The sequence below is a fragment of the Jaculus jaculus genome, chromosome 10 (assembly GCF_020740685.1).
Source record: "Jaculus jaculus isolate mJacJac1 chromosome 10, mJacJac1.mat.Y.cur, whole genome shotgun sequence".
Taxonomy (NCBI): domain Eukaryota; kingdom Metazoa; phylum Chordata; class Mammalia; order Rodentia; family Dipodidae; genus Jaculus; species Jaculus jaculus.
Genome location: NC_059111.1, coordinates 27,161,793 through 27,222,258, shown reverse-complemented (window position 1 = coordinate 27,222,258; position 60,466 = coordinate 27,161,793). Strand labels below are relative to the sequence as shown.

General features: G+C 44.2%; 2 protein-coding genes across 3 annotated transcripts in view; both read left to right on the top strand.

The window, feature by feature from the left end:
* The window catches only part of LOC123464067 (zinc finger protein 260-like), a 12,019-nt gene extending 1,766 nt beyond the window's left edge, over positions 1-10,253 (top strand). The window contains exons 4-7 of the mRNA XM_045160659.1: positions 2,676-2,843; positions 3,879-4,050; positions 4,226-4,318; positions 7,445-10,253. Of these exons, the coding sequence (XP_045016594.1) occupies positions 2,676-2,843; positions 3,879-4,050; positions 4,226-4,318; positions 7,445-9,270 (2,259 nt within the window). The 3' untranslated portion in view covers positions 9,271-10,253. The remainder of the gene's footprint in view (positions 1-2,675; positions 2,844-3,878; positions 4,051-4,225; positions 4,319-7,444) is intronic.
* A 36,774-nt stretch (positions 10,254-47,027) lies between these two features.
* Bcl2a1 (BCL2 related protein A1) lies at positions 47,028-59,905 on the top strand. 2 transcript variants are annotated; one of them, XM_045160844.1, is made up of 3 exons: positions 47,028-47,640; positions 58,858-58,998; positions 59,794-59,905. In XM_045160844.1, the coding sequence occupies exons 1-2, from the start codon at positions 47,092-47,094 to the stop codon at positions 58,963-58,965; spliced, it is 657 nt and encodes a 218-aa protein (XP_045016779.1). In that variant the 5' UTR covers positions 47,028-47,091; the 3' UTR covers positions 58,966-58,998; positions 59,794-59,905. The 2 variants fall into 2 exon arrangements, with proteins under 2 accessions (XP_045016779.1, XP_004660505.2); XM_004660448.2 differs by lacking the exon at positions 59,794-59,905 and having other exon boundaries at positions 47,029-47,640; positions 58,858-59,117.
* Positions 59,906-60,466: the final 561 nt, after the last annotated feature.

The window sequence follows — 60,466 nt, the reverse complement described above, 5'->3', positions numbered from 1 at the left end:
TGACTGCTTGGGTTATTTCCCAACTTGCACCTTTAACAAAACCAATATTTGTTTATTTTTGAGAATATAGCAATATGTCTCTCTCTAATTTATATTTGTTTATTTTTGAAAGAGAGAGAGAGAAAGAGAATAAGAGAATATGGGCGCACCAGGGCCTCTAGCACAGCGCATAAACTCCAGATGGATGCACCACCTTGTGCAGCTGGCTTATGTAGGTCCTGGGAATCAAACCTGGGTCCTTAGGCTTCACAGGCAATCGCTTTAACTACTAAGCCATGTCTCCAGTCCCAGGTCATATTTTTTGATACTGACAAGTTGTCATGTACATATTTTTAGAGTTCCTCAATGTGTTTTTCTTTGTTTTTGTATTGCAACTCTAAACCTCAGAATGATAATGTAAGTGCTCTCCGATAGACCCATGGCTTATACTGCTTCACAATGCCTTGTCCCAAACATTTGAAGTTCCTGGATATCTGCAATACTTTCTGTGCATTATGTACAGTAATGGGTTAGTAACACTTACCACTTCCTGACAGTATTCCATTTCTAGAATTCATAAGGTCTGCATGAAAGCAGTTGGTGCCAATCTTAATTTTATTTAAATTTACAAAATTGGGTTTCATTCACATTTGTGCTCCAAACCAACACATGCAAATAATATTCAATACCACACTCACGTGAACTTAATAGACTTATGGTATAAAAAATATTAATCACCCTTCGTATAATGAGACATTGCTTGTTTTAATCATGTAGCTTCATGCAATCTTAAGTCCATCCATGTGGGGTTTATTGTGCTTTTCAAAACTTACACATGATGTTAGAAAAATATCTTTCATTGTATTTGGGATGTTTGGAGGCTATTTTCCTTGTACCAATGTGTTTAAACACATTGAGTCTAAGGCATTTAGTGTATTAGCTTTTGCTGCATAACACAACCGTTACATCTTAGCCTACAGAGCTGTTTTAACTTGATCATATTCCTCTGGGTCAACGTTTGGACTGTTCTCAGCTGGAGTATTCCATTTTCTCATTCCTTGGATCACAAATATGGTTGGAGTCATCTGGTGCTTTGAAGTTGGTTGATTGTGGAGTGCTAACTCCACGTCTGGTTTGTTTAGGCTGGTTGACTGTGGAGTGTTCGCTCCATGTGTGGTGTGTTGAGGTTGGTTGACTGTAGAATGGTCACTCCCACATCTGGTTTGTTTAGGCTGGCTGACTGTGGAGCGTTCACTCCCACATCTGGTGGTTCTTGCTGACTCTGCCAGACTCTGTGTCTCTCAAAGGTCAGTTCCACATTCTTCAAAAACAACTGTGCCCTGTAGGTAAGCACCAGTGGACAAGTAACTTTTCAACCTTAGGTTGACATCATATTGGTTGAGGTCCTGTGGGTCCATGAGTCATTGACACAGGCCCTGTAGTCTGTGAGCAGTACAAGAGGATGTGAAGCCGTGGAGATGCCTCAGTTCCAGATACTACTGTAATCATCTTTCACAACGTACTGTGCATTATATGCATTTTCCCTGTATAAAAATGCGCAAAAAGTGATACGCTATACAGTATGTTCATTTTCCATGAAACTAAGCCGTATAAAACTAGAGGTAATATAGCAGAAGTGTTTACATGAAATTCCTTGGCGGTGGGGGTGGGGTGGTGGATTACCAGGAAAATAATAAATAACAAGGGAATATCTGTAATAATTTTGGGATGACATAATGATTCTTTCGTTTAAATTATTAAGTTTTTTTTTGCTTTAGGAAATATTCATTGTTGCTAAATTGGTCAATTATTGGTGATGTTTGTATTCATTAATTCAGTCATAACTTAAAAAATACATATGTGTATATTATTTGCAATGTAAAAGAGGGAGAAAGTAAGAAAGAAGAGGTACACCAGGGCCTCTTGCCACTGCAAACAAACTCCAGGTCCATGTTCCACCTTGTGCTTTATGTGGGTACTGAGGATTTGAACCTGGGCAATCAGGCTTGCAAGCAGATGCCTTAACCATTAAGCAATCTATCCAGCTCTGACCTCAGTTATAACTTTGATGGTTAATCTCTCTAAGAATGTACTTTTGGGCCCATTGTCAATGATGTTTTCATTGTACTTTCTTGAAAAGAGAGTATTCTCTTACAGAGTTTCTCATTATTTTATTTATGAGAGAGAGAGAGAGTGAGTGTGTGTGTGTATGAAAGAGAGAGGGGAAGAGTTGGCATGCCAGGCCTCCAGCCATTGCAGTCGAACTCTAACCATGCATGCCACTTTGTGAGCAGCATCACCTTGTGCACATGCATCGCTGTGCATCTGGCTTACGTGGACTCTGGGCAGTCGAACCTGGGTCCTCAGGCTTCACAGGCATGTGCCCATTAGGTTATGCTAAGCTGTCTCTCCAGCCCTTTTACAAAGATTTTTGTGTTTTTAAAAAAATTTTTTTTGTTCATTTATTTATTTATTTAGTTGAGAGCGACAGAGAGAGAAAGAGGCAGATAGACAGAGTGAATGGGCACGCCAGGGCTTTGAGCCACTGCAAATAAACTCCAGACGTGTGTGCCCCCTTGTGCATCTGGCTTACGTGGGTCCTGGGGAATTGAGCCTCGAATTGGGGTCGTTAGGCTTCATAGTCAAGCGCTTAACCACTAAACCTTCTCCCCAGCCCATGTGTTTTTCTTTTCTAGCTAATTTCAGAGTATTTTGAGCAGTGCATTCAAAGACCAAGGCATGAACATTCTCTTATGACTCCAAACCATTTGCCACCCTCACCTTTACCTCCAGTGTTGCCTGGGTGCTTTCAAAAGCAAAACAAAAAACAAACAAACCCCAAAGAAACCAAAAAAATGAGTGAGGTGAGTTGTTTATTTTACACTGAGTTACCTACTATTCTATGAACATTCATAGTCTGAACATTAGTCAGAACTGTTCAAGTTCACAGAGAGGACAATTAGACTCCAACTCCCCTTGGTAGCCATGGTAGAAATTATAATGACCTCTAATAAATGACAAATTTCCTTATAATAAAAATTATATTTTACAAAATATAAAATCCCCTGGCAATTGTCAAGGTATTTAAAATTCAGGTAATGATTGAAAATACTGCTTTAGAATGTATTGACTTCCCTCTCTCTCTCTCTCTCTCTCTTTCTTTCTTTCTGATTGCAAATAAAAATAAATTTTAAAAAACAGCTGGGTGTAGTGGCCTACGCCTTTAATCTCAGCACTCGGGAGGCAGAGGTAGGAGGATCATTGTGAGTTCAAGGCCACCCTGAGGCTACATAGTGAGTACCAGGTCAGCCTGGGCTAGAATGAGACTCTACCTTGAAAAAAAAAAAAAACCAAAACAAAACATAAGATATTGGCTTCCAACACACCAGTATTCATTTAAAAGAAGCCATCCACTTCTGTGTGAGGCCTTCTCTGGGCAGCTCTGTTTCCTACTGTATATCTGCTTCCCATCAGATTTCTTTTTTATTTTATTTTTATTTATCCATGAGAGAAAGAGAGAGGGGGGGGGAGGCAGGCAGATAGAGAGAGAATAGGTATGCCAGGGCCTTCAGCTGCTGCAAATGAACTCCAGACCCATGTGCCACCTTGTGCATGGTGGGTGCTGGGGAACTGAGCCTGGCTTCTGTGGCTTTGCAGGCAAGTGTCGTAAGTGCTAAACCATCTCTCTAGCCCTCCCATCAGATTTAGTGCTCCACTTGTGTGATCATTTATGGAAACAAGCCGTTTTATATGTTGTATTAGTCTAGAAGGTAAAAATTACATTTTATTAATAACTCAACATGAAGAGAGTACCCTGTTGTTTCTTTTCCCCACCACATCGAGTACAAAGCCAGGTGGATGATATATAAGGTATCTGTTAATGCCTTCCTCCCTTCTAGAGAAGCAGGATGTCCACATTCATGAGGAGAAACGTGCAGTTACAGGATGTGGTGTCATTTGACGATGTCACCGTGGACTTCACCTGGGAGGAATGGCAGTATCTGGACAACTCTCAGAGGACGCTGTACAGGAACGTGACGCTGGAGACCTTTAGCAGCCTGGTGTCCTTGGGTGAGTGAAAGGCCTGCAGGTCTGAGGACAAGTGAGTTCACCTCAGGAAGTGCAGCAGCACTTACCAGGCTCATTGTTTATGTGCAGTGTTCCAGGCCATGGATTCAGTGATTGCTCTTGAAAATATCTGGCCTCACAGAATTTGTCAAAGGCCGACATTTTTTCCTGTTAACAGGGCTATGCATCTCCAAACCTGAGTTGATCCTCAAGCTGGAACAAGGAGCAGAGCCATGGACAGGAGGAGAAACTGCCAACAAGAGCCTGCCAGGTCAGCCAGCATATACTTTATGGGGAGGCAAATAAGAGGAGAAATGCATAGATTTTGGCCTATAGAAATGATTTTATCAGGGCTGGAGAGATGACTTAGCAGTTAAAGTGTTTGCCCGCAAATCCTAAAGACCCAGGTTGGACTCCCCAGAACGCACGTAGGCCAGATTCATAAGGTGACAGAGGTGCACAAGGTCGTGCATGCATATGGAGTTCGATTGCAGTAGTTAGAGGCCCTGCCATGCCAATTCTCTCTCTCTCTCTCTCACATTAAAAAGAAAACAGAAATGATTTTATCAGTGTGTCCCCACATTCCAGATATGAGGACTCCAATATCTTCATTTCATAATCTACAAGTGCATTTTATAATCTATTCTTACCTTTCCTTTGGTGAATATTTTCTTACTTTAATCGTCAACTTATATCTCCAAATTTTTTTCTCAGACACCGTTCTCTGGTATTTCTCTGCATTTTTCATTCTCCCGTACTTCCATTGTCTAGGCCATTTTTATTTTTAGACATTCATTCTTTTTTTTTTTTAATATTTTTTGTTCATTTTTTATTTAGTTATTTGAGAGTGACAGACATAGAGAGAAAGACAGAGAGAGAAAGACAGATAGAGGGAGAGAGAGAAGCCAGGGCTTCCTTCCAGCCTCTGCAAAGGAACTCCAGACGCGTGCGCCCCCTTGTGCATCTGGCTAACGTGGGTCCTGGAGAATTGAGCCTCGAACCGGGGTCCTTAGGCTTCACAGGCAAGCGCTTAACCGCTAAGCCATCTCTCCAGCCCTAGACATTCATTCTTAAATTCATTTTAATATCAGTATATTTGAATACAGCAGGTTTCAATTTCTAAAAATTGTATATTTGCAAATATATTGTCTTCCTTTGACAGAACTTAAATTCTTCTTTTCCTTTTTTTTTTCAAGGTAGGGTCTTACTCTATCCCAGGGTGACTTGGAATTCATTATGTATTCTCACGCTGGCCTTGAACTTACAGCAATCCTCCTACCTCTGCCTCCCAAGTTCTGAAACTAAAGGCATGTGCCACCATGCTTGGCTGATGGAACTTAAATTCTGAGGAAAGAAAGTAAGAAATTTATTTGTGCTAAGTTGTCAGAATAAGCTATAGATAATATTGGGAGAGCATAAAAGGGAGAGAGAGACATACATGGTGTATGACAGCTAATGAAAAGTGAAGTGTAATGACAACAGATTCACTGCAGCTATCTTGTTATTCACTTGTTTTTATATGTGTACATTGTCAAATCCAGGGCCTTGGCTTGTTAGGCAAGTGATTTTTCATTGAGATAATTACTGTATAAAGTATTTTTCTATTGAGGAGCTTATTGTGGAAAATCTTCAGTTTCAGTATTTGTTTATCTAAAATTGGGATGGTTGTCAGCCTGAAGTGCAAGTTTACATCTTACAGATGATACTCATTTAAAGGTATAGATTATGTCTCTGGGCGATTTTATGAGAAAATGTAGGAAGTCATCTGGACATCAGAATTGTGAGTCGTGATTTCCTAAATCATGATGAGGATCCAGCAAGGAAACATGGGAAGGGGTCATTTGGCACTTGAGAATGAGTGAAGAGATTCTTGATCCCAGGACAAGGGAAACATGATTATATGTTGCAGAATTTAGGATTTTTTTGATGGAGGATCATATTTTGGATATACAAAGGAATTCATTTTCAATGTAATGTGGGGACAACTATGACCCCAGGAATTGGGGGAAGTGCACATGTCTGGAGTTCATTTGCAGTGGCTGGAAGCTCTGGCATGCCCATTCTCTCTCTCTCTCTGCCTCTTTCTGTCTGTCGCTATCAAATAAATAAATAAAACTAAACCAAAAAAAGAACTTATAGATCATTATTTATACTTGCATATAGCAGTAATTTTGGGGAGAATTCCATGCCTAATTACCTCATAAGGAGCCAGAACCACACTTTTCAAAGATGTGTATAGCAAACATCTTGGCCCACTGTCATAGGTTGAAGTCTCTTGTACACGCTCTTGTTTACAGAAGTGTAGCTCAGTTAGGGTGTTACTCTGTACTGAGTAGAAAGGAGGTGGCTGAATATTTGTTGTATTTGCTGATGTCTGCTGTCATTTCCTGGGCTATGACTATTCTAGACAAATAGATTCAAAACTTTGCCCATAGAGAAAGTTGCAAGTGATTTGGTAGTCTTATTCTTTTATTAAAAATTATTTATTTATTTACCTGAGAGAGGGAGGCAGATAGAGAATTGATGTACCACGGCCTTTAGCCACTGCAAACAAACTTCAGGTGCATGTGCCACCTTGTGTATCTGGCTTTGTGTGAGTACTAGGGAATAGAACCTTTGTCCTTTGGCTTTGTCAGGAAGTGCATTAACAGTAAGCCATCTCTCCAGTCCTTGGCAATCTGATTCTATAAACTATTAATTCTGGAAAGAACTGTCTCCTCCTCCAGAGGAGAATAATAGAGGAACGCCAGCATAAGAAAGAAAGCACAGTTAGTGTCCAAAATGAGAGGAAGAGAACAGAGTAAAGTCATAAGGCATAAGCATGGGATGAGTAAGGATAGTTAGGAATAGGTGACTATTTCTGTCAAATACTTCTTGGCAAAAATAAAATCAAGGAAGTAGAAAAATAGAAAATCCATTGGTGCATTTAAAAAATATATTTTTTAATATTTTTATTTATTTTATTTTATAGATATATACTTCTATATTTTATTTATTTGTAAGCAGAGAGAGAGAGAGAGAGAGAGAGAGAGAGAGAGAGGAAGAAAGAGAGAGAATGAGAAATAAAATGGGCACACCAGGGCCTCTAGCCACTGCAAACAAACTCCAGACGCATGTGCCCCTCTGTGCATCTGGCTTTACATGGGTACTGGGAAATTGTTTTACAGGCAAATGCCTTAACCACTTAAACATCTCTCCAGTTTTAATTTTAATGAATTCATTATATAGGAAGTAAAGCTATATACTCATAAAGTCATACCCATAACAATTTTAATACAATTCTTCCTTGTGGGATGGGAAATAATTCATTTACATTTACATAAGAATTCCTTTAGAAGTACTTTGGTGTCATACATGGAAATGCTTGTTTTTTTATTTTTGCTTCTTCTCATTTTAGATGTCCACAATGTGGATGATAAAAATGAGACCATGCAGAGAAGTCAAAACAGATATCTATGCCAAGCCATTATCACGAGTGACAGTATGCCAACTGAGGAGACAGTTGTATTACAAAGTACCATGTATGGGAACTCAACCAACATTTGGAATTTTTCTGGAAATGATGGAAACTATGTAGGAACAAAGAATGAGGAACTAAAGGGATGTCAAAAGAATTGTGTGCCACGTGAGCCTCATGGGATGTATGCCGTGCAGACTGATGGCTGTGCTATAAAATGGAAATCCCTTACACATCCTGATGATCTTGGCCAGAATCGCATGCCTCAAACTGGGCACCAAGATTTTGAATATTGTAGACATGAGGAATCCACAAAGGAATCAAACTTAATGAAAGAAAATACTCCACATAAGAGCCTTCATGTGGGGGTAACTTTTTGTAAGAAATGTGAATGTGAGGAAGACTGTGATAAGTCAGGTGACAACACCAAGTTTGGAAGGAACACTGTTACTCAACTATCTAACCTCACTAAACACCCCCAAACTCTCTCAGGTGGCACATCTTGTGAATGCCTTGAAGCTGTGACAGTGTTCACTGGCAAATTAGATATGACAGTTTGTCAGAGGACACATGAACAGACAAAAGCCTATACATGTGTTCAGTGTGAGAAATCCTTCCATAGTAAATCTTCCTTTAATGCTCATCAGAAAATTCACACAGGACAAAAGCGCTGTGCATGTAAGAAACGTGATAAAGCATTTTATCCACATCCAGAACTCACTGTCCATCACAATACTCACATGGGGAAGAGAGTCTTCTGCTGTAATGAGTGTGGTAAAGCCTTTAAAAATAAATGGAACTTCAACAAACATCAGAGAATTCACACAGATGAGAAACCATATGAATGTAAGGAATGTGGAAAGGCCTTTCTACTCAAGTCATACATCAGCATGCATCAGAGAACTCACACAGGTGAGAAACCATATGGTTGTAAAGAATGTGGAAAGTCTTTTAGAACCAAGTCACAGCTCAACATGCACAAAGGCATTCATACAGGTGAGAAACCATGTGAGTGTAAAGAATGTGGAAAAACCTTTTACCAAAAGGCAACCCTCAAGACACATGAAAGAAGCCATGCAGATAAGAAACCATATGAATGCAAAGAATGTGGAAAGGCCTTTAAGCATAAGGGGCACCTCAGGGTGCATCAGAGAACTCACACAGGTGAGAAGTTGTATGAATGTAGAGAATGCGCAAAAGCCTTTAACCAAAAGGCACACCTGATGAAGCATCAGAGAACCCACACGGGCGAAAAACCATATCAGTGTAAAGAGTGTGGAAAAACATTTGTAAACAAGTCATACCTCATCACGCATCAGCGATCTCACACAGGTGAGAAGCCATATGAATGTGGAGAATGTGGAAAAGCCTTTGTAGACAGTTCATACCTCCAAGCCCATCAAAGAACCCACACAGGTGAGAAGCCATACAAATGTGAAGAGTGTGGAAAGGCCTTTAAACATAAGTGGTACCTCAGGGTGCACCAAAGAACTCATTCAGGTGAGAAACTATATGAATGTAAAGACTGTTCCAAGTCCTATTGTCAAAAGACACTACTCAGGAGGCATCAAATAACCCACACAGGTGAGAAGCCATACGAATGTGAAGAGTGTGGAAAGGCCTTTAAACATAAGTGGTACCTCAGGGTGCACCAAAGGACTCATTCAGCTGAGAAATTATATGAATGTAAAGACTGTTCCAAGTCCTATTGTCAAAAGGCACTACTCAGGAGGCATCAAAGAACTCACAGGGGCAAAACCATATGACTTAAAAAAAATGGAGAATGCATTGACCTCCATGTTGCCCTGAAAAGTTATATGATAGTTCATACATTTCCGAAATCTTACAAATGTGAAGAAGCTGGGAAAACTAATAGGAAGCTAACCCTTAGTTAACATCATGAAAGTCACAGGTGATAGACCTAATCAGTGTATTCTATGTGTAAACTTGTTTACGCAGAAATCAGGCCCTCATTGTATGTGAGAGAATTCGTACTGCAGAGAAACCCTGTGTGTTACTGTATTTGGAAATATGTTTTCTGACTAATCAAACATAAACAAACATTAGAAAACTCACAGGAAATGCAATACCAGTGATGTCATAAATAAAGCAATGGATCTGACAGATTCAGTCTTCAGAATGTGTCCAGTGTCTCATCAGAAAACTCTGAATATGAGCATTGTGGAAGATGTTCCTACAGTAAATTAGTTTCCAGTATACATGTGATGGGGGAACCTGTAGGCATGTGTTGCATTTGAAGAATCCTTTCCATAAGAGCTCATACCTTACTATTTTTCTGAAAAATCACACAGTATGGAAACCCTCTCACCACAAATCAAAACTCACTGTATATAGCTATTCAAATATGAGAAACCACATGAAAGTTAAGAATGTTGGAGAATTTTATACAAAGCCTAAATGTACCCAAGAGAATTCACATAGGAAATACATTATCATGTCATACAGAAAATCCTTTTATTTCAAGTCAGTCCTTACACAGCATAGCATCAGGGAACTCGCGTAACTGAGAAAACATGCATGTGACTAATGTTGTAATTCCTTTTACTAACACTCACACCTTAGTAAATATTAAGTCATGCACACTGTAAAGATACTCTTGGAAATGTTACTAAACTTGGAAAATGGTGTTTTGTTGGGCCTTGAGAGGCCCGGACTTGAGGTCTAGTGGAACTTCCTGAGCCTAGCTAAAGTTTGGTGACCTGTCTCTGGCCAGCTAGGACTCAGCAAGATGCCTATAATGGCTTCTGGCCTGCCACTTCCATGCAGGAGTTGGACTTATCATTTCAATAGTCACAGTTTACTATTGGCCCTTACCTCTCCCCCATCCTAAAATCCCCGCCTTCATCCCCAACATTGTATAGGCAACCGCCTGTAACAATAAAGCGAGTTCCTGCTTCTACAAGACTCCTGACTCAGTGTGGTTTTTCTCCGGTGACTAGGAGAGGTTCTGAGTCGTCTGATGTCCACCCTTCTTCCTCAACCCCTTGGGAGGTACCAGCGGGCCTGGTCCCTCCTCAGCACTACCCGCCGGGGGAGCCCGGCAGTGTTTTGAGGTCATTCCTTGCTTAGTATGTGTTAAATCCTTTTAGGAATGCCTATGAAATAGCATGAATCAATGTCACTGGAGGGATAGGGAGATGGCTCAGTGCTTAGGGTAGCTTGCTACTTGCAGTTTTCTTCTCATTTCTGGGACAAAAAAAAAATCTGATCAAAAGCAGCTTATGGAAGGAAAGAGTTTATTTAAAGTGTATAGTTTTGTGAGGAGTCTTTATCATGGTGGAGATAGCGTGGTGCCAGCAGGATTTGGTTATGTATTTGGGTGAACGTAGTCTTAGTGTCGTAATTGGATCTGGACTAATGAACCTCAAGGTCTGACCCCAGTGACACGTGGCCTCAGCAAGGCCTCCCCAACTGCCAACCATTGAGGAATAAGTATTCAAAATATATGAAGCCATGGGGACATCTTATACTCAAGCTACCACATTTTGTCCCTGGACCCTATAGACTCATGACCATCTCATAATCAAAATTTGTTCAGTCTGGTTTTAAAATCCCCCATGGCTTTTAACAGTTCTGGCACTGTTTGAAAGTCCAGGGTCTCATCTGAGACTCAATGTAGTCTCTTTACTGTGAACCCTTCCACATGTATTCAAACTACCATATCACTTAAACCTAAGGGCCTGGAAAATGCTAGGTTTGATTCCCCACATCGCTAATCAAAATCCCGTGGCCATGCTCTTATGTAGCCACAGTCTACTGGGGAGAGGGTAGAGACTGGAGAATCACTGAGACTCATTAATTGATTGCCACTCCAGATTGAGGGCGAAAGCCACCAAGGAAGTATGCAGATGAGTAAAAAGGGACGCACAACTGACATTTCTCTTATGGTCTCTAGACATGTGCCACAGAGAATATGTATATTCAAAGACGTTCATGTACCACCCATCACCAACTCTACAAATCACACACACACACACACACACACACAGAGAGAGAGAGAGAGGGAGAGAGAGAGAGAGAGAGAGAGCGAGCATGGGAGAGAACTGGGCATGTTTCCTAGCTTTGTTATAGATATATTTGAATATTCTGTATCACATCTAGGATGTACCTACAAAGAAAAACAAACATGGAAGGGATCGTCCTTATGTTGGAAGACGTTACTAGTCACATTCCCAGTGGTTTCATACCACAGCCTCAGATGTGTGGACTGAATGAGGTATGTCAGAAACTACAACCAATGTGTAGACAACGGCAGTGGTCAGCCTGGGAGTTGCCAAGTGTCAGTGTTAGATTTTCACTGTTAAATAACAGCCACCAGATAGAGCATGGTTTTACTGCCTCAGTATCTTTAGGTCACAGATCTAGACAGCTTAGGTGGCCCATCTGCTTAGGATCTCAGGAGGATGCAAGTCAAGGTTTCTGCCTGGCAGAATTATCCGAATCTGTAGTCTCAACAGGGTCTTGTATGTCTTTTTTTTCCCCTCCAAGTAGAACATGATGCTATCTTTGTATAGGGACTTGGTTTGCCTGGTATCTATGTTCCCACTCTTGCTTACGTACTTGATAACATGAACTATTAAGTACCTCTGTAAATTACTATTCATCTGTTTTGTTTTGTTCAGGCCACTAGAAAAACCACATTGGGGCTAGAGAGATGGCTTAGTGATTAAGGTGTTTGCCTGTGAAGCCCAAGGGCTCAGGCTCAATTCCCTAGTACCCATGTAAGCCAGATGCACAAGTTGCAGTCACATGCATCTGTAGTTAATATGCAGTGGCTAGAGTCCCTGGCATGCCTGTTCTCTCTTTATCTGCTTCTTTCTCTTTCAAACAAAATTAAAAAAAAAGGGGGGGGGCTGGGAAATGGCTTAGTGGTTAAGGCACTTGCCTGTGAAGCCTAAGGACCCTGGTTTGATTCCGCAGGACCCACGAAGCCAGATGCACAAGGGGTTTGTTTGCAGTGGCTGGAGGCCTTGATGTAGGACCCATTCTCTCTCTTTCTCCCTCTCCCTCCCTCTCTCCCTCTTTCTCTGTCTGTTGCTCGCAAATAAATAAAAATAAACCAAAATTAAAAAAAAAAAGTAAAACAAATGAGGGCTGGAGAGATTTAAGGTGCTTGCCTGTGAAGCCTAAGGACACCGGTTTGATTCCCCAGTACCCATGTAAGGCCAGACGCACAAGGTGGTGCATGCATCATTAGTTTCATTTCCCATGGCTAAAGGCCCTGGCATGCCTGTTCTCTACCTGCCTCTTTCTCATGTCTCAAATAAAAAATAAAATAAAATAATAGAAAGTATTTTAAATACAATGATATGGCTTAGATATGGTTTGCTATGTTTGTCTAAGATTTATTTGTTGAAGCTTAATTCCAGTAGTGAGGACTTCATGGAATGGAAACTCAGCTCCGTAATGCAGTTTTCAGTGGTAGCTTTGAGAAGAGACTCGGGGCAGATAGGGTTATAAATGTGGAATCCCATGATTGGATCATAACTTCATAAGAAGAAGGAGACAAGCCCGAGGAGGCATGTAAGCACACGTGGCACATCTGACAAAAGATGATCTGTACTAACATAATTTTAAAGTTATTTGTGAGAGAGGAGAAAGGGAGGGAGGAGGGATGAAGGGAAGAAGAGAGGATGAGGGAGAATGAGTGAATAAATGAACAAATGTGAGTGTGCCAGGGCCTCTTGTCACTGAAAACAACCTCCAGACACACTTGCCACTCTGTGCATCTGACTTTACGTGGGTACTGGGGAGTTGAACCTGTCTGTCAGGCTTTGCAGGTAAGTACCTTTAACTGCTGAGCCATCTCTCCATCCCCCATGTTTACATAATTAATATCTGAACTGTGTCTTCACAGTCTGGGAGCATGGTTCAGGAGTAAGAGCACTTGCTGTCTGAGAAACTGATTTCCAACACCCATGTCAGAAGCTGAGTGTGGCTGTGTATTCCTGTAACCCAAGTGCTGAAGAGGGGCAGAGACAAGAGGATCACTGGGCTCTGATCAGACAGTCTAACTGACAATGTGGCATGCTCCTTGTTCAGTGAAAGACACTGTCTCATGATTCTGAGTGCACATTCAGTGTCTACTCCCAAAATAAGTTCAACATTGTTCTCCGGAATGTTTCAGTCACCTGGCATTTTTATGAAACTGGTTTTTATGAGACAAACCAAAGAATATTGGGCAGACTAATATTGCATAGTAAACAGCCTAGCAACTTAAGACCTATGAAAGCCCACTATCTCTCATTAGTAATGCTTTGCGAACAGGAGAGCCTCAACCCAGAACTCATATTTTGGAAAGGGCTCTGAATGGGTCAGGAGAACTAAGGCACATAATATATGAAAACAGCTTTGACAGCAAACACATCCAAGCAACAAGTCTATATGCAGGCATACACAAGGAGTGCTGTGCACGGTTCTTATTGATCTTCATATTGTATATGTAAATTATAGACGACGGATGAACACAGTGGATTTGCATTCTAGTTCATCAGTCTCCACAGTTCATCCAATTTCTCTATGTTTGTGTACTAAAATAGTGACTATTCATTGAGTAACCAAGCAAAACACCATGTCTGGGCTTGATAATGCTTACCTGTGCAAGGGAAATGGGCTGGAAAATTACTTACAATTGATATCCCTGGCATTCTCTTGTGGTAACCCCACAAGAGATAAAGTAAGTATGTTTTCAGTTCAATGAAATAAAGTATGCATTCCTATGGGCTTTTTCATATCAATTGAAAAGACATCCTTGCACTGAATAAAATAAAATGAAAAAGGAACTATGTAAAAAAAAAATAGGCTCACTTTCTTGTGTGAATGGCTCAAAATAGCTTCACTTTTCTGAGTCACTCAAATTTTCTGAGAGTAGTAATTTCCATACATAGCACCTAGCTAGATTATACCAACGTGTATGTTATAAAAACCTTATTGAATTTACATCAGCAGATACAAATCAAGGAAGAACTGTGTGTGTGGAAGCTGCAACAGAAGGGTGTGTGTGTATAAAATTTAAAGGCAAGTGCTTCATGATGGGTCTTTACAAATCAGCACAGACCCCCAAGAGATAGTTAGAGCACCTAGAATAGGTGGGGTATCAAGGGTGTCCTGGTCCTCCTCACCACCCCTGGCTCCCTGCTGCTCCTCGCCATGAGAGAAAACGGGTCCCCTTCTGGGCTTCATCCTAGTTCTTGGCCCAACACACCCATGAGTCGTCCTGGGTGTGTGATGGTGGAGGGGTCAGGATGACCAGCTTACCTTGCTATCTCCTGCACCACACACCTGTTGGACATCACTGTGACCTGCCAGCCCCTCAGGGATGGTGCCACACCCCACTACTCAGCCTTCCTGGGGACACCCCACAAGGATTCTATTCCTCCTTTAGGGGCGGATGGGATTCTTCAGGGGCTCACCCTAACCTGAGAAGAGGCAGGAATGAGGTCACGCCAGGGGTAGAGTTGGGGTAAGGGGTTGATTGTTTTTAATATATCTTATTTATTTGCTACAGAGAAGAGGCCGAGAGAGGGAAGGAATGGGTGCGTCAGGGCCTTCAGCCACTGCAAAGGAACTATGGATGCATGCGCTCCCTTGTGCATCTGGCTTATGTGGGTTCTGGGAGAATTGAACCGGTATCCTTTGGCAAGCGTCTTAACTGCTAAGCTATCTCTCCAGCCCCAAGGGGTTGACTATTGAGGCCAGCATGGTTCTCAGTGGTAACTCAGACATCCTTGGGGATGCCATAGGTGTTTCTTATTTTTATTTATTTTATTGCATTGACAGGTTACACACAGGAATGGGGACAGTGCTCTCAGGGGTGGGTTTAGAACTCCATGGGCTTGCCTGCCCCCTATAGACCTTCACTGGCCACTGAGATTTATTTTTTCTGAGAGGCCAGGATGAGGACTGGCTGGGTGTACCAGTGGTTTCTGCTGCCCAGGGCCAGCCTTCCTCAGACGAATGCACAGGGCTCTGAAGCTCTGCCAGGGGCCTGGAGAGGAGCAGCTGGTAGTTTTTTTTTTTTTTTTTTGTGGGGGGTTGCTGTTCCTTAGGAGGGCACTAGTGGTACTTATACTTGATGAGTAGGGGAGGTGGTGAGGAATGGGAGATGACCCTAAGGAGGGTACCCAAGAGAGGGGGAAGGGAAGGGAAGAAGAGAGAGCAGAGAGGGTGGGAGAGAGGGAGAGGAGGAAAGGAAGCTAGAAAGGTGGCCAGAGGTCAGTAGCAGGTTAGCAGGGCAGCCTGGGAAAGGAGGCCATGACCCTTCTCGGGACATCCCAAATCAACACCCTGGGGGCCAGCTCTAACCTTGCCTGAGGGCTTGGTATGCAGTACCCGGGACGACCACCAGAGGTCAGAAAAGGCCGAAGCCCCGCGCCCAGAGTGGTGACGACCTTATCCAAGGGGGGATGGTGAGGACTGCCAGGGGCTTCTTGGTGGTGGTGGTGGGGGTCGGGGGGGGGGGGGAGTACGGCAAAACTTTTGGCGGCAAAGGCTTTTCAGGTTGTATTCTAGGGAGGTGAGAGGGATGGGCTCTCTTTGAACGTTGGCCCACCCGCACAAGGAGATATGTATGTATGTATGTGTGTGTGTGTGTGTGTGTGTGTGTGTGTGTGTGTGTGTGTTGAGCGATGACCCAGCAGGTGGAGATGTGCTTGGCAGGGAGGAGTAGGTCTCTGAGTAGGGCACCCTGAGCAAGAAGGTGAAGCACCCCCAAAGGGGGCCCAGGGTGGCATCACTACACTGGAGGCTTCTCTGTGGGCACACCTGGTGTAGGGGTACTGAGGCCTGTACCAGGTCCACCACCCCAGCTCTCCCTGACTGGAGGGTCTCCCCACTCACACAGGCACACTTAGGTCCTCAAGCCCCAGCTTGGACCCTGCACAGGGTCTGGCTTCCCTCAGGAGCCAGGTCCAAAGGCGTAGGTGTCTTGCCAGGGAGGTGGCTCAGAGAAGGCACGGTGTTGTTCCACGTGGAGGTGGAGGTGGCGACTCAGGGAGTGTGATCAGAATTCCAGGGGTGACGTGTGCAGCCCGCTGACAGGCAGCCCGGTCCCCCAGAGCCGCATCTGTCACTCACCCGAGTCTTTGGGAGCCCATGGCCGGAAGAGTGACCAGCGACTATTGTGCAAGCTAGACCTCCCCAGGCCAGAACTAGCTGTTTAACTGGGATGACCTTGAACTCCTGATCCTCCTGTCCCTTCCTTCCCAGGGCTTGGATGACAGGCTCACCCCAACACCCCTGGCTCCCAACTGCCTTCTGAGCAACGATGCCACTGGATGGCAAGCTGTTTATTAGAACTTCGCTCACAGGAGGCTAGAAAGGCCACACAGCTGGTGGATTGGATGGGACACTGTCGGAAGCCATAGAGCAAAAGCCTCTCCATTTTGCCTGGGCCTGCTCATAAGCTGACTCATTACTCAGAAAGCTGGTCCATCCAGCTTTCTGTTAGGTACTTCTGGAACATCGGTCAGCAGACTGCTTACAGAATCTTATCTTTTGCAAAAGGCCAGTTTATGGTCAGGATGTGAAGCCTGCTGCAGTCAGGATGTTAAGCCATTGAGGCAAGATTAGATGAACACCTAATTACATCCCCTCTAGGTTTCCTGACAATTCCAAAGCCCTAAAGCACGTCAGCCAGCTTATTCCTCCCCTTTTTCTTCCCCTATATAACCACTGTGTAAAAAATACTCTGAGGCCTTGACAAACATCTAGCATGGTCTCCTTCTTGTGTCTGTTTTCCTTTTCCCACCCAGTTTAACTTCTCCTCGAGTCCTTGTTCAACTCCCCGCTGGCCAGGACAGGACACCCTCTTCCTCTGTGTCCCCACCTGCTATGGAGGGGGTGGGCGACCACCAGATCTTTTCCAAGGAGGCCAGTAGGGGGCAGGCATGGCAGGCCAAGTCAGGCAGGGTTCCTGCAGCAGTGGCTCTGGGAGAGACAAGGGAGTATGTTGCGGAAGTCACCCCTTCTGAGAGCAGCGAGAAGCACTATGTGACTTGATGGAGGGCCAGAGAGGAGGCATTCACGTGCAGGAGAGGGGGAGAGAGGGAGGTGATTGGCCAGCCAGAGAAAGGAAAATAAAGATGGAGACAACCTCCCAGGCAGAGGGAGATGAAGGAGGCGGGTCCTCTGGTCTCAGAGCCTTCGAAGTAGCCACAGCTGGACCTTGACCCTGCCAGGAGGGACCAGGAGTGAAGTGTCCAGTGCCCCAGCACACATCCCAGCTCCCTGGAGAGGAACAGCCCAGCAGTTACCTAGGCAGGGTTGAGGTGTCTAGGGCCTTCTCTCTGGTGGCTGGGGGTGAGGGTGTATAGCTAATCGGGGTTCTTTCTGACCCACCTCAGTGTTGGGTTTTTTTTTTTTTTTCACACGGGATCCAGTGAAGTGGAGGAGACACACAGCAGGTTGGTGCAGATGGATGTTGCTCCTATGTGGTGGCAGACGGGGGAGGGTGAAATTCCAGGTGGGCAGTGGTGGCTTTGGGGCTGTGCAGGACGGACCCTCTAGAAGAGAGGAGACATGATTGCCGTTGGTACCCCAGCCATCCATCCAGGATCTCACACCTCCTTGCTCACAGAGGCCTCCCGAAGTCCTGGGACTTCCACTAGGCCTTTGAAGGGATGCTGTCTTGCCAGCAGCGTGTCTCACTGTTCCAAACTGGAGATTCGAGAGAGACCCCGGATGGAAGTGTCGTGTGCTGAAGCCTGAGGTTCTGGGGTGAACTGCTTGCAGCCAGCAGGTGCAGCAAGCCCATATCCATCAACTAGGCCTCCATGGGATTTCCTTCCCACCCCAGGGTCCACATCCTGAGCTGACCCCAGGGCGTGGCTTGGGGATAGGAGGCCAGAGGGGAGAAGTTCAGTTGTTGTTGGGCAGGGCTTCCCAAAGCCTCACAGGGACAATGCAGCATGCACACACCACCGACTGCTCGCAGAGTCTCCTGGCTGCAGGGAGAGAGGTGAGTGGAAGGAATGATTGGTGGCCTGCTCTGGGGAGACTCCCTAAACTGAAACCCCAACGAATTCTCCACTACTGAGTCCTAAGTGTGTTTGAGGAAGGGACCCACATGGCTGAGAATCCACCCAAGCCACACAGCAGGGCCATGGGCCCCGCGCCTCTCCAGGTGTGGGCGCTTTTCCCATGTCCCCAAGAAGAGCAAGTGCTCCCTTCGTGTAGGCAAGTGGGGTGTCGGCAGACTCCGGAGCACATGCACTCCCAGCTTCTCCGGGTCCCAAGTACAACATGGGGTTCCCAGGTCCCCTCTGACCTGTGCCTGCCTTGCTGGAGGACACGTCCCCTTTCGCAGGTCCCTCTGGAGAGCCCAGTGAATAGTTGGCATTTGGGGGCTCTCTGTTGGCTGGATGGGTGTCTCCTCCACCTCTTTGGTACCTCTCCTTTCAGGACATAGCCTGGGTACCTGAGGTTGTTTTCTGTCATTTCTTTCCTTCTCCTAGCATAACATTCTTGAGGGAAAGCCAGTTTCCTGGGTCCAGTGACACAAGTGTCTCATAGAATCTTTCCTCCTGCCAGAAGGTTCTGCTCCCAGTTGGGGAGCCCATCGCGGGAGCTGTGTTTAGCCTGGCTCACCTCTCTCTAAGCGCACTGCTGGCCTTTCCCTCTGTACTTTTTAGCCATCCCATCACTACCTGTGTGCACTTCGAAAGCTCTTCCTCACTCTCTGGAGTGGACATCATCATTTTTCTCATGCTGGTTCTTGTTATTCACGGGACCACACAGAGCCAGCTTTGGGGGGCTACCTTACCTGGAAGGCCTCTCCTTGTTTTCCTGACAGTGTGAGCAGATTTTATTTTGTGATTTTAAAAATTGATTTAATTTAAATTTTATTTACTTATTGTGTGTGTACATCCCATGGCCTCCTGCTACTGTAAACGGACTCCAGACACCTGCTTAACTTTGCATCTGGCTTTACACATATGCTGGGGAATTGGACCTAGGACAGCAAGCTTATAAGCAAGTGCCTTTGACCACTGAGCCATCTTATTAGCCTCTACTTCTTATTTTTAAATTTTACTTGTTGATAAATGCATTTTCATTATATGTTTAGATGTGTAGGCTCTCACACTAAAATTTTGTGTGTATGTGTGCATGTATGTATGCATGTATGCACGCATGTACCAGAGTCTTTTGCTGCTGCAAGTGAATGCCGGATGCATGTGCAGCTTTGCATCTGTCTTGATGTGGGTGCTAGGGAACCGAGCCTGGATCACAGGCTTTTCATTCAAGCACCTTTGACTGCTGAGCCATCTCCCCAGACTAGGTTTTTATTCTTTTGAATGCATCCTCATGTTGTTGTATGACTGACATCTTTAATTTCATCACTTTTAGAATATACCATTATTCAAAAGACTTTAATGACTTACTATAATTTCTCCATGGAAGGTCCCTGGATTTATTCCTCAGCACTAAAACCACACAAACTCATTAACTTTGTTGGAAAATCAAGTTATCTATCATAAATGCAATTAAATGAATAAATAACTAACCAAATGCTCTTTTCATTCCATTCCCCAATCAGACAATTACCCTGACTTTCCCATGAACCATATAATGTGTGTTCCATTTTGGGGGGAATAAAGTAACTTTATTCAAATTAATTCACAAATAAAAACATCACACAACTGGTTTAAGGAGGCCATTCAAATATTTTCCCAGCATTATCTCTACACATCTCAGCGAGCTTCCATACAGCCAGAATTCCCTCTTCAGTGACCATTCTGAAGCAGTAGAGCTATTAGTAACAAGCAGTTTAACTTAGGGGATTACACTTTCACTACCGATTTTAGTTTTTTAAATTACTTAATTTATTTGAGAGAGAGAGAAAGGGCATGCCAGGGCTCTTAGCCACTGCAAACAATCTCTAGATGCATGTTCCACCTTGTGCATCTGGATTATGTGTGCACTGGGGAATCAAATCTAGGTCCTTAGGTTTCACAGGCAAGCACCTTAACCACTAAGCTATCTCCAGCCCCATGATCAATAATAGTTTTTGTTGATAAATGCATTTTCATTATATGTTTAGATGTGTAGGCTCTCACACTAAAATTTTTCAAACTGGTGACAGATTATTTCTCCCACAGACCTATCACCACACATTCCCAGATAGTATAAACATATGGTTAACTAATATTAAAACCATTTTATCAATTCTTTTTTAAAATATATTTTATTTTATTTTTTTTAAATATTTATTCATTTATTTATTTGAGAGCGACAGACAGGGAGAGAAAAAGGCAGATCGAGAGAGAGGGAGAATAGGTGTGACAGGGCCTCCAGCCACTGCAAACGAACTCCAGATGCATGCGCCCCCTTGTGCATCTGGATAACATGGGTCCTGGGGAATGGAGCCTTGAACCGGGGTCCTTAGGCTTAACAGGCAAGTGCTTAACTGTTAAGCCATCTCTCCAGCCCAAATATATTTTATTTTTATTTATTTATTTGAGAGAGAGAATGAGGCAGAGGGAGGGAGAGAAAAGGGAGATAGAGAAAAAGAATGAGTGTGGCAGGGCCTCTAACCACTGCAAATGAACTCCAGATGCATGCACCACCTTGTGTATCTGGCTTACTGATGTCCTTTGGCTTTGCAGGCAAGGGCCTTAACCACTAAGCTATCTCTTCAGCCCATTTTATGCCCATTTTACCAATTCTTTTTTTAAATTTTTATTAACATTTTCCATGATTATAAAAAAAAAATCCATGGTAATTCCCTCCCCCCCCGACACTTTCCCCTTTGAAATTCCATTCTCCATCATATTACCTCCCATCTCAATCACTGTATCAATTCTTTAATCAAACAAAAGTTCAAGTATCCAATCATTAAATTATGTAGCTAAGAAGGAGCATAAAACATTATAGGTATGCTCAATTCATTAGTAAAACTAAGAGAATATAAATAAATCATATGGAAACCTACTTTTTTTTGACAATGGAACACTCAAGAGCCATAGATTGTTGCTAGAAAATTTTCAGTTCCAGGAATGGGATACCTCCCAGTGAGTTGTTGGCCAGGGAGGTCTCTAATGCCCCCAAAACATTATAGGCCATTGCCAAGGCCCTTGGTTTCCCACCAGGAATAGATGGTAAGACCCTATTGCTGAAGACTCCACATACTTGGGCTGCAAGGCCACTGAGAAATCCTGTTGGAACTGAGCTAATAACCTCCTCCATGTAGAAAGCTGGAAGAAGCCACGCTGCATGCAGTTCAATAGGAGGGAGAGAAATCACCAGTGAGGATACTCAACAGTGGGCACTGCAAGCCTTATATTTGGCCAGGCAGGCCAAATGAGCCAACAGGTGGCATGTCCATCATGGTGGACACCAACTGCCCTCTAATTAGACTGGAGGCCTGTTCCATGGGAGGGAATACATCCCTGATACTGAAAACTTAAAACAGGGGTAGTCATGAGCCCTAGAGGTATAACGTCTGCTGCTGTCTGGCTAAATGTATATATTATGCTTATCAAACTGCCCAGGAAGCACTTCTCTTAATGTTCATATCCTTATATTAATGCTATTCTCACTTTTGGTAGAGAATCTTCTCTTTTCAGATGGCAGGGACCTTGGGATGACTCAGAAGGCATCATCGTGCTGGGAAGAAGTGACAGGAATGCTAATCACTGCAATATCTCTATCACACCTTCCAAGGCTCAGGGTCTAATGTGGAAGAGGTGGCAGAAAGAATGTAAGAGCTAAAGGAAGGGTAGGACTCCTTACAACATGCTCCTCCCAGACACAAAATGGCCTGGATATCCATGACCTCACAGTGCCTGACACTACCTGCACAAGACCATCATAGTAGGAGGAAAAGATCATGACATCAAAATAAAAGAGAGACTGGTTGAGATGGGGAAGGGATATGATGGAGAATGGAGTTTCAAAGGGGAAAGTGGGGGGAGGGAGGGAATTACCATGGAATATTTTTTATAATCATGGAAGTTGTTAAGAAAAATTTGAAAAGAAAAAAAAATAAATAAAAGAGATTGAGGAGAGAAGGGAGAAAATCATAGCTCAAAAATAAGTTTGTAAGCAACTTCAGAATTTCAGAAAATTTTAAGAATTATTTACAACCTAACATCTTTACATAAAACAAAGGCAATATTTTACTAAAAGTATTTAAAAGCCCCCTTCCCATTCTTTGTTCAGACCCTCCTTGTTAAGTTGTGCCTCAAACTTTAACTATAAGGCTTTTTCTTTGTTTTGAGATATAATTAACTATACATGCTTCTGACTGGGTGTGGTGGGCATGCCTTTAATCCCAACACTTGGGGAAGCATAGGTAGGAGGGTCCTGTGAGTTTGAGGCTAGCCTGGGACTACATAGTGAATTCCAGATCAACCTGGGCTACAGTGATACCCTACCTCAAGACAAAACAAAACAAAACAAGGTTGGAGAAATGGCTTAGTAGCTAAGGCACTTGCCTTCAAGGCCAAAGGGCCCAGATTCGATTCCCTAGGACCCAAGTAAACCAGATGCACAAGGTGGCACATGCATCTGAACTTCATTTGCAGTGGCTAGAGGCCCCTGGTGCACCCATTCTCTCCCTCTTTCTCTCCCTCTTTCTATCTCTCTCTCAAATAAAGAAACAGGTAATTTAAAAAATAAAAACAAGCTGGGTGTGGTGGTGCACACCTTTAATTCCAGCACTTGGGAGGCAGAGGTAGGAGAATAGATGAGGGTTTGAGGCTACTCTGAGACTTCATAGTGAATTTCAGGGCAGTCTGGGCTAGAGCAAGACCCTACCTCAAAAAAAAAAAAAAGTTGGCAAAACTTTTTAAAAAACATACAAAAAAAGCTATGTGCTTCTGTGACAATGTAGAATCTCAAAATGGAGATTTCCCATGTAGCACACAATAAGACATATAGAAAAACACTAAATCACCAGAAGACATACTAAAAAAACATTGTTAAAAATTAATGGTTAAGCAAACCTGCTGTATACTGATATGAATGTGGGAGATGTAAACATAAAATGAGCAGAAAAATAACCACATATGTACACACTACAATATTTGAAATGACTGAAGAAATAAGCCATAGAAAGTCTAGAGTGTTATTAGTTCCTGAAATTTTGGTTCTGTATGATACTGAAAATACATGTGTTGCAGTTGTATTCTCATCGCTGGGACAAAACACCCAATCATCAGCTTTTGGGAGGAAAGGGTTCATTTCAGGCTTACAGTTTCGAGGTGAAGCTTCATCAAGGTGGAGAAAGCAGGGCAGAGCGGTGCTGGGAATTCGTCTTGTCACAGCAGCTGGGAGGCAGAAGCAAGACTGTGCTAGTTCAGGCCAGGGGGAGCTGGAACACATAAATGTCAAAGCCCAGCCTCAGTGACGCTCCTCCTCCAGCAAGGCTCCGCCTCCCAAAGGTTCCACCATGTGGCGCCTAAGTATAAGGTTCAATCACAGACCCATGAGGCTGGAGGGACAGTTTACTTTTCTGACAGTTTGAATGTGATAGTTTAAATGTTTGGCCCCATAGACTCAGGTGTTTTTATTAAAACTGAGCTTGTGACTTAAGCTCCTAACAGGCAGGTCCTTGTTAGAGGGGCACATGCCCCTGGGGGGGGGGGCGGTGGATCCTGGAGTCCAGCCTCAAGGTACATTTGGGGGTGGACCTGAGTCCAGCCCTCCTAGGTGTGCTCAGAGCAGTGGGGCTCTGGAGGTTCATATCGCTGGTGCTGGTGTTTGCCTGTTGCAGTTGTTTCTCTCTGCTTGGGTCTGTGGAAGGGAGCAGCTTCCCCCACCGTTGATGGTGTTCCTGTGGACTCTGTAAGGCTGAAGTAAACCCCTGCCACTGCCAAGACAACAGCATCAGGCATCACCGTTTTGTTGGGTGCAACAGTTGTTTCTGTGGTTACTGGAGTCTGTGAAGCACAACTGCGTTTTAGGACAATCCTTCAAATACAAAAATTGTTAGTTATAAAAAGCTGTGTGCTGGGACTGAAGAGATGGCTTGGCAGTTAAAGGCACTTGCTTGCAAAGCCTGATGGCCAAAGTTTGATCCCCCAGTACCCACATAAAGACAGATAGAGTTTGTTTGCAGTGGCCGGGGGCTCTAGCATGTCCATTCTCTCTCTATGTGTGTGTCTTTTCCTTCCTCTCAAATAAATAAAATATTTTTTAAAAAAGTTCTATGCTTCTTTTGTTTTATGTGATGTACTGCATCCTCATATATTTCCCCTTTCAGTTCACGCTAAGGTGACACACACTGGTGCTGTCCCTTCCAGGGCATGAGATAGAATGACAGCAATACAACCATGAGACTTAATTTTTAGGAGACTTACCCAGTTGACAGCAATTGTTCGATGGTGCGTACTCATTTATCCATCAGATCATTTAAGGTTACATTGGTTGGACTGTGTGTGATGTGGAATCTCATGTTCTTGCATGTGACTTCTACGGGATCTGGGCAAGTCGTTTGAGGAATGTGTAGTTTATAAAAACACTTAAGCTGGGCATGGTGGTGCACGCCTTTAAGCCCAGCACTCAGGAGGCAGAGGTAGGTGGATTGCCATGAGTTTGAGGCCATCCTGAGACTACATAGTGAATTCCATATCAGGTTGGGCTAGAAGTAAGACCCTACCTCAAAACAAAAGTCCTCAAAATAATCACTCAATGAAAAAACTTTTAAAAATACAAAGATGATGAAAAAAAAAAACCCACTGAGGTCTACTTAAATATACTACACTTGAAATTCTCAGTGCATTGAGTATGAGAAATTGGGAGACCTTGGAAGTGAGCGAGAAGCAGTAATTCCTCACTGCAGTAATATGAAGCTGTAGGAAGAAGGTGCATTCAGGTTGATCTCATCCGATCCACCATGGCTGAGCTCTTGTAAAATGCTCTGCAGATTTCAATTCAACACTTCTGTATCTCAGTGAACTGCTCTTAAGGAGACTTATCAGTGTAGTCACACATTTCCATAGTTTACTTGTCTGCACAGAGGTTATGCTGTGCCTAATTGCCCACTGCCTTTCATAAACTCCATAAATGCAGGACTATATCAGCCATTTTTTCATTGCTGGAACGAAATACCTGGCTAGAAGCAGTTTATGGAAGGAAAGGGTTTATTTTGGCTCACAGTTTCCAGAGGAAAGTTCCATCATGGTGGGGAAAGCATGGCAGGAGCAGACAGCCCATGCCACATCTTCACATCAACAGGGAGGAGGCAGAAGGTCAGTGCTGAGTGTGATGAGCAGGGCTCTCCTATGAAACCCCAAGAGCCGCCCTCAGCGACATACACATACCAGCAAGGCTTTACCTCCCCAAGGCTCCACAACCTTCCCACACAGCACCACAAGCTGGGGACGAAGCCTTCAAACACAGGAAGTTAATGGGGGGACAGTATACATGAATCAAGAGTACTGAAGAACTGAGAAATCTACTCGTTGAACATTGTGACCTAGTCATACAGCTGGTTCTGGAGTCAGTGGCAGAGCAGGGGGCAGGCAGTGGTGGTTGTTGCAACTGGCAGTGAGGGTGATACACTGGGAACATCAGACCCCCGCACCATGAGCAATTCTGAGAGGGTGTAATAGCCAATATGCACGGACCTTAATTACATTTATTTGTTTGTTTTTGGAGGTAGGGTCTCACTCTAGCTCAGGCTGACCTGGAATTCACTATGTATTCTCAGGGTGGCCTCCAACTCATGGCGGTCCTCCTACCTCTGCCTCCCAAGTGCTTGGGTTAAAGGTGTGTGCCACCATGTCTTGCCCCTCAATTACATTTAAAAATTAATTTAATTTAATTTTTTGAGGCAAGCCCAGCAGACTGGCACTTTTTTTTTATATGGAAAAGAGAGAGAGAAAGAATGGGCACACCAATCGAACTCCAGGTACATGTGTCCCCTTGTGCACATGTGTGACCCTGGGCTGTGTCATTTTGTGTGCCTGGCTTATGTGGGATCTTGAGAGTCAAATATGAGTCCTTAGGCTTTGCAGGCAAGAGTCTTAACGGCTAAGCCATATCTCCAGTCCTATTTATTTACTTAAGTGTGGTGGGGGGGGGGATGAACTCCAGGCACATGTACCACTTTTGTGCATCTGGCTTCATGTGGGTGCTGGAGAGTCAAACCTAGGCCACTTTGCAAGCAAGTACCTTTGATGGCTGAGCCATCTCTCCAGCCCTCAAGTACATTTAAATAATATTTTTATTTATTTGCAAGGAGAGAGAGAGAGAGAGAGAAAGAGAGAGAGAGGGAGAGAGAGAGAATGAGAACCGGCATACCCGAGTCTCTAGCCACTGTAAATGGACTCCTGATGCCTGTGCCACTTGTGCATCTGGATTTACGTGGGTACTGGGGAATTAACATTTCTTGTTAATCTTTGCAGGCTAGCACCTTAACCACTATGCCATTTCTATAGCCCTTGATTACAGTTTTATGTTAAAGAAACTTGGTTACTGTGGTGGTTTGAGTCAGGTGTTCCCCTTAACTTATGAACTTATGTGTTCTGAATGCTAGGTCCCCAGCTGGTAGCAATTTGAGAATTTGAGCCTCCTGGAGGCAGTATATTGTTGGGAGCAGGCATATGGGTGTTATAGGTAGCTTTCCCTTGCCAGTGTTTGACATACTCTCTTGCTGCTGTTGTCTACCTGATGTTGTCCAGGAGGTGATGTCCACCCTCTGTTCATGCCATAGTTTCCCCCTGCCATAATGGAGCTTCCCCTAGAGTCTGTGAGCCAAAATCAACCCTTTCCTCCCACAAGCTGCTCTTGGTTGGATGTTTTCTGGTAGCAACACGAGGCTGACTGCAACAGTCATCAAAGTAGATTTTCCATTTCTTCAACATGAATGGGAGTACTTGCCATTATTTATTTATTTATTTTTATTTGCAGGAGAGACAGAGAAAAGAGGCAGATAGAAAGAGAGTGAGTATGGGTGTTCCAGGACCACCTGCCACTGCAAACAAACTTCAGACACATGTACCACCTTGTGCATCTGGCTTTTGTGAGTACTGGGGAATCAAACTTGGGTCCTTAGGCTTTGCAGACAAGCTCCTTAAATACTAAGCCATCTCTCCTTTCCTTCTTCCTTTCTTTCTTCCTTCCTTCCTTTCTCACTCACGACTTCTCTTTTAAATTTATAGCTTTGGAGCCAGGCATGGTGGTGCACACCCTTAATCCCAGCATGCAGAAGGCACAGGTAGGAGGATCGCTGTGAGTTTGAGGTCAGCCTGAGACTATACAGTGAATTCCAGGTCAGCCGAGGCTAAAGAGAAATCCTACCTCAAACCCCTTACTTGGAAAGTTTGCCAGCCTGGGTTCGATTCCCCAGTGCCCATGTAAAGCCAGATGCACAAAGTGACATGTACATCTGGAGTTCATTTGCAGTGGCAAGAGACCCTGGAGTGCCCATTCCTTCTCTCTCTCTCTCAAATAAATAAATAAATAACTTTTAATTAAATAAAATTTATTCGTGTACATGTTCACTGGGACTCTTGCTGCTGTAAACAAATGCCAAGACACATGTACCATGTTTTGTGTCAGGCTTTACATGGGTGGCTGGGGAATTGAACCCCAGGCCCTCAGGCTTCCTAAGCAAGTGTGTTAATTACTGAGCCATCTTCAATTTTCATAGTTCCTGGGTTTGTTTTATTACTGCCTCTAAGATTCCCTTTTTCCTTCCCATGCTCAGATCTCTACATCAATTTGCCTTCTGAGCACGTCTCTCTTAGGTACAAAATTGACATGATAAAATCACTCAAGGTTTGTGAGGATTTTGTCCAGGATCATTGTGTCTAGGTTCATCAGGGAAATAGGCCTACAGTTTTCTTTTCTTGTGACATCTCTGTCTGGTTTTGGTATTAGGATGATACTGCTTCATGAGATAAGGAGTTAGGATGTCTTGATTTGTAAATCACTCACTAGAGACACTACTAAAAGTGAGGGCCTCTGGAATTCCTGTGGTAGGAAAGCTTCTTGAAATAACATTCTAGAAAACAACTTAGTCTTACAAGTTATAATGTCATTAAAAGAAAAGGGAGAATTGCCAGTATTTATTCAGTAGTTTTAGGTGTAGCATAGCAGTGTCTAGCACACAGTATGAATACATTAATTAGTGAGGTAATCGACTTCTGAGGTTCCAATTATTTCAGAGACAATGTTAATATAATTAATGTAATTAATTAATATAATATTAATATAATTAACATAATTGTGGCCACCAAGAATGATTAATCTATGCAAATCTTGCTATGACAGAACTACATCACATGTCAAAGTATTGTATTGGAAATTTGTTTTTGCTTTATTTACTGAAAATAAATTTGAATCTTTTAGTAATAGAAAAAAAATCACTCAAGGGCAGGAGAGTTGGCTTAGCACTTAAGGTACCTGCCTGCAAAGACTAACAACCTGAGTTTGATTCTCCAGTACCCATGTAAAGCCCAAAGCACAAGGTGGTGCTTGCGTCTGGAGTTCATTTGCAGTGTTTAGATCTGGTGTGCTCATTCTCTTTCTCTCTTTCAAATAAATAAATAAGAATCAAAAGCAGACTGGAATTCACTATGTAGTCTCAAGATGGCCTCAAACTCTTGGTAATCCTCCTACCTCTGCCTTCTGAGTGCTGGGATTAAAGGCATGCACCACCATGGCCTGCCTCTTTATTTTTAAATTGAGTTAAAGGCTTATTGTAATGGTTGAGAGTGAGAAGGAGGGTGAGGGAAAGAGGAAGAAAGAGAGGGAGGGATGGAGGGAGGGAAGGAGAGAGAGAGAGAGAGGGAGGGAGGAAGGGAGGGAGGGAGGGAGGGAGGAGATGGAGCTGGGGAGAGTAAGAAGGAAGGAGGAAGCTGAGGGAGAGAGAAGGGGGAGGGGAGTGTATACCAGAGAGAGAGCAAGCAGGCCCAAGAAAGCCAGAGAGGGCGAGAGAGAGTAGGAAAGGCCAGGGAAAGGAAGGGAAGGGAAGGAGAGGGAGGGGAGGGGAGGGAAGGGCAGGGCAGGGAAGGACAGAGAAGAGAGGGGAAGGGAAGGGAACAGAAGGGTGGGAAAGGACAGGGAAGGGAAGGGAAGGGAAGGGAAGGGAAGAGGGGTGCATTTACTAAGGAGCAGAAAAGCCAAAGTTCTTCATCTCCCCCCTTTTTTTCTTTTGTGGCTTTCTGAAGCAAGGTCTCACTCTAGCCCAGGCTGACCTGGAAATGTACTCTGTAGGTCAGGTAGGCCTTGAACTCATCCTGATCCTCCTATGGCAGGCAACCTGTGTGCTGGGATAAAGGTGCGTGTCACCATGCCCAGATGGACTCTTTTCTAAGACGTGGATTTGGCTGAGTCAGTCAGTCCATGCCTAGCTTCAAGTCCCCCTGCACACAGGTGAGGTCCACTCTTCCCAGTGTGGCTGGCAGATCCCTCCTGACTGGACCCTGCCCACTTCTGGCCTTTCTTCCTCAGGCTATTGACTAGACTCTCGGTCCATTGAAACATGGCGATGTCTCCCAGCTTTCTTTGCTTTTCCACACCCATCTCATGCCTGGATCATTTGTCTGTGTGGACTTCCCAGCCTGGCAGACACTTACGTATACTTAATCCCAAACTCCTTGTAATCCCATCGGAGGGGCTTTCCACCTCACCCTGCGCTCCTCTCTTGGCACAGGGAGGTAGATTTTCATTCTTCTTCACCTGACTGCGCAACTCAAGGGCCCTGTCTTCCCTCTTCAGATCTCCAGGGCCCTTAGCAAAATACTGGCACAGAAAAAAAAAAAAAATTCCTTATGGGAGTTGGGCGTGGATGATGTGCACCTTTGATCCCAGTACTCAGGAGGCAGAGGTAGGAAGATCACTCTGAGTTCGAGGCCAGCCTGGGACTACAAGAATAAGTTTCAAGTCAGCTAGGCTAGAGTGAGACCCTGCCTTAGAAAACAAACAAAAAATTCCTCATGCGGCTGAGCGTGGTGGCCACACACCTTTAATCCCAGCCTTCGGGAGCCAGAGGTAGGAGGACTGTAGCGAGCTCAAGGCCAGCCTGAGTCTATATAGTGAATTCCATGTCAGTCTGGGCCAGAGCGAGACCCTACCTCCAAAAACCAAACAACAACAACAGCAAACCCTAAAAACTGCCTTGGGGCTGGAGGGATGGCTTAGCGGTTAAGACGTTTGTTTGCCTGCTAAAGCCAAAGGACTGAGGTTCGATTCCCCAGGACCCAAGTTAGCTAGATGCACAAGGGGGCGCACGAGTCTGGAGTTCGTTTGCTATGGATGGAGGCCCTGGCGCCCCCATTCTTTCTCTTTCTTTCTCTCTCTCTCTCTCTCTCCCTCTTTCTCTGTCAAATCAATCAATCAATCAACCAATCAATCAATAAATAAATAAAAGCTGCCTTATGCTATGACTTATGGTAGCTGCGCGCCCCTGTCTGGAGGTATTTTCCGGCAAAGGGCTCAGAGGTCTGTGGTTCCTCCGACCTGGCCAAGCCTTTGGCAATGGTGCCCGAAGCGCTTCCCACACTGAGCGCAGGTAGGAAGACGCTCCGGGCCTGCCAAAGGCTCTAGCTTCTCTGCTGCAGTTCCACACCGCACCACAAGATGGCACCTTGTGTAGCTCTGTTTACATCGTCTGGACAGTTTTTTTCTTCTGGATAGTTCAGCCTTAACCCAGCAGTAGAAAGAGTCCCAGTAATCTATAGCCACTGACGAGGTTGAAAATTTGTTTGATAGAGAAAACAGAGTTGTCAAATGGTTTTACTCATTCGTTCATTCATGTCTTGGAGTTAGTATGTTCTGGCTTTTAACCCTGGCTCTATGTCATATGTCATGTACTGGGTCTTGGGTTATTCCGCTGCGAAAAAGTCACTGTCTTTAATAAATTTTATTTATTTATTTTAATTTGAGAGAGAGAGAGGGAGAGAATGGGCACACGAGGGCCTCTAGCCTATGCAAACGAACTCCAGATGCATGCACCACCTTGTGCATCTGGCTTATGCAGGTCCTGGGGAATCGAACCTGGATCATCTGGCTTGAGTGGCAAGTGCCTTAACCATTAAGCAATCCCTCCAGCTCTTTGATAAATTTTAAATAAGATGGCATTTTCAAAGTTCTTGGCATAAATCCTGGCACATAGGATTTTTTTTTTGGTAAATATTCATTTTCCCTTTTAAAATCCTGTTATCGCCTTATACATTTAACTGATACACACTGGTTCTTATTTTATGATTTATAACAGCTTTTATTTACCTCTTGTTGCTTCTAATTCTGGTCTGGGTGCTCTTGGAGGGGCAAGAGTTTTCGGCTTTTTCTCTACCTTTCAGCACTCTGCTCAGTACTAAGTTCCCAGCAGGAATTCAGCAAATAAATATCCAATGAGAGGATAAAGAAAAAAGGGAAGGTAACAGAAGACAACTGAATGAGAGGAGAGGAGAGGGAAGGAAAGGGGCAGGATGAGATGAGAGGGGAAAGAAAGGGAAAGGAAGGGGAGAGAAGAAGGGAAGAAGGGAAGAGTAGCGAAGAGAAGAGAAGGGAAGGGAAGGGAAGGGAAGGGAAAAAGTGTCTTGACACTTTACTCCATGTTCACCTCCATGTCCTTTTTGTGATTTAGTAAGAAAGCTGAGCTATTACAGTCCAAGTGTTAGGTAGTGTGATGGTTAATCTCTGTCAATGACATGATTTAGAGTCACCATGGGAACAAATCCCCGGGAATGTCTGTGGGGTTCACTGAGGTGGGAGGACCTACCCTAACTGTGGACCATTCTGTGGGCTGCACTCTCAGAGAGGATGGAAAGGAGAGAGCAAGCTGAGCCGCCGCGTTCATGGCCACTCTCCTCCGTGACCTTGCCACCGCGCCTGCACTGTACCCTGGAATTGTGAGCCAATAAACCCTTCCTTCCTCAAGATGCTTTTGTCGGAGTATTTGGTCATGGAGACTAGAAGATACCTGATAGTTAGGTATTAGCAGGCTTGGAGGACAGTCAGGCTGGACTTCTCCCCGATAATCAACAGCTGTGAAACCAAAGGCTGAAACTACAGGACTGTTACTAGCGGTCAGAGAGGTGGGTCTTGAGTCATAGCTCCCCTAGGAGGAAACGTGACATCCTGAACCACTTGGAAGGTCATGTGTTGATAATTATCTAAAAACCTCATAAGATTACCATCTGGCTAGTAGACCTTCTGAGAAAGAGTAAGGTCTACATACCACTTTCTCATCCCAGAAAAGTCAATCCAAAGGGGCCTGTGAATCTCCTGGATAGGAAAACACCCCACATAAAAACTGTTGTTCCAGAGTTCTTAGACATAAAATCTGCCTAAATTGTGAACCAATGCAATCATCTCTTTGTTCGTTGTCTCCTGTGTTTGCTTAAGAGCGCCTCACTTGACTCTGTCATAAACCCTGCCCACCTTCCGCATTATATACTCTGTGCATCTTATCTCAATTCTTTTGAGAAAGATCATCAGAACCAAGATGCGGTATGGAAGCTAGAATGAAATGCCAGTGACATAAGTTCTCAGGTATTTTTGCTTAAGACACACCAGAGGAAAAAAAAATTGGTAAAACCCAAACCAGTCCTTTTGCCTTCCATGACCCCATGGGCTTGCCTGTTTGCATGTGCCCTATTGATGCTCTTTAGGGGTGACAGAACCCCAAAGTGAGTCACTTTCTCCTTGACTAAACACAAGGGCCTGTGTGTGTGTATGGGGGGGGGGACTCTAGATCATTACATTTTACCACAGGTCAGAAACTCAGAGCAGTCTCGACTCTCTTTCGCTTCCTTCCAAGAAGGTCCTTCCTAGAGAATTAAGATTTCTGGGAAGACATCCCTTTTCCAGAAATCCTGACCCCAGACACCTGACATCAGGATTAGCCTGGATAAAGCAGCTGCTCATATATGGAGCTCATTAAAAACTTCCAACTGGAGGCTTGAATGGGCTTCTCAGACTCCCTCGTATCTCCCTGGGCAAGAGCTTGGTGGTGGTGGTTTGGATCAGATGTTCTCCATACACTTATGTGTTTTGTATACTTGGCCCTCAGCTGGCGGCAATTTAGGAGGTGGAGCCTTGCTGGAGGAGGTGTGTTGTTGGGGTGAGCTCATGAGCGTTATAGCCAGCTATCCCTTGGCAGAGTGCAGCTCACTCACCCACTACTGTTTCCCACCTGCTGTGGCAAGGAGTGATGTCCAGCCTCTGCTCATGCCATGCTTTCCCTTGACATCATGACTTCCCCTCGAGACTATAAGCCAAAATAGAAGCTTTCCTCCCATCAGATGCCTTTGATTGGGTGCTTCGTCCCAGCAATGAACAAGCTCTGCCTTCTTCCTTCCCTCAAGTTCTGTAAGCTCGTCTTCTTTTAAAGCTCTCCCTTCTAAATCTCTAAGCTGTGATAACATCGTTCTGAACCCGATCCTCTGGTCTGTGGATTTAATTCATCAAAATTCATAAGACAAGAGTCTGGGGACACCCCAGCTATTATTAGTGCATTGGCATATATTGGTGCATAGGACACCCCCAAATTCCCATATCAATATGGCGAGTCTGAAAAGAGTGGGAACCTGCCTGTGCTCATGTGGTTTGAAAGGCTGGCCTCTTAGAACTGACTGGACTGCCTGTGCCCTGGAGCTCAGCCACTCTTACTCCTGGGGGAAGAGGCCTGGCCTCTCATAGAGGCTTTCCCTCAGCTTGGGTGATCAGTGCAGTTCTTTAGGGTTGCATAAAAGGGGGAGAACTGATTAAAGGAGACCCGATCAGGGCTGCTGTGCTATGAACAGTTTCTCCACTGACTGTGAGATATATGCAGGTGCTTTACTCACTCAGCCCCATTGTCTTGAGCCCCTGTGTTTCTTCAGTAGGCCCCGAGTGTGACCGAAGACAGTCCACAAGATGACATGAGACCATTGCCTCTGACCTTTAACTGCTCCACGTCTGGATCCAGATCTACAAGTGGGCTCAGTTCTATGGGTGCCCCCATGGGAAGCCGCTTAAAGTCCCCAGCTTGACAATGTCTTTAATACTTCTGCCTCATGTCCAAATATTTTTTCCTTCTCTATGTGATAGCTCAAGTGGCCTGAGAAATAGAAAGTGGGAACAGAAGATTCTGGAAACCCCCAAGCTTCTCTGATCCAGGAGCCCTTGTGGCCTTTGAAGCTGTCTGTGCCTGGGGCTGGAGACCTGGATATCAAGGATGGCACAGGAAGGGGAATTCCTCTGGAAGTTACCTTTTAGTAGCTAGATGAGCATCTCCCAAGGGCATTTCAAAAAACAAAGCCTTCAAGGGTAAACTTCCTGACACAAACAAAAATATTCTAAAGAGAGACACTTTCTGCCCCCTTCCTTTGGCTATGAGACTATGGAAACAATGGACCCCCCAAGGAACTGGAATTTCCCTGAGTCTATAGCAGGAGAAGGAAAAGGCTGGGGCTATGGTGTTAGCCAGAAGGGGAGCTTCTTCAGGAAAGATTTCACTTAAGTTCTGACGACTTCTCAGATCACCTTATATGGGTCAGAGACAATGATGGGTCTGGCTGGGAGCAGGGAGACATGCTACGCACTCTGCTCTTGTTTGAATGTGGAGGGGGAGGCTGCATGCTGACTGTGGACCAAAGTCCCAGTGTGCTCTGCTTTTCATATATCTATACATACATTGCTTAGCTGAAGTTTAAAGAAATCTAACTGATAAGGGACAGATGGGGTGCTTTATGTTTGACATTTTAGGGACACGTTTGTACTTCGCAGTGTAAAAAGGAATGTCACGCACATCGTAAGCACACACACCCTGCTAACAGGTTGCTTGTTCTGAGTTAATCTTTAACCCAGGATGGCAATTCAGGAGAAATGTGGCCTCGGGTGTACGTAAACTCCCTGCTGCAGTGAGAAGGAGATAATGAGGGAAAAGTACAGGAAGTGATAATGAGAGTAGCACGCATCTCTGTGACAAGGCTGACCGCTGGTCAGGGGTATCAGGCGAAGCTCATTTTACCTTTGTTCTGTTTCTGTATAAAATATTCTGGGCTGGAGAGATGGCTTAGTGGTTAAGTGCTTGCCTGTGAAGCCTAAGGACCCCGGTTCAAGGCTCAATTCCCCAGGACCCACATTAGCCAGATGCACAAGGGGACGCATGTGCCTGGAGTTGATTTGCAGTGGCTGAAAGCCCTGGTGCTCCCATTCTCTCTCTCTCTCTCTCTCCCTCTTTCTCTGTCTGTCACTCTCAAATAAATAAATAATAAGCAAAAAAGTTAAAGCAAAAATATTCTAGCTGGTGATGGCCCTGGGAAGGCAGATCTTTTGGAGTGTTAAGCTAGTCTATTTCCCCAGATTGCTGGCTCTCTGACTAAGGAACAGCTTGAAGATTTAATCTCTGGGCTGGAGTGGTTAAGGTGCTTGCCCACAAAGCCAAAGGACCCAGGTTTGATTCCCCTAGTACCCAGATGCATAAGGTGGTGCATGTGTCTGGAGTTCCTTTGCAGTGACTAGAGGCCCTGGTGTGCCCATTCTCTCTCTATCTGTATCCTCCCTCTCTATTTCTCAAATAAATAAAACATTTCAATAAAAATTTTAAAACGATTCAATTTCTATCACTGCTTGTTGGTGTTTATCGTGACTGGCAGTATGAACTCTGATGTTCTGTTGGCATTACTTCCCCAATGTCACAGAGTTGGGGAGTCAAGAGCTACATAATGACACTAGTCAACATCATACTGTATAAACCACAAGGGAGACTATATCACATGGTGACATTGTAGCTGTCTTAGTTTGCTGAGGTGCCCTCTATAGTCATATGACAGAATTATCTAATGGTGCACATCCCAAATGACTCTCTGTGGTTAAGCAACACAGAACTCTGTGAATTATGGAAGTATAAAGACACACATTTGTGTACAAAATGTCCTGTTTTTAAATACAAATTTTCTAGGATTTTCTAATTGTGTCTGTTTGCTATAGATTCAATGTACTGCCTCATTGAAGTGTAAACCATTCGAGTCATCTCCAGAAATGACCTCAGCTAGGAACTTTTCTTCTAGTCTAGAGCACTGATGATTATTTTTGTTTAAATTTCATTTTGAAGGTTTTTATTTTATTTTAAACTTTTTTGTTTATTTTAATTTATTTATTTGAGAGCGACAGACAGAGAGAGGAAGAGCCAGAGAGAGAGTGTGAGAGAGAGAGAGAGAGAAAGAGAAAGAGAAGGAATGAGAATGGGCGCGTCAGGGCCTCCAGCCACTGCAGAAGAACTCCAGACGTGTGCGCTCCATTGTGCATCTGGCTAATGTGGGTCCTGGGGAATTGAGCCTTGAATCGGGGTCCTTAGGCTTCACAGGCAAGCGCCTAATCGCTAAGCCATCTCTCCAGCCCTAAAATATTTTTATTTATTTATTGGAGAGAAAGAGAGAGGAAGGGAGAGATAATTGGCATGCCAGGGTCTCTAGCCACTGCAAATGAACTCCAGACACACGTGCCACTGTACTGAGGAATTGAACCTGGATCCTTTGGCCTTGCAGAGAAGCACCTTTACTGCTGAGCCGTCTCTCTAGCCCCTGAAGGTTTTTATAACCAGATACTTTTCTTAATATTCATAACCATATATTAATGCCACTCTCACTTTTTTTTTCAAGGTAGGGTCTCACTCTAGCCCAGGCTGACCTAGAATTCACTATGTAATCTTAGGGTGACCTTGGACTCCAGTGATCCTCCTACCTCTGCCCTTCAAGTGCTGGGATTAAAGGTGGGCTCCACCACTTCTGGCTTCACTTTTGGTTAGAGAAGCCTCTCTTTTCAGATGACAGTGGCCTCTGGGATGATTCAGAGGGCACCATGGTGCTGAGAAGTAATAGAGCAGTGCTCAGCACTGAAACATCTCTATCACACCCTCCAAGGCTCAGGGTCCACTGCAGAAGAGGTGGCGGAAAGAATGTAAGAGCTAAAGGAAGGGTAGGGCTGCTTACAATGCAACGGTCCAGACACAAAATGGCCTGGATATCCATGACCCCACAATGCCTAACACTACCTACAGAAGACCCTAACAGGAGGAAAGGATGACATCAAAGTAGACAGGGGGAGGGGATATGATGGAGAGTGTATTTGTGAAGGGGAAAGTTGGGGAGGGGTTTATTACCTATAATTAAGGGGTTTATTACCTATAATTATGGAAGATGTCAGTAAAAAGAAGTTAAACAAAATAAAACAAAAGTCAGCCTGGGCTAGAGTGAGACCTTACCTCAAAACCAACCAAACAAACAACAATCAAAAAACAAACAAAACAATTACAACAAAACGATGCTCTAACCCATTCTCTAGTCACTGCAATGGATCTGCACTACACTGCACACGACCTTCCCTGGTTCCTCTTCCAACAGGGGTGCACATTTTGCAGGGCCAGCCAGAGCAGGTATTCAGTGTCCACAAAGCAGTGTCGGAGCACAGGCCCCAGGGCCAGGCTGCACAGGTTGGACAGTCCTGTCACTCACTGCCCACGTGATGCTGATCAGCTCCCGAGGCCTCCATTTCCTCACCTATGAAATGTGGTGACAGCTCTCAAAGAGGAGCAATATTCAACTCAGGGCTGACACACAATAATCACTCAGTCAGTGCTAGCTACCGTTAGTTAAAGACTTACTTCCAAGGGTCAACTAAGCTGTTCCATATGGAAAACAACCACCACATTCTAGAAGGACTGTCTTGCTTGTAGGGAGAAATAAATGTTAGAGGCCTTTCCAAGGGCTACGTTGGATAGCAGCTGAGTTAGGGGAGGGCCACTTGATCAAGCCAGCTCCTAAAATGGAAGCCAAGGATGGGAAAGTTAAGTACTGAATAATTTATTCCAGACTGAGAGTAAAAAAAAAAACAGCACTGCAGGATGAAGGAGCATAACGCTGAGCTCAATGCGGCGTCACAGAGCGAGCAACGCTCTACTGCTAGGGGCATGCCTGATGAAGAACCCGCAGCCCTTCTTTTACTGCCGCATGACACTCTTGTAGTGACAGTCCTTTCTCACGTCCCAGCCACGGTCTGTTCTCTTCTGTTCTGACCTTGGCCAGAGGTTTAGGAATTCTGGCGTTCATCACTCTGGGTCCCAGAGCTCGATGAACAAGTTATAGGAAATGAAGGCAGGTGTTCTTCCAAAGTGTATGAGAGAGTGCCATGTAACAGATACACACATACAGTTACGAGTGGATACACACACACACACACACACACACACACACACCTTTACTTTCCCTCTCACAATGAACCCATCCTGGATAACTTTGAACACAGGGTAGTGCTGGTCACAAGCAGAACCTTTTTTTTTTTTTTTTTGATGTTGATGGTTAGTGTGGTACTCCACTAAACACTGAGCACTATGCTAATGAAACAACCCCCCCTGATATTCAGGTTTCTGGAGTCCAGCTCAGGGCCGAGTATGTGGCAAGTGCCCAGGAGAGTTTGTTGAGCAATCAGCACAGTGAGCTGCCAGCTTCTCTGTATTCTGTTCCTTGGTGCATTTTGAGGCCTTGACTCTTGCAGAAAGTCACCCTTGTGATGTCCAGTTTCACTTGCTGTCACCGCGTACTTCTGCTTCTTCGGTTTGGTTGAGGCCTTTGCCATTCCATTCAGGGCAGTGGAAAGTCCAAGGCCCTCTGCCCCACAGTCTCTTAAAGGTCCCATTCAAGTAGGTCTTCCTCTTGTACTTCCCCTGTGGTGACCTTTGGGGACAGAAGGAAATTTTTACCTTTGCTTAGTAGAAAAGCTAAAATAGTTTCTGCTACATGAGACGTCCTCGGTATTACTGGCCATGAGTTCAGTACTCTAGGAAGCATTTAGCCTGTCCTTTGCATGTGCTTTGGAACCCAAGGCAAGTGAGACAGTCCTCTCAGCTCTCACAGCAGCAAACCCGGTGTGGTGTGATATTTGCTATCCACAGCCACCCCACCCCCACCCATCACACCCAAACAGAGTCTTCCAGGCTGGGTTGCAGAGGAAAGGTTTCACTTGACTGGGAATTAAAGATGGGAAAAGATGTTGAGATATAGGGATGAAAGAGAAAAGCCATTGCAGTAAGAAAGCAATATGAAACAAATAAATGAATTGCTGTCACCGAAAAAACACTGGCAGTGTTGGGCCAGGCCCTGCGGGTGACTGGAGTAGCTAGGTAGAACTATGGCCAAAGAGCCTTTGAAGAGCTGGGCCCTTCCCAGGCAATGGGAGGCACCTGGAGATCCTGAGAGGACGAGGGAAGATTGCTCTCAGCACACAGCTACATGCACCGATGCAGGAGGGGTCAGTGAGGGGCAGATATATGTCATGCTCACGTAGCGGAATGTATATGGCCCTCTCCAGAAACCTAACCTCTCTCTGCATAGTTCTAATCTCTCTCCTGGCTTCCTCCGCTCTCTTTCCCTTTGATCACCTTTGCAGCCCCATACATCTTCAGATCAACTCTAACAACACTGGCCAGGTCTGCCCTTTCCCTGGTGTCTTGCCGTCTCCTTGGTCCATGACGAATTGGTCTCTTATAGAACTTCAAGCCTTCATCATGAACACAAGAAACTTAAGAGGAAGTTGTACTTGCTTGGTGTGCTCATAGAACATTCTAGAAATTAATCACATAGAAATTAAACTCCTCTAGAAGCCTTGTCAGACTGGGCCTTTGGCTTTTTAAAAAGTTTTCTTTTCTTTTTTTTTTTTTTTTTAAGCAGGGGTTGGAGGATGGGCTTGGACTTGCCTACCATGGATTTTCCAGCCACCAAGGCTTGGTGCCACGGGATGAAGAGAGATGACTGGGGAAGTGCAGGTGGCTTGTGCATATTTCTCTGTCCCTTTTGTGTTTCGATTGTGTCACCAGTGAAGCCCCTTCTTCTCTACAGAAGCAGTGGCGCTCGGTTCGGAGGAGCTGAGAGAGCAAAGCAGGAGTGAGAGCCCCCCCAAAGCCACCTCCTCTGAAGCACAGCGAGGGCTGGAGAGAGGGCGCAGCGGTTAAGGCGCTTGCCTGCGAAGCCCAACGACCCACGTGCAAGTGTCCAGGTCCCACGCAAGCCAGACGCCCGTGAGGTGATGCAAGCGCACAAGGTGGTGCATGTGTTTGGAGTTTAAGTGCAGTGTCTAGAAGCCCTGGTGAGCCAGTTCTCTCTCTTTTACTCTAGCACATTAAAAAAAAAAAAAAGCCAGTTTGTTGGGCTTGCCTCAAAAAAAAAAAAAAAAAAAAAATAAGGCACTGCAAAATTTCAAGTTCTGTCTTTGTAAAAAAAGAGAAGTTGACATCAGTTATTTCTTCCAGAAGGGGTTACCCCAGCTTGCACCTCTTGGAGTAATCATCAGCTGGGACGGCCTCAGGGCTTGGTCCTCTCTTTTGCTAGATGCTGTTTCCCAGGGCCCCAGGTGTTTGGGTCATTTCAGGCCTGTTGCTTCCTGCTGAAATGCCAGGGACGCAAGGGGAACACGTGATTTTTGTTTTAAGCCCTTAAAGATTTGTTTAGGGCATATTTTACCGACTGAATGCAAACTGTAGCTAGCTGGGGCTCGGGAGTACTTTAGTAAGCACAGTGAAAACGCATGAGGCTATGTGGTAACCACAATATGGAAGTGTAATGCACTTTACTCAAGGACACAGTTGTTGATTCATCAATAGGATGATATATTTGCTTTATTTTATTTTTATTTCTTGTGCATGGGTACATGTATGTCTGTGCATGTGTGTATATGCGTGTACATGTTCGTGTGTGTGTGTGTGTGTGTGTGTGTGTGTGTGTGTGTAGGCCAGAGGACAGCTTTGGGCGTCATTCCTCTCAGGCACTGTCCACCTTGTTTTTGTGAGTCAGGATCTCTCACTGGCCTGCAGCTCACCAACAAGGCTAGACTAGCTGGCCAGTGAGTCCCTGGAATCCTCCTGCCTCCACCTCCCCAGCACTGCAATTATAAGCACGTGCTACCATGTCCATCTTTTTGAAAAAATTTTTATTCATTTTTATTTATTTATTTGAGAGTGACAGAGAGAGAAAGAGGCAGATAGAGAGAGAGAGAGAATGGGCGCGCCAGGGCCTCCAGCCACTGCAAATGAACTCCAGATGCGTGTGCCCCCTTGTGCATCTGGCTAACGTGGGTCCTGGGAAATCGAGCCTCGAACTGGGGTCCTTAGGCTTCACAGGCAAGCGCTTAACCGCTAAGCCATCTCTCCGGCCCACCCTGTCCACCTTTTAATTAATTAATTAATTAATTTGAAAGGGGAGATGCACACACAGAATGGGGCATGCCAGGCCCTCTAGCCACTGCAAACGAACTCCAGACTTAATGCACCACCTTGTGCATCTGGCTTACGTGGGTCCTGAGGAACTGATTCTGGGTCCTTAGGCTTTGTAGGAAAGCGCCTTAACCGCTAAGCCATCTCTGCAGCCCCACGCCCACCTTTTCAATGTGAGTTCTGGGGACTGAACGCAGGTCCTCATGCTCGCCAGGCCAGCACTTCACAGAGTCGTGTCCCCGGCTTCTATCTTCTTTCTGTTCCAGGGCAGTGTCTTCAGCCATAGCCAGGGCATCATGCTTCTCCCGTAGAAACCTCTGGATAAAATAAGCAGAAAGAAAACCTTGATCAGGCCATAGCTGGTTTGGTTTGGTTTTGGTGGTGCTGAGGATTGGATCCAGCCAGGGCATGCTAAGTAGTTGTTCTGCAACGAAACTGTATCTCCAGACAGCTAAACCATAGGCATTTGTCAAACACGGAAATATTTGACACATCGTTTTTCATAATTTCTCTCTACCCAGTCAATCTGTTATATTTTAACTAGCCCACAATAGGTAAGGGTGACATATATGTGTTTCCCCGAACTTCACAATTCTTGGCTCCATGGCCTTAGCTTGGAATCCAAGGGGCGTCTCTGTATTTGAAGCTACTACAGTTACCGCTTTGAATTATTCCCTCTACAGATCCCTGGACTACCTATAATATGTTATAGTTGGTATAAGTCTGGAATTTCCTCAGAGGCAGGGATTTTTTTGTGTGTGTGGCTTTTTCTCTTCTAGGCTGCTTTGGCATGGTTCCTACTCTGCCATCTTAACCCGAAGTCAATTTTTTTTTAATCTCCAGTTTCCAATGAGGTTGGTACATAGTACCTTAGTGTGCATGCATGGAGTCATATAATACACACATGGTTTCATTTCACCCATCAATCATGGTTGGCTTGTTCAGAGGGTACTTGGGAGTAAATTCTGTTTCAAACATAATTCTGCTTGTGGACCAAGCAACCCAAGGGATGAGCACCAGACTCATGGGTCATTATGAGCCTGCACACTGGATTGTGGTGAGCACCAGCTCAGGCTGCAGGCACAGAGCATGCTCCCGGTGACCTCACGCCAGCTCCGAGCTCTCCCGCTTGCTTCTGACCCGTACTTCCCTCCGCGCTCCACCACCCTGGCCCTTTTGCACTTTATATATGCAAGAATATTTTATAGGGGTGTGGTGGTTTTATTCATGTTTGCCCCATAAACTTATGTGTTCCCAATGCTTAGGTCTCTAGCTGGTGGCAATTTGGGAATTGGAGCCTCCTGGAAGCAGTGTATTGTTGGGATGGGCTTATGGGTGTTATAGCCAGCTTCCCCCTGCCAGTGTTGGGCACACTGTCCTGCTGCTGTTGTCCACCTAATATTGACCGGGAGGTGATGTCCACCCTCTGCTCATGCCACGTTTTTCCCTGCCATCATGGAGCTTCCCCTTGAGTCTGTAAGCCAAAATCAACCCTTTCCTCCCATAAGCCGCTTCTGGCTGAATATTTGTTACAACAAGAAGAAACTGACAGCAACAATGGGGTACTTTGTTTCCCCTCCCATTTATCCTTAAGGTGTGATTATTGGGAAAACTCCCTCAAATAAACCAAAGGCTATAATATTAAACATTTTAACAGGCAGCACCTTTTAGGATTCGATATTTCAGAAGTATAAATCCTAAATACAGTTGGACCTAGCTTTGTTCTGAGTGTATTTCATTTAGTCAACAAAGATCAACTACTTCTTACCTTTCCAGGATCCAAAGTTGGGCACTAGGTAAAGACAGCAAAATGATAGATCTTGGGCTGAAGAGATGGCTCAGCGATTAAGGTACTTGCCTGCAGAGCCTACCTATCAGAGTTCAATTCCCTCGTACCCACATAAAGCCAGATGTACCGTGGTGCATGCATCTGGAGTACATTTGCAGTGGCTGGAGGCCCTGCCTGCAAATAAAGAATATTTTACTGACTGGGGGGGGGGGAAGGGATATGATGGACACTAGACTTGTGAAGGGGAGAAAAGAGGAAGGGAGGAATTATCATGGTTCATTGTCTATAACTATGGAAGTTGTCAAAAAAAAGTTTAAAAAGTATTTTGAAAAGATAGATCTTGACTTCCAAGTACTTCACTGCACCTCTCTCTCTCTCTCACCTGTGTGTGGGTGTGGGGGTGGTATATGGACATGTATGTGTCCATGTGGTGCCCCACATGTTCAGCCGGCCGCCAGTGGCCACAACAGAGCTTTGGGTGCCCGCTTCCTCACTTCTGCCCGTGCTTATATGAGCCTATTTAGTCTGGAGTCACTTGCCAATCCTTAAGCTTGCTTTTCTTCACTAGCTCTGGTTATATTCTGGGGTCTATGCTTCCTCAGGGGCCCGGGTTTACAGACGTGTGTGATCCCACAGTCGTGGATTATATGGGTCCTGGGGATTGAACCTAAGTGGTCTGTTGAGGTTGCTAAAGCCCTCATGCTTGCATGGGAAGTACTCTCAACCTCCGTGCCATCTCTTCAGGCCCATTGCAGCTCTTTTTTTAAAAAAAATATTTATTTGCAAGCAGAGAGAGCAATAGAAAGAAGAGAGACAAGAGAGAATCAGTGAACCAGGGCCCCCAGCTGCTGCAGACAAACTCCAGACACATGTACCACCTTGTGCATTTGGCTTTACCTACGTACTGATGAACCAACTCAGGTCATTATGCTTTGCAGTCAAGCACCTTAACCATTGAGCCATCTCTCCAGCCACCCCCCCCATATTGCAACTCCTAAGCCACATGCTTCTATTACCTTTTAAAAAATATTTTATTTATTTATGAGAGAGAGAGAGAGAACTAACTTGTACATCTGGCTTATGTGGCTACTAGGGAATTGAACCTAGGTCCTTAGGCTTCCCAGGCAAGTGCCTTAACCACTAAGCCATTTCTCCAGCCCTCTATAACCTTTTAAGAAATGAAAAAAAAAATGATCAGCATAACAGGAATGTAATGGGAGAAGGAAGCTCATCCTCCCATCCTATTGGTTGTTCTTATGCTGGTCAGAGATTTGAGGACAGAAAACAGCCTGTTCTTGGCCTTGTATTCCTGTGGGATAACAGGTATAGTCTTAGGGACTTTCCCATAGGAACGTCTGGAGAAGTGGTTTGGCCATATAACAATGTATTCCTTTGTTGTATACGTGCGTCATGCCAGGGTGGCTACTCCAAGAAAAAAAAAAAAAAGCCACGGGGGGGGGGGTCAAATGTGTTGAGAAAAATGCTGCGAGAGGAAAGAAAGGGGCAGAAGACACTGGCCAGCTGTGAAGCAAGCGATCCAATAATGACCCTGGTGAAGAAGAGAGGAAAGTGAGGAAGGTAGGTTGGATGGGGCTCAAGTTGCAGGGCAGTGTAGTCCACAAGTCAATCAAGTCCTTGAACTCATCACGTGCCCAAGGAGGTTGGTTTATGAAAATGTGGCTTAGAAGTAGTCTTGCCTTGCTGTCACTGACTGAGAGCAGACAGATATGTGGACTCAGTGTAAAGCTAGAGGGAGACTGAAAGCAGAGTAGCTGCAGCCCTGAATCAGTTTTTCTCCAACAGTAGGTCTGAGAGGTGCATTTTGTTTTCTCTTTATCTATCTATCTATCTATCTATCATCTATCTATCTATCTATCTATCTATCTATCTATCTATCTGTCATCTATCTATCTATCTATCTATCAATCATCTATCTCTATCTAGCATCTATCTATCTATCTATCTATCTGTCTGTCTGTCTGTCTGTCTGTCTGTCTGTCTGTCTATCATCTATCTCTATCTATCATCTATCTATCTATCTATCTATCTATCTATCTATCTATCTATCTACCTACCTACCTACCTACCTATCTATCTATCAATCATCTATCTATATATCTTGCTAGCTAGCTATCATCTATCATGTATCTAACTATTTGGAGAGAGACAGTCCTAGGCTTCCTGCCTCTGCAAACTTTGTGCAACTGGATTTTATATGGGTATTGGAAAATTGAATCTGGGCCAGCAGGATTTGTAAGCAAATGCTTTTAACCATTGAGCAATCTCTCAGCTCTGTTTTTGCTTTTTAGAAACCTTTCCAAATTTTTCTTTTTAGACAGAGAGAGAGAGAGAGAGAGAGAGAGAGAGAGAGAGAGAGAGAGAAAGAGAGAAAGAGAGAAAGAGAGAGAATGAGCATGCCAGGGTCTTCAGCCTGCTATGAAGGAACTCCAGATGCATGCGCCCCCTTGTGTGTGCAACATTGCGTGCTTGCATCACTGTGTGTCTGGCTATGTGGGACCAGGAGATTTAAACATAAGTTCTTAGGCTTTGCAGGCAAGAACCTTAACTTCTAAGCTATCTCTCCAGTCCTGATTTTGCTTTTTTAAAGGCAGAGTCTCACTCTAGCCCAGGCTGACCTGGAACACACTCTGTATCCCCAGGCTGGCCTCCACCTCACAGGGATCCTCCTACCTTAGCCTCCCAAGTACTGGTACTACCTGGCTGAGAGGCGCATTTTTATGGCTACCAAAAGTCTCTACTGGGCTGGAGAGATGGCTTAGCGGTTAAGCACTTGCCTGTGAAGCCTAAGGACCCTGGTTCGAGGCTCGATTCCCCAGGACCCATGTTAGCCAGATGCACAAGGGTGTGCACGTATCTGGAGGTCGTTTGCAATGGCTGGAGGCCCTGGCACACCCATTCTCTCTCTCTGTCTTTATCTGCCTCTTTCTTTTTCTGTCTGTCGCTCTCAAATAAATAAATAAAAATAAACAATAAAAAGTCTCTACTATCCAGGACCCCAAGAAACCACTTTTCCTCCCTCCTTGGCCCTATAGTAGTAGTTCAGAAATATAAGCTGCACTTGAATTTCTGTTATGGGAAAAAAGGAGCAAGTTTGACTTTTCCCAGGACCATGGATTGTCTGTCTTTTCTCCAACCACTGGCTCTCTAGCTGCGGCTGTCGGGAGTGGCTAACCATTTCCAAAGTATTTGGTAACTGCCTTCCTTCTGTGTGCTGAAATGAGAAATTAAAACCCACCCCAAATTCCCCAATGCCCCATCTATACCCGGCTTTTCTCAGAATGCTGCCGAAACTAAATGAAATAATAGATTGACTCTTCACTACAGATTGTGGCCTTACAAAGTCCAGCACTTACTGGACCAGGGAGATGACGGGGAAGCTGCTTCACTTTTGGAGAGACTGCGGGTTTTCCTCAGGAAGTGCCTTAAATTACACTGTCATCAACACTGTACAAAGGATCCTAATTTCTCCACATCCTCTCATGACTTTTTTAACTGAGTTCACTACAGGATGAGGAAGTGGTCTTTCTCAGAAACATTTTCCTCTTTTACATTTAAAGCTTTTTCTTTCACACATAGCCTACGCACGAAAGTTACTAGGAGGAAGGATGCCATAACATGACACAAACAGAAATTCCAGTGGCCTCCCAGACCTTCGAGAGCCACTCCCCTGCTCAGCCCGTTGAGTCTTTATTTGCTTACCTAGCCTCCAGGTGGACAGCTCCTGCGCACTCGCTGCCTGGGAAGATGACTGACTGTGAGTTTGCATACGTCCACTCGCTGGCTCAGGACTACCTGCAGTGCGTCTGGCAGGAGCCCTCCCTCTGTCCGGCTCCCAGCAAGGCATCCAGGCTGCTACAGAAAGTTGCATTCTCAGCTCAGAAAGAAGTCGAGAAGAATCTGAAACCATACCTGGAGAACTTTGAGGTGACCTCCATCGATGATGCCAGAATCATCTTCAATCAAGTGATGGAAAAGGAATTTGAAGATGGGATCATTAACTGGGGGCGGATAGTGACCATATTTGCTTTTGGGGGTGTTCTCCTGAAGAAACTTCCACGACAGCAGACCGACCTTGATGTGGACACTAATGAGCAGATTTCTTCTTTTGTGGCTGAATTCATAACGAATAACACAGGAGAATGGATACGGCAGAACGGAGGCTGGGTACGTGTGGTGGGTTCTGGTTTTATTTATTTATTTTTTTAAGTTTTCTTTACTGTGAAATGAGAATTGAGAAGTTCTTTGCTCATTAACACAAACAGGAAAATACCAACCTAAGGACTTCACTTTCTTTGTGTGGCTTGTTTTCAAGGCTTTTAATTCAAGTGAAAACTTTCTGGCTTGTTTTCAATGAATCCTAGAACTTTGTTGCTGGCTTTCCTCTAGTGACATGAGGGACAGTAGTGAGGTCTGGACCCAAGGCTTCTTCAGAACCAGCAGTGCAGACCTTGTCCCACTTGCCTTTTGCCTGGGTTACCCTGAAAATGGAGATGCAGAGCAGAAGGGGTGGCGTTAGATGTTGTCATATGTAGCTATCGTAAAAAAAAAAAAGTGTGCTTTTTGCAAGTTCATGATTTTCAAATAGATTTTTCTTTTCGGTTTTCTAACATAGCAAATTCTGGGCTGTAAAAACTTGGTGATGCAAATAGATAATGTACTTTTTATCAAGTATATTCAAATAAAAAAGTCACTTTATTACCAGTGTCACAAAAAGCCACACCTGTATAGAGACCTGTGTTGGAACTCATGTTGGTAAGAAGCTTTTCAGATAGACTTATGTGCTTTCTTGCATATCCCAATATGCTTAATAATGAAGTGGTTTTTAAAAATTTGTTTATTGGATGTGTGTGTAGAGGTGTGCCAAGGTCTCTTGCTGATATAAAGGAACCACATACTTTTGCATCCAGCTTTATATGGGTGGCTGAGAATTGAACCCAGGCTGGCAGGCTTTGCAAGCAAGTGCCTTGACCTGAGCCATTTCCCCAGCCCCAATACTAAGGCTCTAAAAACTCCTCTACTCCTATGTAGCCTCTGCTCCTCAACTCCCAGCTCTCCTCTTTCTCAAGCAGTGACCACTAATAATTATTTATCATTGACATGCAAGACATGCTTATTGAATACACTCATAGAAACAGACATAGTATGTTTTTCACTTGGAGATGACATCGCACCGTGCTTCCCAGGATGGTCAGCAGCTCCTAGAGCCAAGTGATTCTCCAGCCTCAGCCTTCCAAGTAGCTGGGAGGATGGGTGTTCATTCTTATGCTTAGCTCACAGGTTTCTTTTTCTCTTGGTGTTGGGAATTGAGTCCAGAGCCTAATACATGCAGTACAATGCTCTACCACTAAATTATACTCTCTCAGCAGCCAGGGCCTTCTTTGTAACACATTTTCTTATGCAGAAACAATACATGGGACTGGGTATGGTGGTACACATCTGTGATCCTAGTACTTGGGAGGAGGAAGTAGATGAATCTGAAGTTCAAGGTCTTTCCCTGCTATGGAGCAACTTAACAGCCAGCCTGCCTAATATGGGTGTCACATGAGAGACTGTCTCAAGGCCTCCCTGTCCCTTTCCCTGCTAAAAAAAGTGCATGGTTCTTATTCTACAGCTTTGTTTTTCAACAAGTCCAATTGAAAAAAAAAAAAACATTTTGAAGAGTACTTTGCGTATTCTGATGCATGTTTGTGCATTCCAATAGCTGACCATTTCCAGCCATTGTACATTTAGGTTATTTCCAGAGCTTTGCTATTACAAACAATGCTTCATAAAAATATTTTCATGCGGCTTCCCTTGAGCATGAGCATGTTTTCTAGGCTAGATGTTGGGTTATAACATTACATTGTCATGGTATATATCCATTTTTTAATTACTAGATTTTCTTTTTTTGAGGCAGGAGTTTACGCTAGTCCAGGCTAACCTAGAACTTTGTAGCTCGGGCTGGCCTTGAACTCATGGCAATACCTCAGCCTTCTAAGGGCTGGGATTAAAGGCACGTGCCACCACAACCATCTTAATTACTAGATTTTTTTTCCCCTCCAAAGTGGTTCTACCATGTTATACTCCTGTAAGTAACATGTTTAGAGTGTCCAGCAATTCCCTGGCATAAGTGAAATAGTAATAGTATCCTAAGTATTTGTTAGTATATATACTGTATACAGACACATACACATAGAGGCTACACACACACAGGCTACATATACACACATATATGTATATGTAGGTATACACACACACACATACACACACACACACACACACACATACCTCGTTGGCTTTGTGTTACTTGCTATTTACTTGGTCTAGTAGATCTAAACATCATTTCATACTTAGCATTTTTCCATGTTTGCTGAGTATCATTTTTCTCTTCTTTTGCTTGTATATGTGTGTGTGTTCATATGTGTGTAAATGCAGGTGCACATGTGTGTGAAGGGGTTGGAATTGGGTATCTTCCTCAATCACTCTCTACCTTGCTTAGTGAGACAGAGTCTCTTGTTGAATCCAGAGCCCACTGATTCACCTCGTCTACCAAGCCAGCTTGCCCAGGGATCTGTCCATCTCCACCCTCTGAGCCCTAGGGTTACCACAGGCCCAGCATTTACGTGAGGGTTGGGATCTGAACTCGGGTCCTCACACTTGTATGGCAAATGAGACACTGAATCCTTCCAGCACCCTGTTTATAAGTCTTTTTTTTTCTTTGAGGCAAGCTCAACAAACTGCCTTTTTTTTTTTAATGAGAGAATAAGAGAAGTGTGTGTGTGTGTGTGTGTGTGTGTGTGTGTGAGAGAGAGAGAGAGAGAGAGAGAGAGAGAGAGAGAGAGTGAGAGAGAGAGAGAGAGAGAGAGAGAGGGAGGGAGGGAGGGAGGGAGGGAGGGAGAGAGAGAGAGAGGGTGCTCCAGGGCCTCCAGCCACTGAAATCTAACTCTAGATGCGTGCGCCCCCTTGTGCACATGTGCAGACTTGTGCGCTTGCCTCACTTTGCATCTGGTTTACGTGACACCTGAGAGTCGAACAAGAGTCCTTAGGCTTCACAAGCAAGCGCCTTAATTGCTAAGCCAGCTCTCTAGCCCCCTATTTATAATTCTTATTGAGAGAATTAGTCTCCCAGCACTTGGGAGGCAGGGGCAGGAGGATCACTATGAGTTTGAGGCCACCCTGAGACTACATAGTGAATACCAGATCTGCCTGTGCTAGAGAAGACCCTACTTTGAAAAAGCAAAAGAAAAAAAAAATTGCCTTTTAAAATCCAGTTCTAATTTTCTCATTATTTTGTCTTTACTGATTCCTAAGAATTCTCTGAATACAAATTACTTTTTTCAATATTTTTATTTTTATTTATTTATTTGAGAGAGTGAGAGGCAGATAGAGAGCAAAAGAGAATGGGTGCTCCATGGCCTCTAGCCCGTGCAAACGAACTCCGGACACATGTGCCACCTTGTGCATGTGGCTTTACCTGGATCCTGGGAAACCAAAGCTGTAAGCAAGTGCCTTAGCTACTAGGCCATCTCTCCAGCCCATAAATTATTTTTTTATGGGACAGATTTCTCCTAGTTTGTTAATTATCTCTTAAAGCTGGGGATGTCTTTAGTCATTATAAGTGTTTAAAAGTATGATGCAATCAAATTTATTAATCATTAACTTGATGCCATTTTTGTTTTCTTGAAAGCCTTCCTTCCTAACAGCGGGTGCTAGGCAAGGAGACATGATAGAGACACCTCTTTAGGATGTCATTTTCGAGCAGTCTCAGTGTGCCACAACTCACACAAGCTCGAAGAGCAGGAGTGCCTTTCCGCGCACTCTGAGAACGCCTTTGCATGCTGCCATTGACGAGGCTGCCAAGTGAACGAGCTCACTGCAGAACGATTCACTTGTGGAAAGGGCACAGTGACACGCTCACACCAGTAATCAGGTGGCTCGTAGAAGAGGGGAAGAGGGGTTTCACAATTTTCCTATTCTAAAAAAAAAAAAAAAAAAAAACTTCTCTTCTTTTGGTAAAGCATACAAGTGGATCTAAACACACTTGAAGAGTGTCCAGAGGTTTTATGGATCAAGAACATGGTGTGGGGGCTGGAGAGGTGGCTTAATGGTGAAGGCACTTTCCTGCGAAGCCTAAGGATCCAGATTCGATTCCCCAGTGCCCACATAAGGTCATCTGCACAAGGTGGCACACTAGTCTGGAGTTTGCAGTGGCTAGAGGCCCTACTGTGGCCATTCTCTCTCCCTCTTCCACCTCCTCTTGATAGAGTGTTTGTTCTGTTTTTTAGTTTTTTGAGGTAGGGTCTCACTCTAGCCCAGGCTGACCTGGATGGAATTCACTATGTAGTCTCAGGGTGGCCTCAAACTCAGAGTGACCTTCCTACCTCTTCCCCCCCTCAGATAAATATATATATATATATATATATATTTTTAAAAGAATGTGGATGTGGTGTGGAGGCACAGCTTAAGAGTTTCAGAGCACCAACTCCAGTCCAGACAGATCTGGGCTCATTTCCGGCCCCAGTGCTTTAGAACAAGTTACGTAACTTCTCTTTGCTGTGTTTCCCTTTCTGTAAAACCAGCCGAATATTGCAACCTATGTCCTGGGCCCATATAAGGGTCAACTGAGCTAACTATAGGCCAGGTATCTAGACCAATTTCTGCACATTAGCACTTCATAAAAGTTTAGGGTTTTTTTTTTTTTTTTTTTTTTTTTGCAGTAGGGTCTCACTCTAGCCCAGGCTGACTTGGAATTCACTATGTAGTCTCAGGGTGGCCTTAAACTCACAGTGATCCTCCTACCTCTGCCTCCCCAGTGCTGGGAAAGGCATGTGCCACCATGCCTGTATGGGTTATTGTTTTAATAATAGTATTACCTAATTTCCATTGAAAAAGTCTGATTGACTATATTTAGAAAAGTTATGTGATCAGCATCAGACACTATGTAAAACAGGTACATTATAAGGTGGATATAACAACAATGGGATGCATAATATCATTCCTTATTCCCATTTTTTTTTTAAATTTTTGGTTCATTTTTTATTTATTTATTTGAGAGCAACAGACACAGAGAGAAAGACAGATAGAGGGAGAGAGAGAGAATGGGCGCGCCAGGGCTTCCAGCCTCTGCAAACGAACTCCAGACGCGTGCGCCCCCTTGTGCATCTGGCTAACGTGGGACCTGGGGAACTGAGCCTCGAACCGGGGTCCATAGGCTTCATAGGCGAGTGCTTAACCGCTAAGCCATTTCTCCAGCCCCTTATTCCCATTTTTTAAAAATCAATTTGACCCTCTATTCTTCTAGTCTTTCCTCCTTCCCTTTTTTTTTGTCTCCTTCTGTTGCTACTTTTGTTTGCAACTTATATCACTTTTTCTTCATCTTTTACACTCACCCTTATTTACCCATTTAAGTACTGAGAATGGTTGGACTTGGGTTTGGCACTAGCCTAGGCCAACCTGGAATTCACTATGTGCTCTTTTGAACTCACGGTGATCCTCCTACCTCTGCCTCCCTAGTGCTGGGATTAAAGGTGTGCACCATCACACCCAGTTAAGGGTGGTCCTTAAAGTCATTAAAATATGTTCTTATGGGCTGGAGAGATGGCTTAGCGGTTAAGCGCTTGCCTGTGAAGCCTAAGGACCCCGGTTCGAGGCTCGGTTCCCCAGGACCCACGTTAGCCAGATGCACAAGGGGGCGCATGCATCTGGAGTTCGTTTGCAGTGGCTGGAGGCCCTGGCACGCCCATTCTGTCTCTCTCTCTTTTTCTGTGCCTTTCTCTCTCAAATAAATAAATAAAAATAAACAAAATTAAAAAATATCTATATCTATATCTAGGTGTCTATATATAGTCTCAGATACTCAGGAGGCAAGAGGATTATTGCTTGAGTCCAGAAGTTCAAGGTCAGTCTTGGGAAAATAGTAAGACCCTGTCTGAAAAACAAAGAAAAATGTGCCTGAGATGAGCTCATGATTCACCATTAGAACCATGCTTTTATTTGGGCCAGGTAGGTTTCCTCCTTTCACATTCTTCTTTTAAAAGATTATTTATTTATGAGAGAGAGGGGGGGAAAGAGAGAGAGGGAAAATGGGCACAGCAGGGCCTCCAGAAGCTGCTGCAAATAAACTCCAGACCCATGTACCACATTGTGCACCTGGCTTATGTGGGTCCTGGGAAATCAACCCTGGGTCCTTTGGCTTTGCTGGAAAGTGCCTTAATTGCTAAGCCATGTCTCCAGCTCTCCTTTCACCTTCTTTAATGAAGCACTTTCCTATGTCCAAACTGGGGGAGTGGAAAGAATATATCGTCCTTGACTACACAGAGGAGGACTCATGTCTACTGCATGCACCACGGCATATCTCATGCGCATTATGTAGCCTATCTTACTGAAGGTACCCAACACTTGTTTGTTGACAGCATGATCCCATGAACTAACATTGACATGGAGATTTGAACCCCAATTTTCCCTGCTTACTAGAGATATGACCTTGAGTAAGTTACTGAAGTATCCTAAGATAAATTTATTATTAATGTGAATATAATGATATACTACAATAATACATAATGAAGACAGTAATGCATACTTCTTTTTTTTTTTTTTAAGGTAAGGTCTCACTCTAGGTCAAGCTTACCTGGAATTTACTATGTAGTCTCAGGGTGGCCTTGAACTCACAGTGATCCTCCTGCCTCTGCCTCCCAAGTGCTAGGATTAAAGGCGTGGGCTACCAAGCCTGGCCTTATTTTGTAGTTTTGATGATAGATTTCACTCTAGCCCAGGCTGGCTTGGAACTCACTCTGTAGTGGCAGGTTGGCCTCAAACTCTCTGGAACCTCCTGCCTCAGCCTTCTCAGTGCTGGAATTAAAGGCATGTGCCACTATATGTGGCCTTACAAATGCCTAGTTTAGAAGGGAGGATAAAGGACAAGAAAGTTTTTTTTTTTTTTGTAAAGGTACTTTGCGAATTGTCAAGTATGAGGGTTATGTGGGAAATTCCAATGTAATTTTTAAAACTATTCTAAGTACCAAAAGAAAGCCCCTTTGAAATCTGAGACACATAGAGTTGGTACTTTCCAAGTAATTAGAATATTAAGTTTGGGGTAGGCCAAGAGATTTTCTTCTCCTCTTCCCCTATTTGTCCTTCCTCCCTTTCTTTTTGCTCTATGGTTCTGTCAGTTTGTAGCCAAATGAATGGGCAGAATGGGTGTGCAGAGACATGTGGATGACTGGTCAAGCATTCAGTTTGGCAAAGGCTTTTCCCAAGGCACAAGTAGCCAAGACCTTGTGAATTCTAAACACACTGACTACTACTAGTGAGTGCGTGTCACTGGGCCCTTCCCACAAAGTGAGTCGTTCTAGAGTGAGCTCGCTATGTAGCAGCTTTGTCAACAGCGCCAAGCAGCGCAGAAGGGCACTCCTGCTCCTTGAGCTTGTGTGAGCTGTGGCACATAGAGATTGCTCTAAAATGACATCCCAGAGAGTTTCACCTTAGAAGTTGAACACATCTAAGATGGCATGTTCACTACACAGCCATAATGGACGTTGACAACTTGATAACTCTCCTAGGAATGAAAGGTCATTTTAAATCTTTTTTGTTTGTTTGTTTATTTATTTGCGAGCGACAGAGAGAAAATGAGGCAGAGAGAGAGACAGAGACAGAGAAAGAGAGAGAGAATGGGCGCACCAGGGCCTCCAGCCACTGCAAGTGAACTCCAGATGCCTGCGCCCCCTTGTGCACCTGGCTAAAGTGGGTCCTGGGAAATTGAGCCTCGAACCGGGGTCCTTAGGCTTCACAGGCAAGCGCTCAACCACTAAGCCATCTCTCCAGCCCATGAAAGGTCATTTTAGAGGCCCTTACTGTATGTGCCTAATATAAGGTTATGAAAATTCTTGGCAGTGGAACAAGTGTCTGAATACCTAGACTGGGTGGGAAATAACTGAGTGTGTAGGCGTAGGAGGTGAAGAGGAAGCAGAGAGAGCAGCAATGTTTTCCCTCTTGTTGGGACAAGGCAGCACGTGCCTCAGAGCATGACTGTCTCTCCACGTAGCATGCAGACAGACGTGGCTTTCTGAGGCAGTCCTTCACATGGGAAATCCCCGTGCTCTGTCATTTATACCACAACTATGATGCCAAGTGCTACTGAGTTTGCCAGGCTCTGCCCACTCTCAAGGACACACAGTGCCTGCTCCACTGTGTTGGGTTAGTCTTGGTCATTGGGACACATTTAGAATTACAGAATGTGGACTGTACAAGATGCAGGATGAATGTTTGCCAGATGAATACATGCAGAGATGCACACACACACACACACACACACACACACACACACACACAAGGGTTGGGGATATAGCCCAGTTTGCAGAGCGCTTGCCTAGACCTGGGCATAGTGGTGCATACTAGATGGGTAATCCCAGCACTAGCGAAGCAAGGAGGATAAAAAGTTCAAGATCATCCTCAGCTTGAAGTGAGTTCAAGGTCAACCTGGGTTACATGAGACCCTGTCTCAAAACCACAGCAAGAAAAATAAATAAAATAAAAATAAGCCATTTGAATAATTTTTCTAGTCCTTTGCACTTGTTTAGATAATTTGCGGATGGAAAGAATTGGGATGTTTGCACTCTAATTCAAGACTAGGCACTAAGAAGTTGGGCTATCTGTCTGTCTCTCATCGACATAATCTATTTATTGGCACAGGGTCTTACTATGTAGCCCAGGCTGGTGTGGAACTCACTAGTTCAGCCTGACCTTGAACTTGCAGTAATCCTTTTACCTCTGTGTGCCAAATCCTGAGATTACAGATGTGTGTCACCACACATAGTGAGCTGTTTAATCTTAGATAATTTACTTTTTCCCTGAGTCCTGGGGTTCTCATTTAATAAAATCAGAAAGAGCATTAAGCTAAAAATAATTTGCAATAAGATTATTGTATAGTTAGTAAAATATAATGTTATAGTGTACAGTTCATTGGGTTATCTTTTTATACATTGGGGCTGGAACCAAGGAACTCCCACATGATATTCATCAAGAACTTCTACCAGCCTGGATTATCTTATTTTTTTTTAAATTATGTTTAGTCTCAAAAAGAATTTAATTATAGTAGAAATAATCATTTGTTATTTTCACCCTTTTCATAGGTTCAAATGCATTGGTTTAAGTTTTTTTTTTTTTGTTTTTTTCAAGGTAGGGTTTCACTCTAGTCCATGCTTATTCACTCTGTATTTTCAGGGTGGCCTCAAACTCACAGCCATCCTCCTACTTCTGTCTCCCGAGTGCTGGGATTAAAGTTGTGCACCACCATGCCCAGCTTGGTTTAATTTGTTTATTGACAACTTCCATAGTTTTAGACAATAAATCATGATAATTCTTTCTTTCTCCACTTTTCCCTTTGCAACTCCACTCTCCATCATATCCCTTCCCCCTCTTAATCAGTCTCTTTTATTTTGATGTCATCAGATTTTCCTCCTATTATGATGGTCTTGTGTAGGTAGTATCAGGCACTGTGAGGTTATGGATATCCAGGCCATTCTATGTCTGGAAGACTGCATTGTAAGCAGTCCAACCCTTCCTTTGGCTCTTACATTCTTTTTGCCACCTCTTCCACAATGGACCCTGAGCCTTGGAAGGTGTGATAGAGATGTCTCAGTGCTGAACACTCCTTTGTCACTTCTTCTCAACACTAAGGTGCCTTCTGAGTCATCCTAGAGGTCACTGCCATCTGAAAAGAGAAGCTTCTCTAACCAAAAGTGAGAGTAGCATTAATATATGGGTATGAACATTAAGAGAAGTGCTTAGTCAGACACCAGCAGGCGTTACACCCCTAGGGCTCATGACTTCCTCCATCATAGGTTTTCAGGCATGTATTCCCTCCTGTGGAGTGGGCCTCCAGTCCAATTAGAGAGTGGTTGGTTTTCCCCATAACAGGATGCCACTATTGTGCCCATTGGCTCATCTGGCCTGGCTGGCCAAACATAAGACTTGCAGTGTCCACTGTTGTTTGTTTCCACTGATGACTTTCATAAGCTCAAATGCATAATTTGTTTTAATATTTTATTTTTATTCATTTACTTATGAGAGAGAGAATGAGCACTCCAGGGTCATTGCAAATGAACTCCAATTGCATGCACCACCATGTGCTTCTGGCTTACATGTGTTTTGGGGATTTAAACCTGGGTCCTTAGGCTCCACAGGTAAGCACCTTAACAGTTAAGCCATTTCTCCAGCCCTCAAATGCACTGGTTTCATTTAGATTTTGATTTGGGTTTACCATGAGTCCTCATAAATCTCCTTACAATACAGTTTATAAATACAAGTGCAAGTTTTTAAATTTTTTATTTATTTACTTTTAAAAAATATTTTATTTTTACTTATTTGTTAGAGAGAGAGAGAGAGAGAGGGAGAGAATGGGCACATCAGGTCCTCCAGCCCCATTGAAAATGAACTCCAGATGCATGTGCCACCTTGTGTATCTGGCTTATGTGGGTACTGGGGAATGGAACCTGGGTCCTTTGGCTTTGCAGGCAAGCACCTTAACTGGTAAGCCATAGCTCCCGCCTTTTATTTTCTGTTTTGCAAGCAGAAAGAAAGACAGAGAGGGGACAGAATGGGTATTCTAGGGCCTCTAGCTGCTACAAACAAACTCCAAATGTATGTGCCACTTTGTGCATCTGGCTTCATATGGGTACTGAGCAACTGAACCTGGATCTTTAGGCTTTGCAGACAAGTACCTTAACCACTATGCCATCCCTACATCCCTGAATGCATATTTCAATGCTAGGCAATTGATAGAAAAGAAGAAAGAAATGAGACTTCCTTCCCTCTAGAGATCATAGCTACTATGTGGTTGAAATGTGTGGCTTATCTGAGTTAAGATGGAAGTACTGCTTGTTGAATTTTAGCATGAAAAAAGAGTAATGTATCTCAATTGTTTCAGACTATCTGTACACGAAATATTTTGTCTATATTAAATATTGAATTAGACCAAATTAATTTTACCATTTTTACTTCTTCTTCATTTATTTTTTGTTTTCTGGAGGTAGGATCTCGTTCTACCCTAGCCTGTCCTGGAATTCACTATGTAGTCCCAGGCTGTCCTCAAACTCAAAGTAATCCTCCTACCTGGGCCTCCTGAGTGCTGGGATTAAAGGTGTACACCATACCTGGTTCATTTTTACTTCTTACTATGTGGTTGCAAAAACCTAAAAGAACTGTGCAGCTCAAACTATTTTTCTCTTGCTGATGCTGCTAAAGGGGATTTAGAATTGCCATGGAGAATATGATGAGGATGAAATGAACATCAACAGTGAAAGTGGAGAGGTTAACTATTTGTACCATTTAAATATATTTCTTTCCTTCTGATTACAGCAAATTTTGTCTCCATGATTTAAAAATGTTTAATTTCTTCTCTCTTAGGAAAACGGCTTTATAAAGAAGTTTGAACCCACCTCTGGCTGGCTGGTGCTTCTGGATGTTGCAGGACACATCTGGGAAATGCTCTTTTACCTGAAGCAATACTACTGACCAGAAAGAACCTGGGCTCCTGAGAGAACTATTGTAAGCACTTAGCAATTCCATTTTTAAACAAACAACTTTGATGATGGAAGTTGACTTTTGAGAGATGCAGACACGTTGTTCCCATTGTAATGAATAAATTGTACATATCTGTCACTGTATATGATTTTTGTCTTGTTTTTTTAAATAATTTTATTTATTTATTTAAGGAAGGGGGAAAGAGGCAGAGGTAGATAGAGAGAGAGAGAATGGGCACACCAGGGACTCCAAGTCACTGCAAACAAACTCTAGACACATGTGCTACTTTATGCATCTGGCTTATGTGGGTACTGGGTTATCAAATATGGGTCCTTTGGCTTTGTCAGAAAGTGCCTTAACTGCTAAGCCATCTCTCCAGCCCTGTCTTTTAAGTTTCTGAGTGAGCCTAGAATGTCAACAAAGCTTTGTGCAGGAGATAGGTGTTGAAGTAAAGGTTGATGACCTGGGAGGAGGAGACATTTTACATATTTTATGGCAGACTTTTCTTAATGGTGCACCCATTATCCAGAAGCCATTCTATGTCACTAGGCTAGAGGACAAGGGCGCTAAAATCTTCCTCCAACCTCTTTCTTGGGCCCCTGCTTTCTGTATCCCCAGGGCCCCTGGCTGCTTGCAGTTACCCAATAATGCCCTCTTTCCAACCTTCCCTCTCTAGCCTTTCATTTGCGGTTCATGGGTGGAGCAACTAGATAAGCAGGGTTGGGCTCAGAAAATGGTACCCTAAGATGAAGGCCTTGGAAGCAGCTTCCCTCTGACCTTCTCCTATCTGTCTGTCTTCACCTCTCATTCTCTCCCTAGGCAAGACATTGAAAGTAGAAGTCATCTTCTGCACAGCAAGTCCTTTCCCCACAAGAAAGGAACTAGGATCCCCTTCCCCCTAAGCCAGGTATAAGGCCTTACTCTTTCCTCCACATTTAAAAATTTGTGTTCATTTATTTGAGGGCGGGGGGGGAGAAAGGGGGGAGGGGAGGAGGAGGGAGGGAGGGAGGGAGACACAGAGAGGGAAAGAGGGAGGGAGGAAGAATGTGCATGCCAGGGCCTCCAGCCACTCTAAATGAAGTCCAGATGCATGCGCCACCTTGTGCATCTACCTTCAGTGTGTGCTGGGGAATCAATTCTGGGTCTTTTGGCTTTGCAGGCAAATGCATTAACAGCTAATCCATTTTTCCAGCCCTCCACCATATCTAAAAAATATTAACTTATTTATAAATGTGTGTGCACCCGTGCCATAGAGTGTGTGTGGAGGTCAGAGGACAACCTCAAGGTATTTGTGCTCCATGTTCTTGGAGACAGGGTCTCTTGCCACTGTGAATGAACTGCTAGACTGCAAATGAATGACAGACTAGCTGGTCCATGAGCTTCATGTTCTCCTGGCTCTGCACATTGGGATTACAGATGCATGTACCACTTTGCATCTGGCTTTAAGTGTATGCTGTGGAATTGAAACCTTGATCAGCAGACTTTGCAAGCA

What these genes read in the sequence shown, in the direction of transcription:
- Bcl2a1 (XM_045160844.1), top strand. Translation starts at nt 47,092, where the DNA reads ATGACACAAACAGAAATTCCAGTGGCCTCCCAGACCTTCGAGAGCCAC. An exon ending in TACGGCAGAACGGAGGCTGG is followed by an intron (nt 47,641 to 58,857) that starts GTACGTGTGGTG and finishes CTTCTCTCTTAG; the next exon opens with GAAAACGGCTTTATAAAGAA.